The following is a 51887-nucleotide window of genomic DNA, read 5'->3' as shown; positions in this document are numbered from 1 at the left end:
TCTTTTTAGCCTCTTTACCCTCCTTTTTTTAAGTCAGCCAGTGCGGTATTTCTTCTGGTTGACCTCTCTGCCTTTTCTTTCGTTCATCTGCACTCGCTTTTTCTCTCTTTCTTTTCATGAAAAGATTTATTACGACATACAAAACAATCGAAAGTACTCAGGTTCAATTCCTGGCCCACACGGATGTATTTTGATTAGGTCGAAGTGCAAGAACACAGTGTTCTCAAATTTAGGTGCACAACGTCAAATGACCCCTAAAGGGGCAGCTATAATCCAGAGTCTTCCATTAAACCTTGCCCCACTACGATAATAAGGTTTTACGTCACACGCCATAAATTGTTATTCTTTGTCAGTATTCTTAAAACACATAGGAAACAAATTTTGGCTATAATGATTATATGAAACGATGGGACGTAGATCTGGCCTTTGTTAAACACTTTTTCAGAAGAATACCGCTGTTTTTATTGAAATTGCGTAGTGAAAAAATCAGTGAAAAAAGTGAGAGTATCAGTGACGTACATATTATTCCGCTAATTTGTCTCTTTAATATTGGCAGAAAAACTAGCCCAACAATCAATTGTTCTTTTAAACCGCTGCTGTGCCCTGCTTTTCTTCGATTCTATCTACTCTTGGAGTATGAAAATTGATATCAAAGTATATAACCTGCAGGTCTTGAATGACCAAGTTGCGTGCGCACACAGTGGCCAACAGTGCTTGAGGAGGAAGAGCAAGAAACAGAACGAAAGGCAGAGATTTCAAATACATGGGCGTCTGGTGTGCAACCCTATACACTAGGGGTGGGGGAGGTGGATAAAGAAATAAACGTAAGAAATAAGGATAGAAAGAAAGGAAGAAAGAAAGAAGGAAATAAAGAAAGGGGAATAAAGCACCTGCCAATTGCACCTGCCCATTGCACCTGCCCAATGCACCTGCCCATTGCACGCCTATAAGCGCAAGCTAAAACGAACACAGAAACGACGTGGATGTTCTTTCATTCCGTGACTGTTCCACGAGTCACATTTGTAGGTGCTTGCCATTGCTATGCGAAAGCAGGATGTCTTCGTGAAAGCTACTCCTAACCACAGGTGGCACACTAATGTTGCGTCACGGCGGAAGAGGGGCGATGGAACTTGGAGCTACCTCCTGTGTCGAGAACCACCGATTGCATGAACTAGAGCAAACAGCGTAAAAATGCTGGGTAGCAGTGTCATAGACACCAGGTATCCTGATAGTATATCACTCATAGGTTGCAGACGTTGGAGAAGTCCATGCAAAAAGTGAGGCTTGCTACTGGGTAATAAATGGAGTTGCGAAAAGGCAGGCGCAAAAGAAACAAACAGAAAGCAGTTGAGCCTTAGCTTTATTATCTTTTTTCCGTGTTTTCAAAGCTGGAAGAAGTGTGGTGTTCATACATTTAGGTTTCTTTTCTTTCGTTTTTTTTATTATTTGGTGTTGCAAAGAAGTAAATGGTTAATGTCTGCATACCGTAGATCACTGTGTTGAAAAAGGTGCAGTTGTAAGAATCGCCTGCCTTGTACTGCAAGCTGACAAGTTCGTGAGTGGATCTACTGCCGTATTCTACAACCCACCCTTACATGCGACCGTCGGTACCTGAGCAAGTCAGCATGTGCATGAAATAACTATCACAACTTATTATTGCGGGCCTTAAATAACGATGAAACGTGCTCAAGGCACCATGAGGCCTATTGGGCTCCCCATTCTTGCCTATACACACAGCCGTGACCACGGGAACATAACAAAATTACGTATGACAAAGTTTCGTTTTGGCACACCCACAAGCGTAAAGCGAAGAAAACGCAGGACGAAGCTCTGTAAATTCTTAAACACTCTCTATAAATTTTTTCTTTTATTTTAGTCTAGCCAATGAAAACTGAGTGCAATGCTGCTTTTGTTGTTTTGTAAGTTCCTTCAGCCGGTTGCTCAATAATAAACTTTACACTTTCTTTAAATTTCAAACCTGGGAGGTAGCTTGAGAAAATCACTTTTGAACAAACCATAGGCGCCCAGAGGGACACGAAGTTAACAATTTATCAGTCTCAACAGCCCAGAGAACTAAGATTAAATAATGAATTTTTTACTGACTGCAGGAAGAGGACATGTTTGCATTTAAAACTTGGACGCTGTGACGTTTATGTTCAGTTTCAGTTGGAAGATATATTCTAGCATGTACGGACTTCATATCCTGCTGCAAGGTTTAAATGCAGTTTGCATGGTTAGGCGTGCTAGGTAGTTAAGGCTGGCGCAGTATTCCCCTCAGACAGTGGCGCAGTCGGGGGGTGGCACACCGGCCACGTATTGTCGTAATATTCCAGGAGATTTATGGGAAAAATGTGGCGCCGCTATTGGCTGAAGGTGGTCACGGAGTCTAAGCGTGCTTTTGGTCTTTTGATTTATTTTTATTTCTTTTTAGGCAATACGGCGATATGCATACACGTTAGTTTTGCAATGCGCTGCTGAAGCTTGTTGAAGCCGTACGCCATAGAAACTTCGCCGCTTTTCTCTGACAGTGTCGCTGAAACAAGTTTTGTTATTATGCAGCTGGTGCCCTTCATTTTTTATTTGTTACGCGTTTATTTGTGCTGCCAGCGGGGGAAGAAGACGCGCTACTGGAACTACTTCGGATGTCAGCTGTTTTAAGGTAAGGTGGTTGTATCAGCTGTGGAATTTGCACTGTGGTCTTGTGTTCCGCGCGTGAGCTGTTCCACGCGTGAGCTCCTGTTCCACGCGTGAGAAAAGAACTACATTTAGGGATTTGTTTTATTTGTTAGACACAATATTATTGAGGTCTCACAGGCCGTCATAACAATAGGCATTATTGTTAATTACTTCACATAAATGTAGTTTTTAGTGATGAAAATGAGCCTTGAAGTGTACTTCTTAAGTTTGGCATGATTGTCTGTTAGATCTCATTAATATTGTGTCTAACAAAGAAAACAAGCCCTTATAAGTACTTCTTTCTTTTTTTGATTTGACGGCATCTCTCATAATCATATGGTGGTTTTGGGACGTTGAAGCCCACATATCAATCATTTCTTTATTTCGACCCTACATTCCTGATAGGCAACCCATTTATGTTGCTATACTGGGTTATGCATGCCTGATTCAATCTAACAAATGCATTTTACGCGGGCATGTAACGCGTTCAATAACTTCCTCAAGTCATAGCGCCCATTAACATTAAATTATTTCACATGAAAGGCTGGGAGATGAGTGCCCCTTGCCTTTTTCAGAATGGGGTACACTTACCAGAAGCAGCTTAGAAGTTTATAATGACGCTATTCCCGAAACAATTTTTTTACGTTTCTATAACATCAAGTTTAATGGCAATGACTTCGATCCGAGTTGTGATGAATGAACAAATATTCGCAAATCGCCCCTTCCCTTTTCTATTGTTCCACCGTAGTTGAACAAGATTGCACGCACACGCGAGCAAACTTAAGTCCTAGGGTTTTTTGCGTCGTAGCAAACACACGATCTCATAGTAAATATCACGCCAAAGGGGCGTGCATGGGAAGACTGATTTACGTTGAGCACCACTTCACCCATCGAAAACGCAATCCGCGCATACAGCACGTCCTCCGTAGTTTAACGATCCGCGTTTACATTGCCAGACCGCGAAAACATTTGGCAGCCAAAGTCCCGAACATTCCGACACCCGTGATGTCTGAGGCCAATGGACGGCTCAATCTGTACAGAGCTTGGCTTCAGCGCGGAAGCGCCAATGAGAGTTTGTTGCGTCGTGCCAAACACATAATCTCACGCCAGAGGTGCATTCACTACACACTCCTGGACTAATGTTAAGCACCACTGAGTCTGCCGTAAAACGATTTGCACAACCATGCGTAACTCACGTCAGCGAAAACCCCAAACTTATACGGCGTACGGCTTCAATGAGCTTCCCAAAACCACTCTGCGAGCACCGCAATTTTGCTTAAAAAGAAACAAAAAAGAAACAAGTAAAAGACAGGAAGTGCGTTTAGATCACGTGACCGCCTTCATCCAATAGTGGCGCTGCATTTTCCTCGTACATCTCTTGAGGTATATTACGAAAACACGCCACCGGGCATGTGTTCCCCACCCCTCTTCCCGAATATTTCTGCCGTGGTCAACACACACAGCCGACAGTAGAAATCAACCAAATCTGCGCGCCCGGTCCCCAAGGTGCTGGCCCCACCCGCGGAAAAAACTTCTGCCTATACGCCCGTGTTTTTTATTCTTACAAGCAGTCATTGCTTGCTATCACCGGCCGTTAGATAAAGGTAATCCTTATTACCTTAGTTTATGCCTTGGAACTTTTCAAAGAATAAACACCACATTCCAAGACCTTGACAAACCAGGAGGTCTTGTTCCGGCATTTCCTGTCTTGCATGCGTAATTATGCACACTGCAATTAGGTTGCTGGTGATACATCTCGAGTAATCACATTCTATAAAAGTTATTCCAAGTGCAAATGAGTGGAAATGCCTGCTTCTAACTTTTTAATGCAAATCATCCCATTTCCTGCAGTCCACGAAGTGTTTGTTATTCAACATTATGTTTATTGACTGGAATAAATAATGTCTCTCACTGTGTCACCATCAGTGCATACTTTATCTGCAAAGAAGGCTTTCTGATACCTCAAAGTTCTGAGTTTTATTAAAACCATGAAGCTTAATTTTGAACACGCTGTTTATCCCAGTGCATTATCATGTTGTGTCACCTGATCTACCCGCAATTCTTTGTCGTGGTCTGCTGACGACTACGGGGTAAACTTGCAACTGAAGTGTGAATTTAGTTGCACCATCAATTTAACAGCGCATCTCTCTAAGATTTTTGTTGCACTGGGAATCGTGGGCAAAATTATTATTTACTCACCACTGAGCGTGGTGAGTAAATTCCCTACAACACCCTGACAAGAAGCTTCGGGAACAATGAAGCAGTTTGCAAATAGTAGTTTATTGTCTACAAATTAAATGAACACTTGACACCTAATTGAACAATAAAACAGGCCTCTGCGTGTCTGGCACTTCATTTGCGTAAACACATTGCTTATGCTACGTGGGTCTTGAAAAATATGTGATGTATGGTCAGCGGACACTACGTGACTCACAGTGGCACGTGGGATAATCGCAGTTCTACCTATCATCGGGAGTTCTACATCCATGGCGATGGCCTTTGGTAATAAAGAACTGCGAACCGGCCAATGATAGCAAAGGTAACACTGTGGTTGTAGCGTCAAAAGAGGCTATCACCTACGCTCCACACTGTCCCCGTTCCACCGCTTTACAGTCTTTCAACTCAGGAAAAAACTGATTTGATTGATTGATATGTGGGGTTTAGCGTCCCAAAACCACTATATGATTATGAGAGACGCCATAGTGGAGGGCTCCGGAAATTTAGACCACCTGGGGTTCTTTAACGTGCACCCAAATCTGAGCACACGGGCCTACAACATTTCCGCCTCCATCGGAAATGCAGCCGCCGCAGCCGGGATTCGAACCCGCGCCCTGCGGGTCAGCAGCCGAGTACCTTAGCCACTAGACCACCGCGGCGGGGCCTCAGGAAAAACCTAGGGGTTCCGCGACGCTTCGGAAACGCCGTTAGGGCTCCGCAAGGCCACAGCGTTTAATAATCCCAGATTTATACACTGATGCCGTTTTTTTTCTTAGGTAGGAGTAAACTGATTTTTTAATTCACTTCTAGGAAAAGTCTTGCTGTCGGAGTGACGCACTGTACTTAAAGACATTATATTGACCATAGATGGTACAAACGTTGTTTCCTTTTTATTGAGATAGCAAATATATGGACACTCTAGGCTGAATTTTGCCGCCAGCGTCGGCGTCGATGTCGACGTTGGCATCACAGACCGTTTGTGTATACGTATCTATATATAAGAATATGCAAAAAAGAAAAACCAAGAAAATACTCCGGGCGCGAGAAACCGTACTTCAGTTGTCGCAATTTTGATTGTGAGGCGTTAACCACTGAGCCACCGAGGAGCACGTTCTTTACCATTCAAACGGCAAGCTATCGACCACTTACCGCGGCTCACGGGTATTTCGGCGAGAATTATCGTGTTTTCAGAATTACCAGGAAGATAGCACAATGTGCGCGCATTGCAACATCGCACCGCAGCGCGCACTCTAATCTCCTACGCGTACTTTGCCCCACTTAGAGGAGGGGAGGGACGCTCCCTCACGCGCCCTTATTTTGCGGTGGGGTACAAGGGAGGATCGTACGTCTTGGGTGACCTCGGACTTTAACTGGAACGATATTGTTGTAAATACCGGGTACACAATGCTCACTGGAATCATTGCAGTCTCCGTTTGTGCAAAACTCGCGCTGTTCATACAGAGCGAAGAAACAACTGTGACGCTTATTTGCGTGCATCTGTAACTGCAAGTACGCTTTGTGCGTCTTCTGTTCGTGAGAAACGCGGATCAGCACGTTTTGATTTGCTTCGCATTCTGCGCGTAACCTTCCAAGCTGTTGCTTTCGTGTTCATTGCTTCACCTTTGCGGCAAAGCTGTGGCTTTTTTACTACCTTTTATGGTTTATCGTGCTCAATCGACAACATGGAGTATTGTTAAATGATTTGTTAGAAAGTCAGAATCTTAAAACTCTAAATTCTGCCGAATCCTAATTGCGCTACTCAAAGACAGAATAACTCTGCAGTGGCTGCATTTTCAGGGAAAAGAAATTGCTGTAGGCCAATGTGCTCGGATTTTAGTATAAATTAAAGAACCCCTGGTGGTTGAAATATCTAGAGCCGTCCACTACGGCGTCTCTTATATTTTTATGGTTGTTTTGGGCCGTTAAGTACCACATATCAATCAAATGATTCACTCGGATACAGAATAAAATTCAACAGTGTGCTGTTCTCTAAATAAAGTTTTGAACATTCCCAATTTGCTCTAATTTCAGCTGCTTTACCATCATCTTCAATATATTCCTTTTATGCATTTCTGGCGATAAAACTTCAAGCAAATCGATAACTCATCTATGACAACATGAACTCAGCGTGAGGCCTCGCATTGTTTTTTTGCCTCACATTGTATACCACATGTAGCCGATATGCATACAGAACACTGTACTCAGACATCATTTTGTTATCACATTTATCCTTTCGTGAATATAATGCAGTTTCCAGTAGTTAGTAATACAGTATGTTTCATAGCTGAGACGCCACCTGGCAGCTTTTTCACCTAACTTCAAGCAACAAGCAAGTGTTTTCTAAGACAGTGGCTGCTTGATTCATTGATATGTGGGGTTCAACGTCCCAAAACCACCATATGATTATGGGAGACGCCGTAGAGGAGGGCTCCGGGAGTTTCGACCACCTGGGGTTCTTTAACGTGCACCCAAATCTGAGCACACGGGCCTACAACATTTCCGCCTCCATCGAAAATGCAGCCGCCATAGCCGGGATTCGAACCCGCAACCTGCGGGTTCGAATCCCGGATATGGCGGCTGCATTTCCGATGGAGGCGGAAATGTTGTAGGCCCGTGTGCTCAGATTTGGGTGCAACCTGCGGGTGAGCAGCTGAGTACCTTAGCCACTAGACCACCGCGGCGGGGCAAGACAGTGGCTGCTGGTTAACCATAACGCCGTCCCGCCATTTATTGATAATCCAGTTATTCCTCACACAGCATATAACTTGCATCACAAGTTACCGTGGAACGTTCGAACATATGTAAATCGAACTGTCGCTTGCATAATACTTTCTAAATACTTAAAATATCACGGTCTTCATAAATGATTGTTAACCAAGGTTGCAATATTCAGCACTCTATTATTTTGCTTACATTAAAAATGGTAGCGTTAAAAATTCCGTGATGAAAAAGATGCCATGTTGCCATGGGCATCGGTGGCATTGTACGTGAGTGAAATGTTGGCCTCAGCTATAAGCGAAAAAATCGAACAAGCGAAAAGAAAAGTGCAATCACTTACAATACGCGAACCCTGTCAAAACAGCAAAGCTGATGCTCTTGTAATCGTTCTCACCCTCAGCCAAATTGTGTCCCCAGATTAATTCTTCCTTACAGTCGAGTTTTGCCCGCGCGCATAAGGGTGCTGCGCAGCCCTTCCTTTCCTACCGAATCCCACTCTAGCGAAGCTAAATGACCCCGCGACCAACACTACGCCAACGGACTGCGAAGCTACGAAAAAGAACAGCTTCGCTGGCAATATATATCAGGGTTCAAACCCACACATTCTGCGAGGTGGTCAGGTGTTTCTGCTTTAGTGACTCGGCACTGCCTGATACTGCCTTGGTGAAATTCCGATGACAGGCTACATATTGGGTTAGAATGGTAGAATAGATGATGTTGCAGGGCAAAAGCGTCACGTGCGTAACAAATGACAATAGATAGTTGTAATGAAATTTATTTTTTATCGAGGCAAAAGTGCAAAAACAAGCGTTGACGAACCTTCGTCAACGCTTGTTTTGCGTGTCGTGCGAGGAGAAATGGACTTTGAGACGACGCGGTAACAATACACACGACGTTTATGATAGAGCACGAAAGATAAAAACAGAACATAGAACCATAAAAACCGCGAAGGTGAATAAGTAACAAACTGTCTGATCGAATGAGAAAACTATAGAACGCGAGTTCAAGGCGGAAAGTTCCAAAACCTCACGATGAGATAGGGGGGGGGGGGGGGGGGCGACGAACGCCGAGGTGCAGGGCAGGAGGCGGCGACAGGCGATCGGGAGCGGGGTGCGTCTCGATGTGTGACGCTATGGTGATGATGATGCTTGGGGGAGGGGGGTGTGGGTATGACTACGGAGCAGTCAACCCGCATCAGAGACGCGATGCTCCATGCTTGTAAATGGCCAGCCCGTCCAGCGAACAGCTTGCGTCAAGACGCAATGCTCGGCGCGACCGTGACCATTAGCCAGGCCACGTACGCCGCTGTGCCGAACGTCTGACCAAGGAAACTTCCTCGCCGAGATTCTCGATGTCATCGGCAAAGAGGACAGCAGGCCAGGCCGCACCCCGAGAAGCAGTACTCGTGCCAGCAATGCATCGTTTTCTTCACTTCGTCATCGTTTTCACTTCGTCATCGTTTTCTTCACTCATCACAATAATGTCACATGACGAACGCATCAAGTGCGTAACGAGTGAGTGATTTAAAGATATCCTCCCACTACAAACACACAGCCTTAATCTATGGTGATGGCCATTATCAACATCATTTAAACCTGGAGCAGCATGAACAACAACACATCAAGAAAGCGTGCAGCAACGTAAGCGCGGGTACTGAATTACCGACGCGTATTATGTACTCCGCTACTTTGCCAAATGGTAAATAGTGGCATATGGCGTACTTCAAAATTTGCTTGTAGTAGACGTCTTGGTGTTTACTAATGCAAATGTCCCACACATATCCATTCTCTCTTGTCCACCGAGCAATGAAGCATGCGAAGTGAATGAGGCGGTGAAGTGAACGGGACCCGAAAAATATCGCGTTCTATTCCTAAATACTGAGTTTAAGTATCCTTCGTTTTTTTTTCTTTAGTGCGTATGTCGAGTTTGAGCCAAGGGATTGAAACAGACGTGAATCGTTCATTCTCTTACGCCCACTAATCTCTGGCTACGAAACGATGCTCAATTTTCATTTTTATGCAATGTTTATTTTCGTAATTTTCAAACTTTCAATAAATCTTGCGTAAAATTTTGAATAGAGTTCTGTCACGCGAATATGTGTGGTAAATGTATCGCCGATACACTGTGTTTTCATTTTGCCTGCATTTTTTAGTTTGTACTGAAAACGAAAAACATAAAATAAAAAAAAATCCTCAGATGCCACCCGCGCCCGATTTTCTATCACAGTCAATGGAAGCGGTAGACACGGTCTATCGCAAGTGTCGTTTTCATATTTAAAATCACTTATTCTGCTTCTTAGCAGAAAAAAAAACGAGCTGGACAAGGAATAGAAATAATGGTCAATCTCTAGTGAAGCAGAAAATTTTCTAGGCGTAAGCAGTAGTCCTATTCGGCCAGCCATGGTTGACACACTCAGAGAAAAAGAAATTGAAACACCACCTCAGTCTAACAAGAGCCAATAACGCCGACACTGCCCACACAAAATGATGTAAGTTCACTTAAGAATACTTTGTGTCTTTCTTTTGCAAAACCGTTAATATTTATTCTACAGCCTGATACGTCGTTTCATCACTCACGTCATAACATCACTTACGGTGCTAGTGATGTGGCCCACTTTCTTTGTTGAAGCCTTTATTACCTTATGAGTGCGTTGCACATATAGAACATGAAATGCAGTTCTCATTGACGCACAGCGTCATTGGCTCCACATTGCCGACGTCATCCACTAGTGAGCTATTGGTGTGTAGGACATCACAACATTCACGGAAGCTTGACATACAAACATGCTTTCGCTACTGGACGTGACTTCCAGCCATAGAAGGTAACATGTCACGTGCCCTGCCAAGCTCACTAAGCTGTGCAGACCACTGCCTGCGGCTAAGTAGTGAAGTGGTCGTTCTCCTAAGCGAAGGCGACCACAGTGACGCTGTACTAAAATCAATCCTTCTACACTGATAATCCTCTTTGCGCCAACGCATTGTGGCGGAGTATTTTATACACTAAGACAATATGTTTGCAGGGGCAGCTGAGAGTCTGACCACAGAACTTGGAATATATTCAACGGGTTATGTAAAAGCTAGAGCATCGCATCAACATCGAGATCAAGTAATGAACGAATAGTGACAAAACAATTATTGACAAGAAAGAAAGTCAACGCTACCAGAGGATATTCATAGTTTACATTGGTCACATTAATGAGGACTTACATTTGCCCATACTTTGATTTATTGGCTACCTACTACAATGTCCTTAAATACCTATCTGTTGATTGTTTTTAGTAAAGGCGCTAATTCATTCATTCAGTCGTTTACTAATTCGTTCAATTTTTCTGAAATACCTCACAAGGGGGTGTTATGAAATGGGTTTATTGCTTGAGTAAATTTTGCCACATGCATTTCCGGGCAAAAATGGTCATTTAAATTTGCTGCGAATGTTGAATAGCAGACGGTTAGAGCTAGAGATGTTGAAGAAAAGACCGTTCCACCTTCAGTGGGCTTAATAGGAAAGAGCGCCCCGCCGTGGTGGTGTGGTGCATGAGGTACTCGGCTGCTGATTCGCAGATCACGATGTCGAATATCGGCTGCTGTGGCTGCATTTTTGGTGGAGGCAAAAATTTTGTGGTCCCGTGTGCACAGATCTGATTACACGTTAAAAAAACCCAGGTGGTTGAAATTTCCGGAGCCATCACAACGGCGTCTCCTTTTGTTTTCTTTTGTTTTTGTTTTCGCTTCTTGCTTGTTCTTTAACCCACAAGCGCTCCTACGCTACCCTGGGATATATATTTTGTGCCGTTCTTTCAATAAGCTCTGCTGTGAGTTCGCGCCTGTTTGCCTTCTCGCTTGTCGTTTTCTCGTGAACTCTGGTTGCGCAGAAATGTTTCCAAGAATGTTTGTAACAATGGTGCTAAATATATCACACGCATATATACATTCCAGGAAATGATCGATATTCCAAAACCACCGCATGATTATGAGAGATGCCGTAGTGGAGGGCTCTGGAAATTTCGACCACTCGGGGTTCTTTAACATGCACCTAAATCTGAGCACATGGGCCTACAGCATTTTAGCCTCCATTGAAAATGCAGCCACCGAAGCCCAGATTCAATCCCGTGACCCGCGGGTCAGCAGCCGAGTGCCTTACATTTATTTTCAGAAGTGCAAACACCAGGCATTCAAAGACGTCTGTATGAGGAAAGGAAACTATCAAGATGAAAGGCCGGGAAGGTAACCAGTTTGGAATAACTTGAATGCTACCCTGCACAGGAAAAAAACTACAAATGCCTACGAACTGCTATCGTGCAGTCTCATAAGCAAGACATATACCAGCTCCTTCCTGTCACCCCCCCCCCCCACACACACACACACATTAACGCAAGGAATGTTCTCGGTGACAGACCGGCTCCAAATAACAGGGCACGCGAAGTGTAGGTGTCATCACTTGGCAAGTGTGAGCCCATTTATGCAAAGCCAAGCGACTTCGTAATGTCTTCTTGAATGACGTCTGGTCATGGAAGCTTCGCAAGAACAATACATGTTATCTTCTGCTCGCGTACAGGCAGATTTTTTATGTGCATATGACTTTAATTCACAGATGAGAAGCTCGTTCTTGGGTTTTCGCATGCACTTCCGCGCAGTCTGTCATAAGGAAAATGTCTCTGAAGTGGGTGATACTTCACCAACTTCAGGCGCAACAAGCGTCATACTGCTTACTAAAACTGACATGGGCTACAGTATGAGCATTTTCCTCTTCTTTATATGAGGAACACAACACCATCAACGAAAAGTCGCGGAATTTCTACTCATGTTAGCAGAGACCTCTACGGAGACCATAAATGTGGTTGACAACAATTACTCTGTTTGAGTGTGCACTGTTATTAGTGTCGAGAAAAATAAAACATTATGTGGTAATGCGTTGCTATCCCAGCTCACATGCTTTTTGGCGAAAAGTATGACATCGAATGATATATGCAGTGGTGCGAAGCCCATCCAAGCCCTTTATGGCACGGGACTCGGCACAGACTACGCACCCACGAATCAGAGCTGCTTTCCACACAACTGTGTGAAGACTTGTGCTTTAGGACACCGTGTTTCACTTCTGTCAGTGACCGAGTTGATTTTAACAGTTTACACTAACGACGACGGAAATACTGAGGCGTTCTTGATACGAGAGGCCCTTTGCTTCCTCGGCTGTCTTCGAAGCTCTCCCTCGCCAAGCGCCTTGCTTTTTCTGCATCGTTCCAATACTTTTTAGGTGCCACGATGAACAGAAGCTTCATTGCTGCTTATGCGTCCACTCGCGAGAAGTTTTACTTGCTGGGTGAGACAGCTGCTTGGATTATATTATCTTATCTAGCCTGGACATTCGTCGTTCGACCCACGGTTGTGTGGTTTCAAAAGTGGAGTGCGTTAAGAAAACTGCCCGGACCATCTGATAGAATCCCTTTCTGGTATTCAATTAGCACATACTGGGAGAAGAGCAGATCTAATTCTGTCAAGGATGCCACATGTGGTAAGTGCTGCTTTTTTTATATTAAGCATGACTGTCGACTACCAGGGTTGCCACTGGTGGTTACTTTTCACCATATTGACGAATTTGAGGGACGCATAGTGACCTAAAGTTATGAAAGGGGACGTGACAAACTTTTGGCAATTTCAGGCTTAGGTCTGACCGAGTTATGCATTCTATACTCGGTGTCTGCAAAACGGATAGGTCACAATTTTTTTTTCATTTTTCGTAGTTTTAGACTTACCAGTAAAAGGCGTTCTTTACGAGAAATTCAATACGTCTTTCCTGATTTTCGAATGCATCTCTTCAATTCACCTAAATCTTGGTAGCTCTAGTCCACCGGTGCGCCAAGCAGCAACGTCTCAGCCAATTTTAGGTCAGCGTACTGCTTCGCGTGCCGCGTAGTGGTGGTGTTATACTATGTTTCTTATGCACTTTAGGAGCTTTAAGCTTTTTTAAAGTTTCGCTTCTGAAGTCGCCATGTTATCGTCAGCTCCACGTGTTCCGACCACAGCTCCTGCTGTCCTGAATGGCTTATCAACCTCTTCACTGCTGCATACCCTTTAATTATTATGTAGAATTCAAATTTGTTAGTAACTTACTTGAGGCGTTTTTCTTCAAAACATCCCAGTGCACAAACCAAAACTATACTAATTTTCATGGGAACGTGTTGTGCGCCTACGTATCTGCAACTTTTATAACACTTTTAATAAAAACTTGGCGTCTCTTTCTTGTAACATAAAGTCTGGCACTCTTATACTCTTTATAAAACCAGTCTTCATATAAGTTTTAGTTGAAGAAATACTGTAAAGTATTTCTTCTTCCACTATATTTTGTCAACGTAAAGAACAGTGCCACAACATATTTATCCAAAACTTCTTTTACTAAATTGCACTTATAATAACCAAAATTATGATTTTTTTATTTTAAAAAGAAGCCAAGGTTTGATTTCGGTCTCTCACCTCAACTTTATTTAATAAAATTATGATATTATCTACTGTAGTTGCAGTAGACCACACATGCACGTCTTGTTAAGCATTCTTCCCTCAGCCAAAATCTCATACTCCACCGTTCCTTCATTATGAAAAAGAGAGCGAGGAAGTACAGCCTACGAAGACATGAGCTTGTAATTCGTTACTACACTTCACCAAGTTACCAAATGACCAAGTTTCTTTTCATTTGCCTTGACACATTGTGCTGCATCTGTATATCGTTCTTATTTTCTTCACACTGCTCTTTGATTGCAATCATGAGCCTACGGAGGCTTTTAAGTTTCTTTGTGTTGCTTTTACGAAGATAGTTTCTACCACCTCTAGAATTGTATGGTGTAAAAAATCACGGCATATCCATGAAGTCAATGATGAAGAGGGGGGTGAAGCGTCCGTGCTTCCGTTCCTCCGTTCGTTCTTGCTTCCATTCATCCGCGCGACCATCTGTGCGTCCATCCATGCAACCATCCTTCTGTCCGCCCGTCCGTTCGTAAATCCATTCATCCGTCAGTTGGTCCGTTCGTGCGTCCACCCATCTGTACGTCCGTGCATCCGTTATTCCATCCGGCCGTCTGCTAGTCTGTCTGTCCGTCAGTCCGTGCGTTCGTCCGTGTGTAAATATAGTTAACACTCCAAGTACCGCCATCTCGCATCTTGCATTCCCTATGGCACATACCTGCTCTAGATCAAGTTTGCACCACTGGTGGCTACCTACTACTGCTATACACATCAATGATGTGCAGACCCACGCCTTAAAAGGAGCTTCGTCTCTAAGATCAATTCAAAACACCAAAGAACCATTCCATGACCAATGATTTACCAAAGAGCTCGAGGAAAACAGATAATTCGTCTGAAAAAACAAAAGACAGCCATTCAATAGTTAACTGCTCAATATGTACAAGAAGCATTGTAAGATTTTCATTCACACTCTCCAGAAAGCAAAGGGGCGATACTGCGAAGCAGAATTTGTGCAGAACAAAGCAGAATTTGCACGGAAGAAACCACTCAACGAGTTATTGAACCAGAAGTCGCCAACACTTATATCTACAATTGAACACGACCGCATAACTTTTAGCCAGCCTGCTGAGATTGCTACTGCGTGTTTCGAACATATCGCATTATCTCGGGGCAGTCAGCCGTCAGCTTTTCAACCTAAAATAGATCGTCTGTGTGATTCACCTCATTTTTCCCAATTGGGGCAATTGATGTGCCATCGACTATACTCAACGCTCGCCGCATGAGCCATAAATTAGATGGTATTTCTGTACAACACCTAGAACTAACCGCTAACATATATTGCAAAGTCCTATGCGCAATAATAATTTTATCTTTGAAACTGGCAACTTTCCGCTAATAGTAAAGCGTACGAAGGTAACTCTGGTTTTTAAGAAAGGTAATAAAGAGCTGCTACATCAAACCACCATCCCAATTTAATCTTCCCCTCTCTAAGTAAAATAATTGAAAACTTATTTGTGTCCAGGCTAACTAATTACTTAGATAAAGTTCCCATAAATCTTACCAGCTCGGTTTTCGAGCCGGCACTTCTACAAATTTAGTCCTACTTTGTCTAACAGATTTCTTAGGCAACAGTCTTGATAGGACTAATTTAACTGGTTTCGTCTTCCTCGACCTTAATAAAGACTTTCACACCATTACTCACATAATTTTGTATCGTAAACTCGACATTGGTCTTGCTCTTACATTTTTAGAGAATTATTTAACTGACCGAAAGTTCGTGGTATACGCAAGTGAACCATTTTTTCTTCCTAAAATCATTAACCAAGGAGTGCCGCTTTGTTCTCTTTTGTGACGATTGATTTTCTTTTCGTTACAGTATAGATTTACCAGACGTCACTGATTCATGCCTCTAAGTATTGAACGTGGACCGTACAAGTATATCACACTAATAAATATATGAGTTCCTTACTAAATAGCGTAGATATGCCACTTTATCATATAAATAATAGGTGTGACAGTGAACTACCTAGTATTTCATCTAAAACTAACGTTTTGAATTCCCATTCCCATCGAAAGCCCTTAAATACTTCTATTTCCTCATCATTAGGAAATAATTTTATTCGCATGAATGACTCTGTGGTATTTCTAGGTGTGACATTCGACAGCCATTTGAAGTTTCATTTTAAGATAAATAATATTGAAAACAAGTCTGCCTTCGGTGTCCGGGCGCTTATCAAGGCACGTCAGTGTTTTTCACCTCGTGCATTGTCTTCACTTTACTTTTGCATTTATTCATTTAAATATTACGTATGGCGTAATCGCTTGGGGCAATACCTATTATTATTTTTATCTTCGTTCCATCGAGCATGTTTAAAGTTCAAATTATACGCATTACATTTTACAGTTCTTCGCCTTCAGATGCCTTTAGCCTCCTTAATAAGCATAATACTTCATCGGTTAAAAACGCTGTTTCAGTGTAACGTATATTTAATGTTTTCTAAGTTACTTTTTTTGCAGCTCTCCTTTCTATATATTCAATGTAGCTCCCTCAAGAATACTAACGCCACCAGATTTTCTTCTAATCATAATCACCTGCTACCGCCCATTCGCCCTAACTACGATAAGAAATCATCCAAATTCTCTACCATTAGTTTTGGAATAGCCTGCCGGCTGATCTTAAATTTGTACAGAGATTTTCAATTTTGAAACAGCAATAAAAGCTGTCCAGTTAACTTCTGGTTGGTCACTTTAGTTATGGTAAATAATTTCTTCTATGTGCCTTCGCTTCTTTTGTAAGGGTTTATATTTAGTTTTCCTGGAGAATTTTTTTTTTCATTTTTCTCAATTTGTAGTTTTGTGTACATTTTCTAATTTATTCTGTAATTAATCTATGTGTCGTATTTGACCTTGCATTGCATTGGTTTTTATAATATGTTTAGCAGTCTGTCTTTTTATTCATTGTAATATTTCATTTTTTGTTTAAACTGTTCCAGAATGTTTCTGCTTGTTCTGACTCATATAGGATTATTATTATCCCCTGCTAACCTTCTGTCAATGGTTTTCAATTCACTTTTGTTGTAGTTTTAACTTAGGGTCCCATTTTAAGTGTTCGTACTCTGGGACTCTCGTCTGTGTAGACGTGTTATGTACTTGATGATTAAGTAAGTAATAAACTTCAACTGAAACTGATGCAGGCAACAGGCGCGGCAAACATACCCCTCCCCCCCCTTTCTCGACAAGATTGAAGCAATGTAACACCCTGGAACTGCTACAGTGCTCCCTACAGCAGTGACGGCAGCGCAGGAAAAATGCTAATTAGATCTTATGGTGAACGCATTTTTCCGGAAGATCAATTGATATACCTTTATTCAGCCTGATGAACGTATTCATACATATATGTAAAAGAAAGAGCGATATTATCAAAGAAGCACTATACTACGGGGTCGGGAGACAATGAACTGTATGGCTTTCCTGACAAAACGCAGAATAGAAGGCATATATGTGGTGTAAAATTTTAGGCAAATTTCGCAGCGATTTTGTGTGTTCTTAACTTGCTAGGCAGTGTGTGGAAGTCCATTATTATAGTGTGCGAGTATGTGGTTTCTTTGCCCGCCATTACCCAACGCTCCTGTAACTTTCCTCCTCTATGTTGCATGCAGTGTTCTTTCAGATAATTTGCGACGTGTGTCAACAGTACAGCGGAACGACCTTCAAAGCCTACCTAGGGATGACGCCGGTTGTAGTACTGCACACTCCAGATGCCGTGCAGGTAAATGCAGTTGAGAACAGGTTGTGAATTTTCCCCATTTTTTCCCCACTCCCGAACAATGAACTCACAAGAAAAAAAAGCACATAAAAGCGTCTAAGTCATTGCTTCTGTGTTTTCTCGTTCCAAGCAGAAAATAAGGAGGGGTCCGCGGGTCATCGCTTTTATTTGTTGAGCATTAAGATGACCAGCTTCTGCGACTACGATACACGTTTAAACAATTTCTGGCGCTGTCCTTGCGGCCACCCAACAAAATTCTACCTTAATTCATGACCTGAACTAAGTAAGCAACAACTTCTTTTATTATTATATCTTGAGATCAGAATAACTTGAGCTAGTAGAGTTCGCAACGTGGTTACGGTGATCGGCAGTAATAAAATACAGCTGAATTATTTCCCCCAGTTCTAATTTCTTTGATGTGAGACGGCCGTGCCTTAATCCCGGGAAAAATACAGTCGGAACGCCGCAGATAAGTTTCGATGCAATAAGGACATCGGTAGAATTGAGCATGTAGCGCATGACACAAAGGGAATTTTTGAAATGTCGTTATATATGTCGAAATGTCTTTTTATATACAACTGTACAACTGAGTGAATGCGCTGCCCAGAAGTGTGAGGGATAGCCGAAGCAGTGGCGTCCAAAGGATCATGACGTAGTACACCTCTGGTAGCAGCTCATGCTTACAAGGCCTGCTATGGTGCCGCCAACCGTTGAGCCTGCATAACACATTCGCCTTTTTAAGTCGAAGAATATCATTAGTAAATCGACAGTTGCTTTCTTTGTCACGTGTAGCATTCATTCACGTTGTTATGCAGTATAACACAGATTGTGAATTGAGCCCGACTAATTTTCGAAATTTCTCACTCGGGCTAATTCAAGTATGTCCCCTAAAGTGTGTTGTGCAGTTCGCCGGATTATTTTACGTGTCGCTAATATGTAAAAAATTATCAACAGTATCAGCGAGCATAGGAAGCTGTAAATAATGATGTACTGCCATGATAGATATATCTTGGAGATCTACGCAGCTAAGAGAGTTTACTAGCAGAGTGGGAAGTTCACATTTTTTAGCCTCCTCCTTTCAAACAGATGCAAACAGTGTCATACATCCTTTTGTAGCTTCCAGGGAGCTCGTGGGAACGAGAGAAGAGAGACAGCGCTTAAAGCATGCAACAACCCCATGTTCCGCCGTTTCTTGAGAATTAGAGAAACTGTTGCGGCAATATATTCACGAAGCAATAAAATCCATTACTGACGCCACTCAATAATTACTAAAAAGGGTTGATTAGTAACAAAACATTATTGAGAGTCTTCAAGCCCAGCCTTTCAAACTGAGGCAGGCCCCGTTCACATTGGTACCATCATACTGAGCCTTGCGGTGCCATCCAGAACTCTCTGAACAGCTCGTAGCTGATCTTGCTATGAAGAACTTTAGACTGTAGCGAAGCAGCTGCCACCACGCACCCCGCGGTCATAAGAACCTGCGGAGCAGCATTCCATGCAACATGATACCCTCCTCTCAGTTTCTCCTTGGTCTCTTCCACTCTTGCCACTTCCGGTGCACTTCGTACACCTGCTCTATTTTTGACTTTGTGGTTGCCAGAATAAAGTAGACGTTGTTACTGAAAAGAAGTGTCCGTCTTGTACAACTTAGCTCTACAAATTGGTAACCCGAAGGCCTTCACGGCACTGACAAAGAATTGTATAGTCATGCAGAGCAACGAGACGCACCTAAACACGGAAGCTACTGGCACGACCGATCATGACGTCTCTGCGATCTCCCTCAGACTACCAGCTTAGTGGGACCGCAACCGTTCGATCTAGTTCATTCAAGCTGAGTCACAATTCGTGCTTTCTGGCGTGCTCACGGACCAAGGCAAGTACAATCTCGTTGTTTCCGCGCTGTCACCAGCTGCTGCCGAAGAAGTATCTGACCTGCTTTCCGGACCCCTCTCCAGCACACCGTGACGCACTCTCAAGGCTGCTCTACTTGAGCGAACAACGGCATCACAGCATTCCCGCAGACAGCACTTGCTCTTCGCGGAGGAATTAGGTGACCACCAGCCCAGCCAGCTTCTTCGTCACATGTGTCAGCTGATGAGCGCCTACACCACCACCACTGACGAGAAATTGTTGTGAAAATCTTTTCTGCAGCACCTTCCTAGCTGGCAATGTGCGAATGGTACTAGCCAGTGCGTCCATGTTGGAAAGAACGGTTTGGCCAGCCTGGCGGACAAGGTCTTGGAGATGGTCACGCCGTCTGTGTGCAACGTCACGCCATCATTCAACAGCGCGAATGCCACTTCACAAACACCATCTGACAATGTTTCTCCCATTGACGCGTTTTCGATCGCCTAGAACAACTGGTTTGTGCCGGGGAGCGTCATTACACCACTCCACGTTACCGAAACCGCTGTCGAAGCTTCCCGCGTTACGGACGCGCACAACGCTCTTGGTCCCCCACACCACCTGGGATATGCTATTACCATCGCCATTTTGGACAGGACGCGCGTCACTACCTCCAACCTTGCTCGAGGTAGAAAAACAGGTAGGCCGACCATTGACGGCAGTAACTGGTCGAGGTCAACCCAAAAGTTGCCTGTTTCACGTCATGGACAAAATCATGGGCCAGCAGTGTCTGGTGAACACTAGTGTAGAGGTTAGCATTATTCTGGCTCAAAACTTTGACCGAAAAATATCCCCAATCTTCTACCTGCAAGCTGTCAACGGTACTAAGATCCCGGAATACAAATCGTGGTAATTTACTCTGAACCTATAGGCCTGCGCCGCGTTTTTTGTTAGCTTTTCCTCGTCGCTGACGTACGCCGTGCCCTCATTGGGGCCGACTTCTTAAACCACCATGGTCTGCTAGTCGACGTGAAATGACAACACCTGGTAGACACTACTACACTGCACTCTGTCCATGGTGTTGTTTGTCATGACTCGAACATAATCGCCCCAACTACAACAGTGGCCTATGACCGTTTCGCAGGACTTCTTCGAGAAGTCCCGAACATCACGCAACCGCCTGACTGGACTACACCCGCGCAACATGACGTCTGCCCCAATATCATCACCACTGGTCTACCTGTTTTCACTCGCTCATGGCGACTTGCTCCAGATAAGCTGAAAGAAGCCAGGACTGAGTTTGAACACATGTTGGAACTTGGAATAATGCGACCATCATCGAGCAGCTGGGCGTCTCCTCTCCACCTCACCCCCAAAAATTCAGGTTGTTGAAGACCTTTGGAGACTACCATTTGCTGAACGCAAACACTATTCCCGACTGGTATCCGCTGCCTAACATTCAGGATTTGACATCAGCTCTCTATGGGACAACAGTGTTCTCTAAAATCGACTTAGTCAAAGCCTTTCACCAAATTCTTGTTGCTGCAGCAGATGATCTAAAGACGGCAATAATACGCCATTTAGCCTTTTCGAGTTACTGAGAATGTCATTCGGTTTCTGCAATGCTGCACAAACGTCCAAGCGGTTCATTGACACGGTCATACATTGTCTGCCATTTGTGTTCGCCTACGTCAACGACCTGCTGGTGGCAAGCTCATCCCACGAGGAGCACTTGCAATATCTCGGTCAACTTTTCGAGGACCTGTGAGCTAACGGAATTGTTGTGAACACTGCAAAACGTGAGCTAAGAGTGTCATCTCTTGATTTTCTGGGTCACCGCTTGGACAGCAATGGAATTTGCCCCCTTCCTGACAAAGCGCAAGCAATTGTCGAGTTCCCCAAGCCTACATCAATAACCAAGATGCACCAGTTTCTAGGGCTTGAAAATTTCTACCAACAATTAATTTGGAACTGTGCCCCTGTTGGAGCCCCTTGAGAATTTGCGCGGTAGGAAATCCTCGAAAACTGCACTACCTTGGAACACCACTGCGGAAGAAGCTTTCAACTTCATCAAGATTACTTTGGCTGAAGCCACACTGCTGACGCACCATAATCCCAGTTACCCCTCGGCACTCATGACGGATGCATCTTGTTTTGTGATTGGGGCCGTACTTCAGCAAAAAGTGAACGATCAGTGGCAGCCCCTTGCCTTTTTCTCCAAGCGTATGATCTCTGCCCAGAGAAACTACAGCGTTTTCGACCATGAGTTGCTCGCCTTCTTTCTCGCCGTGTGCCAATTTCGACACCTACTTGAAGGCCGCTTTTTTACAATTCTCACACATCACAAACCTCTTACGTATTCCTTCAGCCGATCTGACTCACTATACACACCACACCAGGTGTGCCAGCTTGCCTTCATCTCGGAGCTTTCAACTAATATATGCCACATCAGCGGTGTTGACAACGCTCAAGCTGACGCTTTCAGTCGTGTGGATGCCACACCTGCAGTTGCTCCAAAACCTCCACCTCAAGATCCTTTCCATTTAAACTTCAGCATCTGGCTGCAGCCTAATGAAAAGACACCGAGCTTGAACACCTACGCGAAGCGTCCACAGCACTTCAGCTCGAACCCATCGCCTTTGAACATGTGCCAATTATTTGGGACACCTCCACAGGCACGCCCAGACCATTTCTAACCAACCCTTTCCGTAAGCAAATATTCGATGCCTATGACATTCTTTTCCCCCGAAATTCGCACTTCCCAACAGCTTATTTCTTCAAGTTTTGTCTGGTCGGCATGAACGCCAACATCAGGGACTGGATTCTTGAATGTGTATCGTGTCAGCGCGCCAAAGTTCAACGGTACCCCGTTCCTCCATAAAAGCCCTTCGTGCAACCCGACGAATGTTTCATCGTTGTGCATATTGACATTGTTGGCCCATTATCCCCAAGTCAAGGCTATCGCTACCTTCTGACATGCGTAGATCATTTCACCCGCTGGCCCGAAGTGACTCCTATGCACATGTCTGCAGCTACCTACGCAGCAGCTTTTGTCTCTACCTGGATAGCCCAATTTGGCTGTCCGACATTGATAGTATCGGACCGGGGTCATCAGTTTCAATCTTCCCTTTTGTCGGAGCTCCTGAAACGTTTTTGTTATTTCACGCTTACGTACAGTGTCATACTATCCGCACACAAACGGCCTCGTCGAGAGATTCTACCGGCACCTCAAAGCAGCACCCACAGCACACAGTTGCCCCTGCCGGTGGGTCGGTGCAACCGCTCCCACTCACGCTACTCGGAGTTAGATCTTCTTTCAAGGAGAAGCTCCCCTGTTCTACTTCCGAGCTTGTTTATGGCCCTTCGCTTCGCCTGCCTGCTGATTTTTTCGAAGAAAGCGGCAGTGCCACCCAGTTAACAGCAACAGAGTACGTCGACCATCTCCGCAGCCTACACGCAGCCAGCCACGTGCAGTGTACATCGCTCAGAATCTAAACAGAGCAACACACGTGTTTGTGCGGTACGATTCTATGTGCGCCCCGCTTAAGCCACACTACCAGGGCCCTCTTCAGTGTGTTATAGCGCTGTCCTGCTAACTTCGTCATCGACATTAATAGGGCACACGATACAATCGTGGTCGAACGGCTCAAGCCAGCGTTCAGTGAAGCGCCCATTCTTAATTGCCTAGCTGTGCCTCCCTCCGCTGGACACGAGGGCCTCTCCACGCCAGTCTTCGACCCGTCACCACCTCTGCACCGCGTTCACTGGGATGACACTTCAACTGAGAATCGTTCGTCGCCCCAGCGTCCTCTCTAAGGGTGCATTCACACTGAGCATTTCGGCCACCGAAAATTGGCGGCGAGATTTGCCGAAAGAGCCCTCTCCGTGCCGATCGCTCTCGGACTGATTTTTGCGGCGTCTGCTGCAAAATCGGTCACCGTAGACCGATAGGAGCGCTAGTCAATGAATTCTGAAAAATGGCGCCCAAGCACGACTCGCTTGTCATGTCGCAGTGAACGTAACTTAATGTTGTAAGCAACTGCAGTTTAACTTACTTTGTGCCTACTTCACACCCCTATTTTGTGGAAGTAGTGACCGAGCTTGTCGTGATCTTGCAGAGCAAGACGTACCCACCCACGCCACTGGCGTCGGCAGATTTTTCCTGCTCTTCATGCATTACGAAAGAGTGACTTGCCAGCAAAGTAAAGAGTAGTGTTACTTCTTGCTTCTTGCGTACGAGAATCATCGAAGTATATACCACCGGATAGCGTAATGGCGTTTGCAAACCGCGACAAGAACCGGGTGACAGCGCATTCATCCCGCGTTCGCCCCGTGGTAGATGGCATATTCAGCGGTGCTGGGCGCGTCCAGTGCGAAAAACGCTGTATTTCGGTGGCAGAAGATTTCCGGCCGTTGTAAAAAGCCAATGCGTAATTAGGGGTAAGCGGAGAGCAATCTGTAGCGACGCGGCCGCCACCACGCTTCCCGCGGTCATAAAACCCTGTGGAGAAACATTTCAAGCAACGTGCTGCTCACCTCTCTATTTCTCGTTCGTCTCTTTTACTCTTGCCACTTCCGGTGAACTGCGTGCACCTGCTCTTTTTTGGACTTTCTGTTTGTCAGAATAAAGTCGACGTTGTTACTAAATGGACGCGTCTGTCTCGTACATCCTGGCTCTACAAGACCATAGTCTGCCAGTAAATCAGTGTTTCTTCGTGATCGACCAGAGCAGTGGATATGTTTGATTTTAGTGATGCTGTCACACGCACTACAATTTTTTTCACTTGACCTCTTTTATTGATAACGTGTTCTTCGTGCTTTTTGGGGGGTCTGTGATCATTTTTAACCAAAATTGAGACTTTTTGTCACTTCAGACTCTTTTGACGAGCAAGACAAACCTGCGCAAGCCTATCGTGTACAAATTCCTTGCGTCGTGGCTGGGAGAACACAATACGCTAACCACGTAAGTATCGATAAACTAAAACAGATTCAGCATTTGCAGCATCTTAAACGTCTTTTTTACACACAACTGAGCTAATGCGCTGTGTTGAAGTGTGATATGTAGCCGAAGCGATGGTCCTGCTTTCTTTTATATTGATTCTATTCACCACTCACGGTCTGTTAACCCTGTCGATAAATTTGGCTGCCACGCATCGATCAATGGTTAAACCGGAGAGGCGTGAAAATGCGGCGTGATAGAAAAAGTCATCAATATATTGTAACGAACAAATACAGTGCCGGAAGCTAAAACAGCTATTTTATAATGGCCAACTTTGGCCCGTCAACTAAATACACAAAAGTTGTGAGCTCACTGGTCAAAACCTCGTCAACTTCTGTTGCGTCTCGCCTCAAGCTGCTCCTCGAAAAACCGCCAGCGTTCCTTGTCCAGCGCGTGATGTGGTGACACGTGAAGCCAGCGTTGCATGGCGCGTTTATAGCTTGGCGCGTTTGGCTTGTCCGTTGGTGTGGCAGAATTCAAAGCAGCAGGAAGCGGCGCAGGACTTCGGCTGGTGCCTAACAACATGCGGCATTAGTCCCCCTCCTGAAACGCATCGTCCCGATGCGTACGCTGACGTCGAACAGTTTTGTGAAGGAGTATTTATCTGATGTTTGAGCACATTTATCAGTTGTCTCGTTCAGTGCCTTTCGTAGTACGGTTTCATTCGTACTACATGTACGACTTCTGGGTGATTCCTGCGTCGGGTTGAGCACACTTGTCCTTCAGGAATTACTTCGTAGTTTAGCGTGCCTAACTGGCGAAGTACTTTGTAAGGGCCGAAATAGCGCCGCATCAGTTTTTCCGATAGGCCAGGTGCGCGTATAGGCGTCCACACCCACACTTTGTCTCCGGGGTTGTACTGTACGTTTCTCCGCTTCAGATTATAGCGACTTGCATCGGAGCCTTGTTGCAAAATGATACGATGTCTTGCCAATTGCCGTGCCTCTTCTGCCCTTTCTATGTAGTCGCTGATGTGTGGGTCACTCTCATTCGAATCGTTGGCAGGTAACATCGCGTCTAAGGTCGTTGTGACCGTCCGACCATAAACAAATTGAAATGGCGTGAAGTGTGTCGTTTCTTGTACTGCGGTATTATACGCAAATGTTGCATAAGGCAAAATACTGTCCCATGTCTGGTGCTCAACGTCCACATACATCGAGATCATGTCGGCGAGAGTTCTATTGAGCCTTTCGGTTAATCCGTTTGTTTGCGGATGGTATGCTGTAGTCTTTCTATAATCGGTGTAGGTGAGCTTCATAACAGACTGCATCAAAAGGGCAGTAAATGCTGTTTCTTTGTCTTTAATGACAACCTGTGGTGCGCCATGTCGTAGTACAATCTGAGTGACGAAAAACTGGGCTACTTCGTTTGCCATTCTTTTCGCGAGAGGTGATGTCTCACCATATCGAGTCATGTAGTCTGTTGCTACAACAATCCAGCGCTTTCCCGATAAAGAGAGAGGAAATGGACCAAGAAAATCCATTCTCACTTGCTGAAATGGCCCTTTTGGTGGCTGTATTGGTTGCAACAGACCCGCTGGTTTCGATGGTGGTATTTTACGTCTCTGGCAATCGCGGCATTACTTAACATAATGGTGCACCGCATCCCTTAACTTCGGCCAATAATACTCGCGGCGAATTCTGGCCAAAGTGCGGCTACTACCCATATGGCCAGCCGATGGGTCGTCATGACACGCTTCTAAGATTTCTGCTCGCAGTGATGATGGTACAAGAAGCAAAAACGTCTCACCGGTGTTTACGAAGTTGCGCTTGTATAGGACGTCGTTCCGGAGGACATGGGATGTCAAACCACGGACGAAAACTCGTGGTACCTCAATTTGGTGACCCTCCAAGTATTGGATAAGCGGGCGTAGTTCCGGGTCCTCTCGCTGAAGACGAGCCATCTCCGACACATTCAGAACTCCAAGAAATGGGATGTTTTGTTCTTGGTCAAATGATGGAGACTCAACAGGTGCGCGAGACAGGCAATCCGCGTCATTGTGCTTAAGGCCGGACTTGTAGACCACAGTGATGTCGTGTTCCTGCAGACGCAGGCTCCATCTAGCAAGTCTTCCTGAAGGGTCCTTGATGTTTGCCAGCCAACACAATGAATGATGATCACTGATTGCTCGAAACGGTCTGCCGTAGAGGTATGGGTGAAACTTGCTGATGGCCCATATAACTGCGAGACACTTCTTCTCTGTCGCTGAGTAATTAGACTCAGCATTTGATAGAGTGCGGCTCGCGTAAGCAATGACCTTTTCTTTCTATTCTGCCACTGAACGAGGACGGCGCCGAGGCCAACGTTACTCGCGTCGGTATGTATGTCTGTATCGGCCTCTTCGTCAAAATGGGCAAGTATTGGAGGAGACTGTAAACGGCGTCGCAACTCTGAGAAAGCCGCTTCTTGTTGCTCCCGCCAAGAGAATGGTACACTTTCTTTCGTTAGCCGTGTTAAAGGCTCAGCGACCTTAGCAAAGTTTTCAACAAAGCGTCTGTAGTAGGCACATAGTCCCAGGAATCGTCTGACGGCCTTTTTGTCTTGCGGTTTCGGGAAATTTTCAACTGCTGCAATCTTTTCTGGGTCTGGGCAGACGCCTTCCGCACTAACTATGTGCCCGAGGAACCGAAGCTGACGAAATCCAAAGTGACACTTTTGCTGTTTGATGGTCAGTGCTGCCACGCGAATGGCATCCAGTACCAGTCTCAGTCGGTGGATGTGCTGCTCGAAGGTAGAAGAAAAACCACTACATTGTCGAGTTAGACGAGACACGATTGCCACTTGAGTCCGGAGAGCACAGCGTCCATCATCCTCTGGAAGGTAGCGGGAGCAGAGCACAAACCGAAAGGGAGCACTTTGAACTCGTATAGTCCGTCTGGGGTCACAAACGCCGTCTTCTCGCGATCTCGTTCGTCCACCTCGATCTGCCAATATCCACTTTTTAAGTCCAATGATGAAAAGAGGTGAGCATTGCGTAACTTATCCAAGGCGTCATCGATCCGAGGAAGTGGGTAAACATCACGCTTTGTGACTTGGTTTAGCTTTCTGTAGTCAACGCAAAACCGCAGAGTGTTGTCCTTCTTTTTGACTAGCACTACCGGTGATGCCCACGGACTGTTGGATGGCTGGATTACATCATCGTTGAGCATTTCCTGCACTTGGTTCTTGATGGCTTCCCTTTTTTTTTGCGCTACTCAGTATGGGCGCTGATGCACAGGTCTCACGTGTTCTTCGACCACGACACGGTGCTTTGCGACGGGAGTACGTCCGACTTTCGACGAGGTGGAGAAGCACTCGGCGAACTCTCTGATGAGGTCAGCAATCTGTTGCTTCTGAGATGACGAGAGGTGTCTGTCAATGTCTACTGACTGGAGTACGTTATCTGCTGTCTCTGAAGCTTTATCAAGAGTGCAAACATCTGAGACTTGCACGTACTCATGTAGCGATGCTACGGATGTTCCCTTCGCAACATGCTGCAGCTCATTTTGAAAGTTAGTTAATAGGACATACGCACATCCATGACGAAGGCTCACCAGGCCTCTTGCCACGCATAGTCCTTTTTCTAGTAGCAGTCCGATGTTTCCGTCAGCTAATCCGTCACAGTCACGAACAACTTCACTCCTGACAAGAATGGTCACACTGGAACGTGGCGGCACGGTTACATCTTCGTCCACAATGCGGAGAGGTAGAACGGTTGGTTTCTCCGAATGACAGAAGGCGATGGCATTCTTCGTAGAAAACGAAACCTGGGACTCTTGCAAGTCAATGACTGCATTGTTTGTTTGCAAAAAGTCCATGCCTATAATCAGTTCCCGGGAGCACTCAGGAAGCACAATAAAGCTGCCGACATACACAAATCCTCTTATTCTTATCCTTGCGGTGCATAACCCCACGGGACTAAGTGCCCTCCAGCGGTACGTATCTGAGGTCCGGTCCACTCAGTCATCACCTTCTTAAGCTTTTTCGCGAGAGCATTACTGACAACGGAATAGTCTGCACCGGTGTCTATTAGCGCAACGGCCTCGACGTCGTCGATCGTGACTAATATCTCGGAGATAACGTCGCTACTACTGCACTTGACCGTCGTTGCGTAACTGCCACCATCCTGTTGGGCTAGCAATGGAGGGTCTTCAGTTGTCAGTATATCAGCGGCCTCACCTCCAGAGGTCGCTGGCTCTAGTTTTTCCGCCGCGGGCTAGGTGAACGTGATCTTCGGAGATTTGATGACGGACGAGGACTCGGCGACCGATAGCGCATCGGTGCTGTCGAACGCGACTGCCGTTGTTGCGTGTCTTGAGGTGAATAGCGTGAAGACAGGTATTCTTCGATTTCGTAGGGCCGTTCACCGTTCCGTGGGCATGGTGCATTGACTGGAAAACCAGGCCGTCCCGCTCGACCATACTGGCACGCCCGGTAAAGGTGACCTGCTTCTCCGCAGTGGTAGCAAAGGGGCCGCCGGTCTACAGTGCGCCATACATCGCTCTCACGTGGTCTTGCTTCCGGCATTGGTAGTGACGTACTCGGAGAAAACGTCGGAGGCATCACAGCAGTCGCAGCCGTCCGATTATTGCGTCCGAGGTCCCGTCGTACAGCTTGCGCGTACGACAACTGAGGAGGAGGCTCCGGTTGTGCGCGCTGTAGTACCTGAGGTTGTGGTTGTAGAGCCACTTGCCGCACTTCTTCGCGCACAACGTCGGCAAGTGAGGACATCGCTGGATGAGCTTGAGTCATGTGTATTTTCTGCAGTTCTTCCCTTACGACAGCCTCACCATTTCACGCAAGAGATCAATGTTACTCGTGAGGATGTCGAGGACGTGCTAACAGATGAGACACTTACGACCCTGTTGTATTGGCGCGCGCGCTGCTGCAGGGTCTTTTCTATCATGGTCGCCTCTGATCTGAACTCAGCAAGAGAGCGCGGTGGATTACGCACCAGGCCTGCAAAGAGCTCCTCCTTCACTCCACGCATCAGGTGCCGCAACTTCTTTTCCTCAGCCATGTTCTGGTCGGCCCGGCGGAACAGTCGAGACATGTCTTCAATGTACATGGCGACGCTCTCGTTGTTCCGTTGGTTTCGCGTCTGAAGAGCGGCCTCTGCCTTTTCTTTGCGGTCCGTGTTTGGGTACGTAGCAAGAAACTCTCTTCGAAAGTCGTCCCACGATAATAAGGACGCTTCGTGGTTTTCTAACCACGTACGGGCAGAATCTTGCAGTGCCACGTAGACGTAGCGAAGTTTCCGGTCTTCGTTCCAACCGTTCAGTCTGGCAACGCGTTCGAAACCGTCGAGCCAGTCCTCGGAATCCTCGAAAATATCACCGTGAAATACCTCTGGTATGCGGGGCGGGTCCATGACCATATGCGATGGAAATGAAGTCGCTTGGGTGGCCATTGCAGGGGCTCCGGAACTTACGTGCTCCGCTGGTCTCGAAGAATAGAAGAGGGCACCAAACTCGGGCTGCTCACCTCGTAGGCGACAATTCGTTCGTTGGTGTATGGGAGTCAACAGCGCTGGCTCCAACCTTCGGGGTTCTGGGCTATGTTCCCTATGCTGAGATGGGCTTGGAATCATACCCCGCACCTCCACCAGTTTGTAACGAACAAATACAGTGCCGGAAGCTAAAACAGCTATTTATTAATGGCCAACTTGTGCCCGTCAACTAAATACACAAAGGTTGTGAGCTCACTGGTCAAAACCTCCTACACTTCTATTGCGTCTCGCCTAAAACCGCCAGCGTTCCTTGTCCAGCGCGTGATGTGGTGACACGTGCAGCCAGCGTTGCATGGCGCGTTTATAGCTTGGCGCGTTTGGCTTGTCCGCTGGTGTGGCAGAATTCAAAGCAGCAGGAAGCGGCGCAGGACTTCGGCTGGTGCCTAACAACATGCGGCAATATATTATGCGGCCCGCTTTTTTTATCATTCCAGGTAGATGTCACTCTATCAATTTAGCGCAAGAAAGCGACAGCATACGTAAAGCACACTCGTAAGTGCAACTACCTTTGTTATTCATATTAAAGCTGGCGTGTCGATGACCATAATTTTCTCATGTTTAAACAAGTACTAAACGGCTATGAGGTGTGCCTTATAGTTGCCGAGTATGAGATTATGAATACCAAGCTTGCAAAAAATTAAACAGGGACTAAAAAAAAGATTGTTCGTCGAACGTAGCAGATTAGGAGTGAGTGGGAAAAAGACAGCATAAAGACTGCTAGCAGCAGAACTGATATTATTTGTTTTTTCTTAACTACTTGAGGCTGCAGAGGTGGTTCAGACTCAGGTTCGAAGCCATAATAAAGTGCTGTACATTTTCGCCATTTGGAGATTATCGGTGGGCAGCCGAAGCACTGTAGACAAGTTCCTTTCTTCTTTTACTTTTTTGTCGCTCTGAATAAGCAGCGAGAGTACGCCGAATATCTAGACATTGACGCTGTGTCCTCTTGCCCGCAAAGCTCAATGAAAAGACCAGTCATGTACCATGGCGGCTAATTAGATGTATTCATGAGCGCATTATGAAGTAGTGTTGGCTATTGTTAAAGTCTGAACACTGCTTCACTGATATTTAGCGGAGTGAAGTATACGCGTACCCAATGGCAGATTTATCCGCGCCACAACAAGTTGAAAGATATGCGTATACTTTGTTATCTTTTGCTCGGAGCGATTTTTTTTTGTTTCTTGACGCAAATAATGCAGTACACGCTACTAAAAAAAAAAACAGACCGGGTCCTTGGATTGTGATTAACGGACGCGAGTGAAATATTCTATGACGATTATGCTAACTTACCACAAGTACACTGCGTGCGCACTTGGAGAGCATATTTTACTGAAAAGTTGGTAGCAGCAACCACCCACGTTACCACAGGAAATACCACCGCCATTACCACATTCATGCCACCACAGCCGAACTACAAGTGAAACTGTCCCGACAGCCAAACTTTGTATTTTGTTTTCGGCTTACCATCCCTGCAATGGTCCTTGTTGGTTGTTTAGATTTGCTGCTTGTAATTAAGATCCGTACGTTCAAATCTCACTTTTATAAAATTATATTTTTCTTGCATCTGCTTCCTGCGTAATCGTAGGGTTGGTGACATGTGGCGGTTCAAGCGGCGCCTGTTGACGCCTGCGTTCCACTTTAAAGTCCTGGATAGCTACATTAGCGCATTCAACTACAACGCCACGCTGCTTGTGGAGCGTGTGGACAGGCTGAACGAAAGGCACCCGAAGGAGCCCATACCGGCGTTCCGTCTTTCCCAAAACTGTGCCCTCGATGTGATAACAAGTGAGTGCACAAAACATTATCTGCGAATCACGTATTGCATTTACTGTGCCCAACGTCTCAATGGCATAGAAGTGTGCCCCTCTTTATGTTTTAGGGAATGTTTTCCTGTCACAAACAGCCCTCTTCCTACCTCTTTACAGAAGTTTTAATGGGAGTCGACTTGGGTTCACAACTGGAAACGACGGAGCCAATATTCGCCAACCACTTTAACATGTGAGTATGCGTATAGAGTTGACAACACTGAATGTGTCTCTCGGGCATGTCAACTCGTTGTAGTACGTTGTGTTTTATAGAAAGTATTTGCCATATTTGCCAACAAAGACAACACATAAGGTCATTATCATTAAGGGAAATCATGTGAGCCCTCACTGATGAATTGTAACCGAGATCGACACTAAGCAACTGGTGCACTGAAGCAGAAAAAATTCTCATAGCTACGTAACAGCACGTGCATGCTCTTTTCATAAAGAATAATAAAAAATTACACACTCAAAAAAACTTCCCATACGGAGAGCCAGATGTGCAGCTTCTGGAGCGCGCATGGCAGCTAATGCTGTCAAGCCCGGTAGCTGGCACCAGACAGCAGCTTGTGTGTGCTCGCTTTTCTCATGGTCGTGCGACCAGCCCATACAAAACAACGGCAGGTATGCCATGGCCAAAGAGTTTCGTAGAACAACTTTGTTGCCGAAATACGATGTCTGAGACAAGGGAACACATTTATTCAAAACTTGTCACCATGTCGCGCTTTGCATATGTGCTCAGCGTTTGCGCTTCACTGATAGCTACCATGCAACTCTACAGTGCTTGTATTTCTACAGCCATGCGTCGACAATCTGTACAACCAAATGCATCTGGCATCTACAAGATATATTTCGAGTTCCTAGGAATGTGTATGCCTTCAAAGCATTTAGGGTTGTACTGCTAATGTCAACTTTTCGGTCCATGTATATTTGGGAAGACATGCATGCAGCTCACGTGAGAAAAAGACAAGAAGAGAAATAAAAAATAGCGATAAAATAAAGGCAAGAAGGTTAACCAGGGCTGAGCTCGGTAGGCCACCCTGCACTGAAAAATAGGCCTGGGGGACTGTAAGTTAGAAAGCAGAAAACAAACTCTTGGTAGCAGTCTCTCTGACAGCAGTTCCACATGTGACATCACAGACGGTGCGTCATCCCGTCGAGTAATCAGAGCAGTGCCTTCATTTATTTGAGCAACCTTTATGTACCATCCCAAGCACACAAAATATTGTTGAAGGAGAGTTTATACTGTGGCAGAGATGCAAAAATGATAAATGTGACCTGCTTGAATGCCGAAAGAAAGAAAGGTTCTAGGTGACTGTTTTTTTTTGTGTATTGATTTTGATTTAAGCAGTGTTTGTTTTCAAGAACTTTGGCACATATCAAAAACGTTCGGGATGGCAGAGCTGTGAATATGTCAGCAAGAAGTTGATAATAATTGTGAGTCATATATGGATAGCATATCGCATAGTATAGATACAGTTACCTAACTTGACATATTCAAGTGAAGATTCGCAGGTAAATGAAGTAACAAATTCTAATAAAGGCGATTTGCTTGAGAATATGTTTTATGCAGTTTTTGCTTTGTTTCTTTGCCACCTCAAAAGACTACGTCTTCTTCTGATTCTTTCTCGGTGCAATAAGAACTCTCTACGCAGCAACACATATTGCGCATCGATAATGATAATCCGGCAAAAAATTACAGTTTCTTTAATATTCTCCGCTAATGGATTGTAGGTTGATGTTCTTGATCGGCGTACGCATCTTTCGTCCGTGGATGTGGCCTGACTTCTGGTACGCTAGAACAGCCGAGGGTCGGCTCTACTATAAATCGATTCGGGAGATGGAGAAGTACACACTAGAGGTAAGGACAATCTAGACTCATTGCCATCCCCCATTCAGTTAACTTCTTGAGTTGCTCGTACAAAAATGAAATATAGATATGAAGCGTGCCGTAGCGGAGAACTTTGGCAAGCTCGGTTCTTTAAGGTCCACCTCGATCGAGTGTCATCTCGGACAGTTTGCCCCGGTGGGCACAGAGACAACGTTACCTGCACCGAGGAGTCCAAGCGCTATGTTGATGGGTCGAAATGAAGCACCAAGGCACCCCAGAGCGATTAGATGAAGATTTCATAAGAGTCTATTGTCTTTTTTGCATTTTTTTCCATCTAATTTTGGCGTCTGGGATCGAACTGCCCCCACTCTCAGCTTCGCAGTGACACAACCATTACGCCTCTACAATGTGACTGCTCGTAAGAGCAGCTGAAGGGCAAAGGTAGTGTGAGACATCTGTAGCGAATGTCATTAGAGGCCGTTCAAGGGCTAGTATCGTTTATGAACATACATGTAGACTTTTAAGAATCTGCTCCATTACTACCAGGCATTACCCCCCACGGTGATCTATTATTTAAGGCACTCGGTTGCTGACCCACAGGTCGCGAGATCAAATTCCGGCCGGTAGCCGCAATTTCCACGGAGGCGAAAATGCCCGAGACCGATGTGCTTAGATTTAGGTGCACGTTAAAAACCCCACGTGATTCAAATTTCCGGAGCTCTTCAAAACGCCGCCTTTCATAATAATATGGGGGTTTTTGAACGTAAAACCCTAACAATTATGATTATCTGACCGACTCCAAGTGCAGGATATAAACAAACATATTAACAAGCCAGACTACAGTTCGTTATATGAATAGAAAGTGCTGCATTCACACCACTTATAACGCATCTTCAGTGCCTGAATGACAGTGACAAGGACATTCTATCTCGAAATTCTGAACGTTCCGTGTTCTGTTGACTTTGGCACCCTGGTGTGCAAACGCGGCTCTCACTCTTTTTAAAGACGATAGTCTTTCTTGGGAACCTTCAACGCAAAAATTTTGGTCTGTCTGTCTATCTGTCCATATGTCTGTAAAATTTTCTATTTGTCCGCCCTTAATGGTACCGTAAACGGCACCAAAGTGACCAAGCGATACTCCAAATGGCCGACCCAATCCGCAACGCACACTAATATTGCTCAAAATTCAGCGTGCATACTTGTGCGATTGTCCCACCGGGGTAGTCTAGTGGCTAAGGTACTCGGCTGCTGACCCGCAGGTCGTGGTTTCAAATCCCGGCTGTAGCGGCTGCATTTCCGATGGAGGCGGAAATGTTGTAGGCCCGTGTGCTCAGATTTGGGTGCATGTTAAAGAATCACAGGTGGTCGAAATTTCCGGAGCCCTCCCCTATGGCGTCTCTCATATTCATATGGTGGTTTTCGGACGTTAAATCCCACATATCAATCAATCAATACATGTGCGGCTGCCAATTAAAAGCAATTATTGGGCATATCTGAGAAACCATAAGAACACGTTAATATTCTGTACGTATGTCGTTTTACTAGCAAAGGCATACATAAGTAATTCTTAGGACCGTAGCGTTTATCACGCTGCGCTGACCATGCAACGCTTGCACGAAAAGTGAAGTGTTTCCATCGTTTTGCCAAGATGACACGGTGGCACATACCCATCGCCTTGCGGTTTACACCTATCACCTCAGAGAAGGGCGCGCACACCGTACGCTTTCTTTTCCAAGATAACTGCCAGATAGCGCTCATGTCTCACATGGGACGTGACTTGATGCGCTCGTTCGCCTCCGCTGCATGCTAGAGGTACTCTAACTTAGCGCCTCCAGAATACCATTCACCGATTTTTTTGCACAGAACATCAAATAAACATTTTGTTCACTCTCTCCAGACGCAAGCTATCGTCTTTCGACGACATTTGCAGTGTAACATGCAGATACGGGGACAATTTTTAAATGCGAAGCATTTTTTGCGAACTTCGGCGACTTTGAGCGTATCTATCTATCTATCTATCTATCTATCTATCTATCTATCTGTCTGTCTGTCTGTCTGTCTGTCTGTCTATCTATCTATCTATCTATCTATCTATCTATCTATCTATCTATCTATCTAGCCACTTAGGTTTGGGTGCTCTGGTGGTCACTCCCTTAACTTGGCGTGAACCAAAATGAACATGGGAGGGTAAAATGGTTTGACGAATATGACCCGTTGGTCAAGACATAAACAATGTCACAATCCTGTCACGTGCGTTGTCAAACACTTCCCGCCAGACAGCGGCACATACCCACGGGCGGGTATGTGTCCTTGGTATGCGGGTATGTGCCACAGGTGATTAAACTTCGTATGTATACCCAAGAACGACGAGAACACACATGGACCATTTTAACGCGCCAGCGTTAAGAAAACACCTGACATTGGTGGCATCGACCCCACGAATGCAAAGAATAAATATCAGGGTCTCAGCTCGAATCGAACCCAAGCAATCTGCGTGACAATGACGCATTTTACCAGTGAGCTACGCCAGGTTTCGGAACTACTTTTCAAATAGGCGCTAATCTTCGTGAAACGTCAATTGTGGTTACAGTGCTGCTTACCTAATATTATGAACATCACATATGTACTCCTTTAATACAGCCGTCACGTCAGGTTAACGTCAATTATGCTAGGTTGCCATGCGCTGAAGTTTATTTATGTAGCAGTGTGCAGCGCCAGCATCTTCGCGAGAATTAGTGCTTAATATCAGCTTCTGGTGTTGCTAATTCGTATGTTTCAGTTGGCATCGTTGCGCAAGTGCCAACAACTGGTTGTATAAACATCTGCAACTCTTCAACATATGTCTGTGCGTGCAACAATTGTACATATATTTAGCATCGTTTAATGACGGGTAGCTCGCCCCGCCTCGGTGGTCTAGTGGCTAAGGTACTCTACTGCTGACCCGCAGGTAACGGGATGGAATCCCGGCTGCGGCGGCTGCATTTTAGATGGAGGCGTAAATGCTGTACGCCCGTGTGCTCCTATTTGGGGCACGTTAAAGAACCCCAGGTTGTCAAAACTTCTGGTGCCCTCCACTACGGCGTCTCTCAATCATATGGTGGTTTTGGGACGTTAAACCCCACATATCAATAAATCAAATCAACGACATGTAGCTCAATCAAAAATTTCAAGACGGTCACCTTCCCTCCGCATGCTTCGCGTAACGCTGATTCCTAGGTACGTGGGATCTGCCGAATTTTAACGTAGTGAAACGCATGTTCCCAAACCAGGTGTTGGAGCGGCGCAAAGGAAAACTGCAACAGATTGCCGAAGAGATGGAAAGCATGCCGGGAGACTGTGGCGAAGAAGATGACCGAGTTCAAGATTCTGTCATTGTTGACCGATTTCTGAGGACCCATCTGCGAGACAGTCGCTACAGCATCGACGACGTCAAGAAAGATATCGATTCCTTGCTGTTCGCGGTGAGCTCTAGATTGTTAGATGCATCTGTGCTGTTAGTTACATCTTAACAGTGTACAGCTGGAAACGTACTGCTACCTGAAATCCTATTATTGCGCGTGCTCACGTAAATAGGGTTCGCAAGCTTCTATGGCTTCACATCAGGCGGAGACTCTACGACTGTGTTTTCCAGTGCACTGGCGCAGCAAAATATTTATTAGTTTTATAAGCAGAGTTCACATGAAAATAACAGCTTGTATTGAATAATAGGCGTACTGTATTCTGCAGTGAGCATTTTTAAAAAAATAGTAGGTGGATGGATGAATACTGTGAGCGTCCACTTTATAGTAATCGAGACGACGTGATGCGCAGCAAGACAGCAGTGACAGCCTGAACGTCGGGCTTAAACACAACAATTTTTACACTGCGCGTGGTGTTAAAACACCGACAAAAGAGCCACCAGCCAAGGGTAAGCACACAAAAAGACGTCCTTGTTTTTCACCTCAGTCTCGCAACGCTGTGTACAGATGGCGTGGTTGTTTCGAAACTCACCACAGATAATTGACCGACTAGCGCTCTTCTTTGCACCTCCGAAGCACAAACTCATTGTCGACGCTAAAAGTAAGCTAAGTTGCTAAATTTGTTTTCGCAAAGTTATTGACTTCCCCATGAGGCGCAATTCGCTTACTTGCGACGCTGGGGAAAATCTTTGAAGGCTTCGTTGTATATAACATGGCCATCGTCGTGCTTTTAGCGACCATAGCAATTGTGATCTTCTCATGCCAAGTATTACTCATAAACAAATGAGGGTAAAGTACTGACGATTTGTTTAATGGAGAAAGATCGGTTGTAAATGGTGGGGACAATGGAAAGCTGGTAGGGCACGTTAATGTGTTAGACCATCTGTGCATGTTATGTCATACAAATAAATGCGGTAATAAATAACATTTTACTCAGAAAGCTGGATTTTCTGGTAATGCTACAAGGCAATATATGTTATTCATCGCTTCAATATTGACTACTCTATAACTGTAACTTATTTAAATCCAGTGTCAATTTTTATGAGAACGTTAGTGAGGAAATGTCATATAATTGGGGCCGATTACGAGCACAATTTTTCATTTCTGTGCACATCGTCATGACTCTATTCCTCGATCACGTCCACGTTTCGCTGTCACTGAAGCCTGAAATTGCAAACGTAGTTCACAAATATTTATATTTCACACTTTTTTTTCCAGGGCACCGACACTACTACATCAGCAGTTGGCTGGGCGTTCTACATGTTAGGATTGCATCCTAAAGTGTTGGCAAAAGTCCACCAGGAGCTTGACGATATTTTCTGCGAGGACAACAAGAGAGACATCACGGGGGAGGATCTCAAGAGGATGAAGTACCTGGACATCTGCTTCAAGGTAGTTTTATCCTTCATTTTTATTCATGCATGAAGGTTTTGCGTTGGCCATGTGTGGAGTCCACGGGACTAGCTTCAGATACTGGTAATATAAGCGCGACCTTTTCTGAAAATGCGGCCGCCGGCACGGGGTTGAGTCACGCGATCTGTGGGCCAGTAGTCAAGCAGTGAATCAACCATCAAAATACCAATTTCGCCTATGACTTCTTTACCGAATAAGCCTTGATAAGCAGCCTGATTGCCTAAAAAAGTGTTCCGGAAATTAAAAAGAAACACGAGCTATAAGGAACGCTTCGCAATGTGGACAGATGCGGGCTCATGAAGAAGCCGTGCTGCGGCATCGCATGCAGCGTTCGTTTAGCGTATATTCTATGCACATAGTCTTCACCTGTGGTTTTGCAGCTGTTATTTTTTTTCTAATGCGATTGAGAATATGGTCAACCTTCGTCGTTGAAAATGGACAGTGACAACCGAGGTAAAAGTCCTCGATGACGTAAGTTCTAAATTGGACAAGGGAAAAGGCCGCTATATGAAAATGCTACCGCATACCTTACTAATGATATATGTAGATAGATAGAGTACTACTTTTGTATCAGCATATAATACCTGTCACTTGGCTCCACCTTGCCTGGATCTCGCGGTCAAAAATAGCTCGCGATCGCCCCATACGGCGTAGCTCATACCGTGACTTCGGTACATCGCACCCCAGAATAAAGCTAAAATAATAGTTATGGCCAAATTTTGCAAATGACGTAGACATAGACATATTATTGAAGTTTACCTTCCTTACTGCTCTATCATGGTTTATTAAAAGGGGTGATTTTGGAAACAATAAAGAAGAAAGAGAAAGTAAACTGCACGTTGTTGTCTGCACATGGTAAACATGTATGGCGTGCTCATCACAACGAGTTAATTAAATCGCTGGCAGGACAACAAAGCTACATGTTATTTAATTCAGCCTACCGCGTGTAAACCGAAAGCTCTGCACAATAATATTTTGATGCTTAGATGCGAGTTGTTCGCATCAAAGTTCACCGAATAACGCGTTCGATGCTCTACCACTGACATCAAAGTTCACAGCTAGTTCATAAAGAACTCTCTGCAGAAGGCCGGATAAGCTTGAAATTAAAACCGTGAGCAGATTAATGTTCTGCACTTTATCAGTCCACATTGCAACAGTGATCACGTTGCCCAAACTCTCATTATTCCTAAACATTTTTAATGTTTACGTTTGCTAGCATCTGAATGCTCATGGTCAGCGCAAGCAATTGATGCAAATTGGAAGGTAATTTTTTTTTCTTGAGTTTACGTTATATCTCATAATTTTCTTTTGCTTTAGTGTTCTTTTTTGATGACTGGGAAACAGACAAAGTAGTTTAAAGAGGTTTTAAAAACTTTGTGCTTTATTTCAGGAATCGCTGCGTCTTTTTCCGTCTGTCCCAATTATTGGAAGAGTATTGGACGAAGACGTGGTAGTAGGTAAGTAAACTGGTGGCTACGCTTTTGAATATATATTTGTTTTCATAAGGACCTAACCAACAGGCAATCTTCTCAACCATAGGAATAAATTACCTAACTAAACCATTTTTTACGTGAACCAAAACTACTCGAACGAGCTACCTTCACTTATTGAATGGTTCACGGAAAGGCTAAATAATAGTTCAAAATATTAGTAAAATTTTCGTTGTAATCCTACATATGACATAATTATCAACATTTTTGACAGAAATGTGGATAAGAAGAACATTTGAGAAGTTGAAGAGTCCAGTTAAGTTTGTCGAGAGCCTGACGTTTAGGGCTCTGTATGCAGCGATAGCAACTTAGTTATCGTCTTATGTTCTGGAGCAGAAATCGGTAACTTCAGGCCCACGGGCCGGACGTGACCCCTAGAGCAGTATTATGCAGTTCTAAGCACGACGTCAAAGCCCTACTTCCTTCCCTTTTCGCTTTGGATCTAATAAAGGATATGGCAGGTTTACCCTAAATTGGCATTTTTACCTGTTACATATGGTTGATTGTCACTTTATGACGTGCGTGCAGAAAGCAGACGTGGGTGGCAAATTATATTTTCTCAAATATTGTTGATTGGCCAAACTTTACGTTTGCTTGCACATACGCCTACCACTGCGCCCTCCCCGCGTTGCCGCCCCCCCCCCAACCCACTTCATCAGCTTCATGCGACTTTGCTCTCTGATTGAGAAGGTTGCCAACCCCTGTTGTAGAGGAAAGCTCTATACAGACGTCACGGAGTAGAAACCTTTTTTTTCTTTGATATTTTGTGTGTTTGAAACACCGTAGATACCAAGAGAAAAAAAACGTGCCTGATTCCACTATACACGAATTGGTATAACACAAAAGTGAAACGTGTCTTTACAGATATATTTTATCGTTTATTGTGCATTGATGCAGAAACAGCAGCAAATCGCATAGTCACGTTAAGAACGGCAAGTAGCTCGAAAACTTTTAGCGCACACCTCAAGTAGACGCACGCAGTCAGTTCTTGTCTTGGCACGTTGAAATGGGTGCACTCACATAGAAGGTGCGCCATAATTTCTTCGCAGCTGCAGTAACTGCATATAGAAGAGCAGGCCATTTCAATGAGATAGGAGTATGCGTTCGTGAAGGTCACTCCAAGCCACAGGCGGCATAAAGAGTCTCCTCAGCTCGAGATATCCCCGAGGGAAGATGAAGCTGCAGATCGCGATCCAAGTTATGCAGGCACGCGTTTGTGAAGTCTGTTGAGTTCCACTGCACCAGTGTGAGGTCACGTGCAAGCGAACGAAGTTTTGTAGCTGCGTCGGTTCTTGAGAACGGGATGGCTGTGTATTGGGTACCGTCGTGTGAAGATCTAGCAGCCTCATCTGCGCGGTCAGTGCCATATATACCGCAATGACCTGGTATCCACTCATACACTATGCTGTGCTGTTTCTCGATTGCTTGGTGATGAAGAAGTTTTATTTCAGCTACTAATTGTTCATTAGGTCTATGGTGAAAGGGTGACATAAGACATTGAAGAGCTGCCTTTGAGTCAGAGAAGATAGACCAAGTTCCCGAAGGTTCTTCAACTATAAACTCCAGAGTTGCACGTATGGTGGCGAAGTCTGCAGCTGTCGACGACGTCAAATGCGATGTCATGAATTTAATTGTGATGTGCCTCACGGGAATAACCACCGCTCCTGCTGAATGTACTGAAAATGCCGAGCCATCCATGTAAATGTGAAGGCGTCCGTTGTGCTTCTCTTGCAGGAAGAGTAATCTGGCCTGTTTCATGGCTAGATGCGACGACTTTTTCTTAATTTTGGATGCTAGGAATTGTGAGAAGGGCTTTGAGTGGGTGTAAGCACCACAATGGTATCGGCGGCCGTGCTGCTTGTGGGAAGTGCAATAGAAGCACTGCGCAATGCTGAGCTACAGTTGCGCTGAACGATGAGTGGGGCCTAGAAGTTCGAAGTGGGGCGAGGTGATGTGATGGAAGCCGAGAAAAATGTCTTAGGTGGATTCTCAGTTTTGAACATTCTATGGGGCACCCCAAGGACATAAGCGAGGAACAAAGGGGAGAGTTTCAACACCATGAAAACTTGTTTTATCAAAAGACCTTATTCAGTGCAAGTCCGTCATGCCATCTCGCCACTGATAACAAAAAGGCGATAAAGTTTCAAGGCTCTGAGGACTGCCAAATGGTGTATGGTGTATACAAGGTGTCCCACGTAACTTAAGCCACAGTTTAAAAATATGCGCGAACACGTAATTACGACGCGACCAAGTGCATGTTGCTCACCATAGCCTGGAGTTAGTCAGACTCCTTTTTGTGTTCCCATATGTTGTTTATTTATATCTGTTCAATCATCTATCTTTTGAAGCAACGAAGATGGATAAAAAATTTCAATGAGAAATTGATTGATTCGAGTGATTGATATGTGAGGTTTAACGTCCCAAAACCACCATATTATTATCAGAGACGCCGCAGTAAAGTGCTCCAGAAATTTAGGCCACCTGGGGTTCTTTAACGTGCACCCAAATCTGAGAACAGAGGCCTACAACATTTCCGTCTCAATAGTAAATGCAGCCGCCGCCGGCGGGATTCCATCCCGCGACCTGCGGGTCAGCAGCCGAGTACCTTAGCCACAAGACCACCGCGACGGGGCAATTTCAATGAGAAAGTTGTAGATCACTTTGCAAAGCGTCCAAATACATAGTTTTTAACTGTATATCTGTTACTTATTAGTGTTTTTCTGCTAATGACAAATGCGCCTGAAATATCAAAAAATACCACGTGACAAACCCGCTCGCGCGCCACTGCGCACGATGATTCTTGTGCTCCCTTGAGTTCCGCGTACGAATGACACGCTTCCATCACACCGGTTTACGACAGCGATAAGCAGTCACAGCGGTTATTATTTTTGTGGCCGATAGCAAAACGTGTTCATCGTAAAGCAACCACCATCGTTGCGGCTCTGCCGAGACAGCACAATGGGGCAAATGCTATGGTCGTTCGTACGCCGAACGTTAGGGAACATTAGAATCATTGAGCGCACAGGCGCACGGGCTGGTTTGTCACGTGGTATTTTTTGTACTTCACGGGCATTTGTACTGAGCAGGAAAACACTAATACTTAACAGATATAATGTTCAAAACTGTGTAATCGGATATTTTGCAAACCGATCTACAACTTTCTCATTGAAACTTTTATTTATCTTTGATTCCTTAAAAGTTAGATAATTAAACATATATATTTATACAATATTTGATTACAGAAAAATGATCTGACTACCTCCCGGCAGCAGGTGAGCAACGTGCATTTTGTCGCGTCGTAATCGCGTGCGCTGGTATATTTTAAAATTCTGGCTAAAGTTACCTCGGACACCCTGAATATACAGCTTGCCATTCGCATTCCAGACAGCGTCCACTTCGTGGCATTGTGGTTAGCGTCGCGTGTTGAAAATCGAAAGGTTTCTGTTTCAATTCCACGCCAGAAATGCTTACCTAATTATTTTTTAGCAATCTCTCAGTGTATTTTCATGACGTCACTTATGTGACGGAAATACGTCAGCGTAGCCGTGGTGAATCCAGGCATAAAACACCTTCGTTTTAAAGACCTAAACCGGGGTAGGGCACGTCAAGCCAGATGACCCATTGTCAAATAGAGCGTCCCCATGAATACCAAGAGGTGCGTGGTGGTAGTCAAAATATTTATTAGCCAATAAATTGTTACAGAGAGGCTAAGTGATTGGTTTGGGTCGTGTGACTGTGCCAGCAGACGATTACGTGTAGCGACGAAGCCAAACAATTTAGAGGCATAAAATGAAATCAGCCCACGCAGGAGCCATTGGCAATAAAGGTCGCGGAGACGGGGCTTTGCCAAGCAGTGAACATGTTATAAAATGCTGATGGCGATAATACACTAATTCATTTATTTTAAACAGATTGCAATTTTAAATCAAGCCTCCTCAAAGTATTCAAAGTATTCAGCTTATACTTGCCGTATTTTACGGGAATACAATTCATTTTGGGCGAACAAAACCACGCACATGTACAGGTCGTATTCACGAAAGAAAAAAAAATTACAGGAACACAACTCGGGCGCAACGAGTTGTTTAGATTGTTACGTGCTGCCCTGATAGAAAAGCCGTGAAATTGAAAGTTCCTAAAATTTCAAAAAGTTCTTACTAAGATATTTCAAAATTATTGACGTGCCTTTTTCATGTGAAAAATAATACTTCGGAAGCATGGAAAATATATATTCATTTATATACCCATCTACGCTAATGGAAACTTCTAAAAACATACTACTTCGATAATTATTCAAGCTAGTCATGCCTTGTGAAATAGTGTCCTATCAATTATATATTTAGCGAATTTGAACTATCTATTTAAATTAGAAAAGCCTACTTATTTTTGTATTTTTAAAGAAATACATGGATGCCAAAAATAATTTATTTTATTTCCGAAGTACTGCCAGCCTCACACATGAGGCCTTAGGCAGGGGTGGGTGATACAAAAAAGGAAACAAATATGTAGATACAACAAGAAAGGAAACACGTTACGTAGAGCTTACACTATGAAGAACTAGTACATCAAAGTAAAACGCCAGTACTTAAACAATTGTAGCGGTTTACGCGTACACATACAAAAAAAACTATGATGACAAACATCTGCTCATACAGAACTAAGAAACAAATATCATATAACGGTTCAAAAATCACAACATTTCAAAAATACAATGCATTGATATGAAAAAAGTGATAAAAAGTGGAACATAAATAGACGCCTCTTCAGGATACGCAGTGGCAAAATAGAGGGCGAAGCGCAAAGAAAGATCAAAGTCAAGTGGGTTGCTGGTGTTTAAGTTTTTCCATGAACGACTGAACGGTTTCGCAGTTCACCAGATCGGCAGTAGGAGCATTCCAATTAGTGACAGTGCGCGGAAAAAAAGTGTTTTTAAAGGCTTTTGTTTGACAGGAATATTCCTTCAGTTTTTTTGGATGCTTGGAACGAGTTGATCGTCGGTGAACCGTTTTTATGTACGCGTGCTTGTCTATGCGTAACTTGTCGTGGTAAAGTAGAAACATGTACTTCAATCGATAGTGTTGCCGTCTTGCCTGCAAAGTATCCAAATCAGCTTTTTTTAACAGTTCACTGGGTGACGTCAGAGTGCTGTAGCGATTATATACAAATCGGATTGCTTTTCTTTGAATCATTTCAAGTGTTTTAATATTTACTTGGCTATGAGGGTCCCAAACCACAGATGAATACTCGAGGATCGGGCGGATAAAAGTTTTATACGCAATTAATTTTAATTTGGGGGTAGACTTGCGCAAAGAACGTCTTAGAAATGCTAATTTCTGTAAAGCTTTCTTTTCAATGTAGGAAACATGCTCATTCCACCTAAAATCTGCACTTAATACAACCCCCAAATATTTATAAGTTTTAACAAACGATAGTTTTTGACCATTGATGGAATATGTGTGTTTCAAAGGAAGCATCTTGCGCGTAACGGTCATAGCTACCGTTTTCTTTTCATTAATCTTCATTTGCCACACTGCACACCAAGAAGATATTTTTGTTAACGCTGCGTTTAAAAGAGCCTGGTCGTCTGCACTACGTATTTCCTGATAGAGAATGCAATCATCTGCAAATAACTTGATAGAAACTGGGATATCATTGGCAATGTCGTCTATAAAAATTAAAAAAAGAAGTGGCCCAAGCACAGAGCCCTGAGGGATTCCCGATTTCACTTGTCGTGCATCAGACTGGACGTTATCTATAGAAACTATTTGATTTCGATAAGAAAGGTAGGCCTCAATCCATGAAGTTAATGTACTGTTTTTTAGTATAGGTTTAAGTTTCGCGAGAAGTTTTGGGTGCGACACGCGATCAAATGCTTTTTCGAAGTCTAGGAAAATCATGTCAACCTGGCCTTGCCTATCTAGAATAGCTGCAATGTCATGAACGGTTTCCAACAGTTGTGTGACGGTTGAGAATCCTTTTCGAAAGCCGTGTTGTCGGTCATTGATTAAATTATTTTCCTCGAGAAAAACTGAGAGATGCTTGAATATAATATGTTCTAATACCTTCGCACATGAGCAAAGCAGAGAAATCGGTCTGTAGGCGGAGACGAGAGAAGTGTTAGGTGATTTGCGTATAGGGATAATTTTTCCGAATTTCCACTCATCTGGAAGCGCGCGCTGTGACAGTGACTTTTGAAAAATGAAGCACAAAAACTTCGAGCGCCATTCAGCATACCTCACAAGGAACGCGTTAGGTATGCCATCAATACCAGGCGTCTTTTTGGGATCTATGTTAAGAAGTAGAGACAAGATTCCTTCCTCAGATATTGTAAGGTCACTTATTGATGGGATATCATGAAGCGTTCTTGAACATGGTTTACTTCCATCGTCATCAGTAAACACTGAACACAAAAACGTGTTAAAAGATTCTGCAATAGTTTTTTTATTAGTTACGATAGTTCCATTAACACATATATTATGAAAACGCTTCTTGTTTGGGGCGAAATGCTGCCAGAATTTCGCTGGGGATGACAGCAAGAAGTTTTCTAAAGTGACGTTATAGTACTGATCTTTTGCTTCCTTGATACTGTCTTTTAATTCTTTACGCACGTTACTGAGTTTAAGCATGGTCGACGTAGTGGGGTTCTGACGATGCCGTTTTCTTATCCTGTTTGCCTTTCGCCCCAAACGAACAACTGGCATAGTAATCCATGGGCTAACATTTTTTATTATTTTCACTTTTTCTGGCACAAAGTCATGAACGCACTGCAACACAAGGTTTTTGAAGAAACACCAAAGGTTGTTAACAGTACAAGTACTAGATTCAGAAAGTAAAGTGAATCGAGAAAAATGTAAGTCTAATGTGTCCAGTATTTCTACGTCTTTTGCGCGCGAGAAGACAGACACCACGCGTTCTTCCCTCTTGCCTTTTGGAACGTCATTAGGATTAATGCACATGTAAACCAATTTGTGATCGGATATTCCATCAAGCACATCGGTGTCTGCCACACGACGCAGCATGCTGTTGCTAACGAAAAAAAGATCCAGAGTTGTAGCAGTAGCATTCTGTACGCGGGTTGGTTGCTTAACTAGTTGAGTTAAATCATGAAAAAGGACTATATCGACTAAACGTTTCGCTGCATTTAAAGATGGTACAGGAAAATCAGTATCCCATATAACTGAAGGAACGTTGAAATCACCGCCAACTATAATATCACTAGAGCAACTGTGGACCATGCAAAGAAATTCATTAAGCTTATCAAAGAATACTTCGTCTGTGCCTGGGGGGGCGGTAAAAAGCGCCGACTATGAACTTAAGATCGCCTGTGTCTGCTTTCACAATTACGCATTCAATATCTGGTATATCGGCTAATCTTTCAACTTGTAAGGTTTCCTTAAATATGATTGCAACTCCGCCGCCTCGACTACTCCTATCTTTGCGATAGATGCGGTAACCCCGGGGCGTAATCTCATCGTCACTAACGTCGGTGCGAAGCCAGGTTTCAGTTATTATCAAGAGGTGAGAGTGATACGTTAACACAACACTGTCTAAATCATCGCTTTTTGCTGGAATACTACGGGCGTTGATATTTAGGTATCGGAAAAGTCTCCCGTTCTTGTCGTTTCATTTGTTGCGAGTTGCTCTGGTAAGCGGTCTGCTCGCAGAGACCATTCCACGCTGAACCTCATCTAATGTTAGCAATCGATTGTCAATCTTAATTTTGTCGTGTACAAGTTTAACCTTTGTGCCAGATTTCCTAATATCTGAAGTGCTGTTCCATAGTAACTTCCTGACGTGCCGAGTACTTGCAGAGAAATCCTCCGAGACTGAGATTCCCTTCCCTTTTAATTCGAAGCAACGTTTGAGAACGTTAACTTTTTCCCTGTGGTCGAAAAACTTCACGATCACTGGGCGATTTTTACCATGCTGCCTTCGCCCTAGCCTATGAATTCGCTCGACTGAGTTTACGTTCACGTCTAAAGCATGTCTGAACACATTGCAGACTACGCTATCCATGAGGTCGTCAGAGGCGTCATCATTCTTTCCCGGTATGCCGAACACAACACGGTTGTTACGCCTGCTTCTGTCCTCTAAATCAACGAGCTTACGTTCTAGGTCTTGAACCGTATTTTCCAGGCTGCGAAGTTTATCGCTGAATCCTTTAATTATCTCAGAAGTTTCCTCCGCAGTTTTGAATTTCAGCTCGATATCATCAAGCCTTTTTTAATGTTGTTTTGACCTTCAATCAACTGTGACAACAATTCCGCAGTGGAGGGTCCTGGATTGGATTCAACGTCCCCGCATAGCATCAGTAGGGACAAAAACACTTGCTTAATGTCACAATACAAGGTATACAAGCTATGTGGGCACGTCAGCTGGACGAAATAACGATTGCTAGTTTTAACAGATGATACTTTGTTACTAACCTGCACGTAGAAAAGAAGCGGCTTGAACATGGTGCTACAAGACGACCAGCCGACGTGCCCACTGAAGAAAACCGGGGATGGGGGGCGTCTTTTATTCACTTGAATTGACGTTGATGGCGCTGGAAGCAGTGTAGCCCAACCCTCGTCGTTTATGGCTGACGCTTGCGCAGAAGTAGCATTACGTTCTTTGATGACAAAGTTGGTCGCATCTTGATGTGCGCTGGCCTTTGCTGTTGCACCGCACAGGAATATCTGCACGTAGAAAAGAAGCGGCTTGAACATGGTGCTACAAGATGACCAGCCGACGTGCCCACTGATTAGCAGCTTTCCAGCTGAAGAACAAATGCGATTGGCTTGGTTATCCTAACCAATACGTTTTATAACATACGTTGTTGTGAAGAAACTTTGAACAAATGCACAGGGTTGGTTCTTGTTTATTTCAAAGAAGTTTCACTTATTATAAATCACTGTAACCTTGACTACCGCATTTTTCTGGCAACATCACATATGATAACAAAAAAAAGAGTATTAGTATCGAAGCGTGTCCTTTTCACTTAAAAGGTTCACCTTCCGGCATGTTCAAAATGTGTTGTTCGAAGAAGTGTGTGTGTCTCAAAAACTCACATCATGCTTTTATCAAGTTTGCTGACGTTATAGTTACTTCAATATCGGGCAACCTATTACTACTAAACCTACCACCAAAACGTAAATACGTTGTCTGGCTGCCTAATTATTTGACATGACGCATACAATAAGCTCTTTCAAAAACAAAAACATGTCAGAAATTTGCCATCTTGCACAACAACAAAAAAATATCGCGTCCATGTTTACCAAAAAACTCTTATTATTTCAGATGGATACAAGATTCCAAAGGGAGTCACCTGTTTTGTGAATATATACAGCCTCCATCGCAACCCCGAGTACTTCAAAGACCCAGAACTTTACATCCCAGAACGTTTCTTGACCCCAGAAGTCCGGAATCGCCATCCTTTCAGCTACATACCGTTCTCGGGGGGCCCCAAAAACTGCCTAGGTAAACTGTCGCGACTGTGACGACTTTTTCACGTGTAACATATATGCACACAACTTCAGCATTACTATCAGCTTTATGCTGACTCCCATTTATATGCTCTTTTAAAATATATTGAACAACGGCCCAGTAGTGCAAAGAATGTCAACGTCAATGTCAATTATGTCAACGTCAATGTCAATGACAGTAGTGCAAAGAATGTCAGCTACAATGCATGAGAAAACCCGGGTGCATTTAATTGACAAAGTACATGAAATTGAATATCAAGAAATCACCATTACTTTATGGTACAAGAATAAAGCTCACTGCAAAACAAGTGAAAGGGTACTTGCCACACAAACAGAGGAGGTAACGTACGGATAAGCTGATTCAGCTGATCAATCCTTCCAGTAGCCTCTGGTTCAAAATTGTTTCATTGGTTCATTGTACAATGCCCCGCCACGGTGGTCTAGTGGCTAAGGTACTCGGCTGCTGACCCACAGGTCGCGGGATCGAATTCCGGCTGCGGCGGCTGCATTTCCGATGGAGGCGGAAATGTTGTAGGCCCGTGTGCTCAGATTTGGGTGCACGTTAAAGAACCCCTGGTGGTCGAAATTTCCGGAGCTCTCCACTACGGCATCTCTCATAATCATATGGTGGTTTTGGGACGGTAAACCCCACATATTAATCAATCAATCATTGTTCAAGAAAAATACATGTTTTTATGGCAGGTCCTCAGTGACATCTCAATATTTTTGTTTGAAGATAACACCTCAGACGCAACCGGTGTTTTATCTGACTAATCTAGCAATTATTTGCCTAAATTATGGTATTCAGGGAGATTTGAACACCTCTCTTTTGCTTCTCTTTGAACTCATCTCTTTTGCTAAAGGTCCGTTACGCTGCCTTTGCGCATCGCACTAGCTTAGCATGCGCATGAGAGATGTATGCATCGTCGAGTTAGGTAAAGTAGGGTGTAAGAAATATAATTTACACTTATCTTTTGCTGTAGGTGATGTATTTTGCATCGTAACCAACGTCATACGGCCAGACAGTTAAAAGAGACTTTTTTGTGCTGGGCATAACAATTGTGCCTGTTCTATCCGCATGATGACACAAAATGCTAAAGAAAAACGACTTCAAGCAATAAATTTTACCGCTTCGCAACAAGGCACGCTTGTTTTCACACATACCATAGGTGGCGATAAAGTAAAAGATGCAATATTGTTGCCCTTTGTGTCTTTTACAGGTCAGCGTTTCGCGCTGTTGGAAGCAAAGACGATTATGGCGAAGCTCCTGCGCAAGTACACGCTCGAGTCGACAAGACCATTAAGTGAACTGAGGATCACGTACGAAGTGATTCTAAAGGCTAGAGGAGGACTGCGCATATTTTTCCGAAACCGAATTCAGGTCGAACGTGCGGCAAAAGTCACCAATTTTGAATACATGGGAACAAACTACGGACTATAAGCAGTCATTTTTTTTAACAGTGATGGTGCACCCCTGTACGTATATCAACTATAACTGACGAATACGTCGCGAAACATGCATGTTGTATGATGAGTGGTGTGTGTCTCGCGTGTATGCGAGATGTGCGTAGCTAGTGCATAGCTCCTTGTGAACATGTTCAATGACCTTCTCGAAAGTCCGTTGGTACAAAAAAAAACCTTTCTGGAATAACCTGGGACTTCTTACTCTTAATTTTCTTATGTTAAAAATACATGTAATGAACTGTGCCCTGTTTCTTTTATTTTCATTGCGAGAAGCGCTGAATGGACTTGATATGTACGCCCTGTGATAAAATACCATCAAATAACACTTCCTTAAAAGTAAAGAACGGGTTGGCTAATGGCATTAGTGGCTGCAGTTATGTTCGGGACCCTGCCAATAAGCATGGTGGTGGGCTTTTCATTGCCGAACGAGAAAAACGACGTGCTCGTGGAACTAGTGTCTGGCTGAAATATGAGAAGCCGAAACACCCCGCGAGCTGGCCTAGCCGTTATGGCACTCGACTGCTAAACCGAAGGTCGCGTGATCAAATCCCGGCAGCAGCAGCTGCACATTCAATCGAAGTAAAAATATTTGAGGCCCGTGTGCTTGGATTTCAGCGCATTTAAAAAAAAAACCAACCTGTCAAAATTTCTGGTGCCCTTCACTACAACGTTTTAAAAATTTTATTGTGGTTTTGGAACGTTAAACTCTAGGTATTGTTAATAGAGAGTTTTAGTACTGCGAAATGGTGCTACGTGCGCATCACGCAAGCGCCTTGCGTTACGTGGCGTCGTTTGCCACTAATC

At 44.4% G+C, this 51887-nt stretch overlaps 1 protein-coding gene across 1 annotated transcript; it reads left to right on the top strand.

The window, feature by feature from the left end:
- Positions 1–12649: 12649 nt before the first annotated feature.
- On the top strand, positions 12650–51270 carry LOC119162010 (cytochrome P450 4V2). Its single transcript, XM_075879840.1, has 11 exons — positions 12650–13119; positions 17723–17832; positions 24549–24637; positions 31747–31946; positions 32087–32159; positions 33701–33827; positions 37067–37258; positions 38474–38647; positions 40059–40125; positions 49435–49614; positions 50840–51270. The coding sequence occupies exons 1-11, from the start codon at positions 12870–12872 to the stop codon at positions 51058–51060; spliced, it is 1683 nt and encodes a 560-aa protein (XP_075735955.1). The 5' UTR covers positions 12650–12869; the 3' UTR covers positions 51061–51270.
- Positions 51271–51887: the final 617 nt, after the last annotated feature.

This window comes from Rhipicephalus microplus, chromosome X (assembly GCF_043290135.1).
Source record: "Rhipicephalus microplus isolate Deutch F79 chromosome X, USDA_Rmic, whole genome shotgun sequence".
Lineage (NCBI taxonomy): Eukaryota > Metazoa > Arthropoda > Arachnida > Ixodida > Ixodidae > Rhipicephalus > Rhipicephalus microplus.
This window is presented reverse-complemented; position numbering and strand designations above follow the sequence as displayed.

Coding starts and splice junctions, on each gene's coding strand:
- LOC119162010 (XM_075879840.1), top strand. CDS start 12,870: ATGAACAGAAGCTTCATTGCTGCTTATGCGTCCACTCGCGAGAAGTTT. Junction 24,638..31,746: donor GAACACAATACGCTAACCAC/GTAAGTATCGAT, acceptor GCGTAATCGTAG/GGTTGGTGACATGTGGCGGT. Junction 49,615..50,839: donor GGGCCCCAAAAACTGCCTAG/GTAAACTGTCGC, acceptor TGTCTTTTACAG/GTCAGCGTTTCGCGCTGTTG.